The sequence below is a fragment of the Schistocerca cancellata genome, chromosome 6 (assembly GCF_023864275.1).
Source record: "Schistocerca cancellata isolate TAMUIC-IGC-003103 chromosome 6, iqSchCanc2.1, whole genome shotgun sequence".
Taxonomy (NCBI): Eukaryota; Metazoa; Arthropoda; class Insecta; order Orthoptera; family Acrididae; genus Schistocerca; species Schistocerca cancellata.
Genome location: NC_064631.1, coordinates 190741247 through 190813335, shown reverse-complemented (window position 1 = coordinate 190813335; position 72089 = coordinate 190741247).

The following is a 72089-nucleotide window of genomic DNA, read 5'->3' as shown; positions in this document are numbered from 1 at the left end:
ATCCGCATGAAAGATGCGCTGCCGCGAGTTCCATACAACCAGAAACATTCTAAACAAAATATGGCGGAAACATTTACCAGAAAAAACTTGTTTCTGCTCAATACTTTGTAGGTTAAGCCACGATCCATTGATTGCTGCTCAAATATTTATCTATTATACATCATATATATTAAATATACGGGGTGTTCTAAAAGTCTCTCCGCAGTGCCGTATGATTGTTAGCCGCGCGTGCCGTATGCCGCAGTGAATATACCGAAATGAAACTCAGTGAAATACAAGTTATTCAATATTCATTTTTACTTACAATTTTCACATTAAATGTTAAAAGTGTCACGCCAGTTGTTGAACACATAATTCAATTCGTCTAATCATGTTTCCAAACACAAGCTCTAACATTTCTTCTGTAACAGAACTAGTGAAAGTCGATATTGCAGTTTTCAATTCATCGACGGATTTTGGACGGTTTTTATAGACAGTTGATTTCGCTGCACCCCAGAAGAAAAAGTCAGGTGGTGTTAGGTCAGGCAATAGTGGAGGCCAAAGTCCCTGTGAAATTATGCAATCACCAAAAACATCAGCAAGCAGTGACGTTGAAACGCGAACTGTATGCGCGGTTGCACCTCTTGTTGAAAATAACCGTTTAGTATTTCACTAAGTTCTCCTATGAATAGGTACAGAATATCACTGCAGTATCGTTGTGCGTTTATCGTTTCGTTGAAAAATATTGGACTCACAATCCGACGTTTAGAAATTGCAATCCAAACTCCTATTTTCACATAATGAAGTGGTTTCTCATGAATACACAATGGATTTGCAGTACTCCACATTCGAGAATTTTGCGAGTTCATGTACCCGGTTAAATGAAACCACGCCTCATCAGTGAACAAAGTTTCACTAAGAATATCCCTTCCATTTTGTTGAACGAAATTTTTGAACCATTGACAATAATGCAGTCTCCTGCCATGATCAGTATTTTTCAGTTCTTGCACCACTGTCACTTTGTATGGGAAAAGCTCTAATTTTTTCCTTACATCTGTGTGGGCCGTTCCGACACTAACATCGATTTCCTGGGCGAGTTTTCTTACTGACTTTTTCGGACTCATGGATATTTTATCGGAAATATCGAGTAGTTTATCCTCAGACAAAACACTAGGACGACCACTTCTCGGTGCATCTGTCATTGAACCCGCACTTCGAAATTCGTTAGTCAAATTTTGCACAGTATCGCGATGTGGGAGTGTTGTCTCCGGGAAAACTGAATTAAATGTTTGACGAACTGAAACTATGTATTTACCGCCAGCTTTGAACTAAAAACACACGTTCTTCACTGGTTAGCATTTTAACAGTGACAAAAACGAAACAAACGAACAAAGGAACTAAACTTAAACGTTCACGTCAACACGTAACGACACACACCAACGATACGCTGGCTGAGATAAACGAAACAGTGGAGTATTGGGAGAATCCACTTGAAGGGAAGTAACCCAGACAGGCGAACAATCATACAGCACCCCGTATATTATATAATGACTTTTCAGCGAAATGAATATTCCGAAGAAGATAAATTTTGGTCAAATTAACAGTGAACTTTCTCAGCGAGTAACACCTTCCAGCATTTGTTGACATTACACGCTGATCGCCATGTTTTGCAATGCATGTTTAAGATTCGAGCGCGTGATGTATCTGACGGTGCCAGGCTACATGTAACCTTTAGAACGAGGGAGAGGGGAGAGGGGCAAAGAGGAGAAAGTGTCTGCTCTGCATTGCTTGACGCGAGGTGTTATCCGGCACGATCAGACAATGGCCGCCGCCTGTCACCAGCCCTGCAGTCCTGACGCGCCACCACCACTCAGCACGGACCTACGGCTCCGGTTGTGGTTCCTCAACATTCCCTGACCTGCCCGACTGCTCCTACAGCTGCAATAGCTGTAGACTTGTCCTTGAACCAGCAACGCGATAGCCGCTTTTCCTCTGGTTGTCGGTATTGCAGGTCATCAGATCTCGGCAGGTAATGCGATGGAGCTGACCTTTTTGATCTACAGTATATGCAAACCATCTACGCTTTACTTTCACCATTTGCCATTGGCATTGTATCTGAACTGAAAGAACATAGCATTTACCATATCAAATAAGTAAACAGACTAGTCATTCGTTTTATAAATTTAAACACCTTTTTTTGTGTCTAAAACAGATTAGTTTTCGAACACATTCTCATTATTTTTTGTAATGCCTAGAGGAATGCAGCAAGAATTCAGGTTCGAATAACGTCCGCGATTGCAATACGTGTCCCATTTATCTTGGTCATTCCACGTAACACTTCCCGTCCTGAAGCAAAATAAAAAAAAAAAAAAATATATCGAGCAAATACCAGGGGGACATTGCCCGCATCTCGTGGTCGTGCGGTAGCGTTCTCGCTTCCCACGCCCGGGTTCCCGGGTTCGATTCCCGGCGGGGTCAGGGATTTTCTCTGCCTCGTGATGGCTGGGTGTTGTGTGCTGTCCTTAGGTTAGTTAGGTTTAAGTAGTTCTAAGTTCTAGGGGACTGATGACCATACATGTTAATTCCCATAGTGCTCATAGCCATTTGAACCATTTTTGAACCAGGGTGACATTAAACAGCATGTCTGGCTTTCTTGTAACGTCGATCGTTACGAAGATATGAAGAGCAGGACATCATTCGGTAATCCACTTCCTCTGCTCAAGACCTTTTCAGAAACGTGTGACACTGTACCATTCAAGAAAACACGATTTTTTAAAATTTCACTGGCTTCCGCTACGTGATCATACAGCCATCCCAACAGTGGAAAGACGATACGACAGTGAGTTTCGACAAATTCAGAATATTTATTAGAGTCAAGCTGTACCCTGGTGCGAAGTTACATAGGCTCTGACTTGTCATGTGATGCCATGCAGGTGATTTTTCACGTCAGTTATGACAACACGAAGATAAGGAAAACACAATACGCAATCCCCGAGAGGAGGAAATCTCCAACCTGCCCGGGAATCGAACCCGGCCCCTTCACTTAGCGCTACTGAGGCAGACGATAAACATGGCGTCATTGGAAACGTTAAAACAAAATTGACTTTGACTCCCCTGTACTAACCGACACTGCGGGTACTCGAGTACACTAACTCGTATACTTGCTGTAGCTGTCAGTAAACAAACGTGAGAAATGCACGCCCCCTCACATAAAGTCAACCATCTTCAGTTGGAGGATTGTGTGAATACGATGTACACCATCGAGGAGAAGGTATAACTGCTACTCATGTATGGAGAATGTAAGTTAGCAAAACAGTAATTGCAATAATGTTTTCTTATTTGTAGTACGGGTACATGCAGCACACTACTTTAGTACACTGTCCAAAGATGATTAGCATTTCTACATTCTCTTTGTTGGTGTACGTTGTACTCACACAAACCTTCACAAAATTTCACCTGGTAGTGCCCGCACCACAGGTTCAGCCTGGATTTATAGATTCTAAATATGGCCTTGCTCACGGTGGCGTCACTTGAAAGCCCATCTAATGTATGACGCGATTTAGTCAACCGATATGAATGTAATGCGAAACAAGAAAATAATGCTTGTAATATTTTGAGTTGTTTCGTTTACTCTGATAATTTTTGTGACAAATATTGAAAATATTTTCAAAATAAAAAATACGACATTCAATACGTTCCATGAAAGCATGGAACTTCAAGTGTAATATACGAGGGTTGGAACTTTAATAGTGGCAGTTATTTATTTGCACCTCGTACAAAATACATACGTGTTTCAAAGTTTTACTCACCTCCAAAGTAGTCACCAACATTGTGTATAACCCGTTGCCAGCGATGTGGAAGTCGTAGGATATTCTTAGCGGTTCCAGTTGTGTTGACAGTTCGAACAACGCGATCTATTGCCAGACAAATTTGTAACAGTTCTGAAGCGAATGCCGTGAAGTGTTACCTCCAGTTTAGAATTCGAGTTGAAATCACGAAGGCTTAAGTCAGGGGAGTGCAGTAGGTGGTATACCACTTAGCAACCCCATCAGTCAAACAAATCAGTAACAGCTTGCACTGAACGTGATTGAGCATCGTCCTGCAAAATGATGGTCAGGTCCTGCAGAAAGTCTCGTCAATTCTGTCTCTACTGGTCGTAGGTTATGTCCCAAAAATGAGCATCATAGAGACAGAAGTGAAGACACTTTCTGCAGGACCTGACAATCTTTCTGCATGACAATGCTCAAGCACGTACAGTGCAAACTCTTACTGATTTGTTTGACTGACGGGGCTGCCAAGTGCTGTACCACCTACTGCACGCCGGCCGGAGTGGCCGAGCGGTTCTAGGCGCTACAGTCTGGAACCGCGCGACCGCTACGGTCGCAGGTTCGAATCCTGCCTCGGGCATGGATGTGTGTGATGTTCTTAGGTTATTTGGGTTTAAGTAGTTCTAAGTTCTAGGGGACTGATGACCTCTTTAAGTTAAGTCCCATAGTGCTCAGAGCCATTTGAACCATTTGAACCTACTGCACTCCCCTGACTTAAGACCTTGTGAGTTCAACTCGAATTCTAAACTGAAGGAAACACTTCACGGCATTCGCTTCAGAACTGCTACAAATTCGTCGGGCAATAGACCGCGCCGCTCGAACTGTCAACACAACTGGCACTGCTAAGAGTATCCTACGACTTCCACATCGCTGCCAGCGGGTTGTACACAATCCTGGTGACTACTTTAAAGCTCAGTAAAACTTTGAAACACGTATCTATTTTGTACGAGCTGTAAATAAATAGTTGCCACTATTAAAGTTCCAACCCTCCTATATAAACAAGAGCGATGTTGCTCACCTCTGTTTGCTGTTTTTCGCCTGTTTGTTCTCCCTCTCCTGTGTATCGATGTATGTATAACTAGCTATGTGTATGAACTTTAACGTTACAATATATTGTCAACTGAAAGTATCTTACGTTTCCTTTCAAAAATACCTCTCCCGTCACGTGAAATTTATTTAAAGATGATAATAATAATATTGCCGTCGACTATCCAACTGGCTTCGACTGTTTCGGTGGCGCTGAGTCCGCCATTACGTGTACGAAACAATAATTCTAAGTGCTTTTACGAATTTTTACAATCAGTTTTCAATATTAAAGTTAGTTAATATTTTTGATTGCGAAAATTATTCACAGATTTAACACCAGGCCTAGTTGAGGCTTCACCTCTGGTTTAAAATATTTTCAGTTACTTCAAAGGATTAAAAATTAACTCAATTATTAAAAATATAAGTTAAAAAAATTCTTTGCAATTATTTAGCAACACGCAGGAGTTTGTACCATTCTTTCTTTCCGTGTAATATAGGATTAATTTGATGGGAAGAGAAATCATTTCATGCTCTATATTGCCACTGGTTTAGTTGCAGGTTACGTTATGTTGTCACTCATTGAAAGAGAGAGTAACATTTCCATTAATAATAAATAACTTTTTGCCTGCGTATTGAGATTAAGTCACGCTCAGTATATTTAAGACGCATTTACTCGCACTCAAAATATACGTGGCGTTCCAAAAACAATATTCAGAATTTACACTACCACATTACATTATCATCGCTGTAGGTTGTGTGACGCCTGCGCATGTATTTCAAACCACACGTAGCAATCGGCACTGACTCATGCGAAATATCAAAATTAATTCTACACCACAACAATTACGCAGAAAGTAGGTAATAGTACATCACCAAAACAAAATCCCAAATAGAACTACGACTTCGCACGGGCTGTGAGAGAAATTTCTTGAAAGGAGAGGGTCCCACCACGTCTAATTTTCGACAAATGACGATTCTGGTGGCGCAAGAAAACAAAAATGTAATAGAAAGAAACGAGACCATTAGGATATATGAATGCAGAGTCTCGCGGCGATGACATTGAATACAATGTTCTCGGGTTTCCAACCACGTCAATTGCTTAAAACGACACGAGCTTTCGGCCAGGCACTCCTCGGCCATTGTCAAGTGTTATGACCGCCAGTGGGCTGTTGGTGCGCCCTTATATACGCTAGCTGCCGGCTGTGACGTCACTGGTGCCCGATACATTGCCGTATATGGGCATGTTTTGAGTCGGCGTTCGATGTGACCTCTTCAACCGCGCGATCGCTGGATCCCACGCAGCGCTGGGCTGCAAGCCACCGTCTCTATTCAGAGTGTTTGGGGTAATTTTTATTTCAATAGCTTCCTTTATTAAACTGTCCTAGAAGCCGTTAGTGGGAGCCACGACAGAGGTATCGTCAAATTTTATGTGGTGACCGTTTTCTAACGCATTCTCAGCTAACGCAGATTTCTCTTTCCTACGCAACCCCGGTACCAAATGTAGAGACTCTTCGTGCTCGTATTGTGGACGGCTGTGATACAATACGCCATTCTCCAGGGCTGCATCAGCGCATCAGGGATTCCATGCGACGGAGGGTGGATGCATGTATCCTCGCTAACGGAGGACATTTTGAACATTTCCTGTAACAAAGTGTTTGAAGTCACGCTGGTACGTTCTGTTGCTGTGTGTTTCCATTCCATGATTAATGTGATTTGAAGAGAAGTAATAAAATGAGCTCTAACATGGAAAGTAAGCGTTTCCAGACACATTTCCACATAACATATTGGCTTTTTTTTGTGTGTGAGGAATGTTTCGTGAAAGTTTGGCCGTACCTTTTTGTAACACTCTGTATAAGGGCGCACCAACAGCCCACTGGCGGTCATACGACTTGACAATGGCCAAGGAGTGCTTGGCCGAAAGCTCGTGTAGTTTTAACCAATTGACGCGGTTGGAAACCCGAGAACATTTTATTCAAGACCATTAGGATGTTCACCGATCCTTGTCCCCCTCGCACAAGCTGAAAACAAGTATCGTGTACTTCACAACATGACAACCACGTGCCATGCCCGGCAACGAGTCGGCAGCAGTGCCCGGCCCTTACCTGTGTGCATCGCGGCGGGCTCTGGGCCGCAGCCCTCCACCTGCCGCCGCTCTGCCGGCACCAGCGCCGTGCGCTCCCCCACCCCGGCCTCCTCTGCTGGTGTTCCAGGGTCTTCCAGCTGCTGCTGGCTCGACGACACCCCTTGCAACTCTATTTGTCGTTGCTCCTCCAACTCATCGTCGTCTGAAGGTGTCCCTCGCTCCTTTGACGGTCGCCGGCGCGGTAGTATTGCGAGATCCTCCGACTGCGGCGTCTCCGGCAGTGTAGCGCGCTCTTCCGACTGTTCTTTGTCTGGTGGTATCCCGTGTTCCTCATCACTGAGTTTGCCTCCCGGTGACATTTTTCCCTCCAGCTGGTGCTGATCTGTTGGTATCCCCAGATCCTCCAATTGGTGATGAGCTGATAATGTCTCAAGATCTTCTGATTGGCACTCGTCTGCTGGCACTGCACCTTCCTCCAACAGGCACGGATCTAAAGGTGTCAAATGGTTCTCCAACTGCCCATGATCCAGTAATACCCCACGATCTTCCAACTGAGAATGGTCTTGCTCCTCCACCTGACACATATCTCCCTCTGTCCCACGCTCTTTCGACAGCCTCTCATCTGACTGTGGCCCCATCTCCAGCTGCTGAAGATCAGACTCGTCTGATGGTGCCTTGTACTCCTCCGACTGTCTGTCATCTGATGGTGTGCCCTGCACCTTCGCCTGGTCATTGTCTGCCAGTGACCTGTGTTGCTCTAGCTGATGCCCATCTGGCTGTACCTCTCGATCATTTCCCACTGCTACCAGCTCCTGCGCGTCTTCAGCCTCTTTTTGACTCTCTGTTGCCTTCATCTCAGCGTTACCCAAACCGCCGTCTACCCCTTCTCGCAGTTTCCCATCCTCTTTTTCGACCGATTCCTCTACTGCAACATCTACAGGCCGCAATACACTTCTTTCCCGTTCTATGAAAGCTGCCGTCTCGTTCTGCAGCTGCTTGTCTCCCATCATAGCCTTAGTTTCTACTGTCTGTTCAATATACTGCTCGAAAGTGTCAATTTGAGGTTCAGTCTGGCTATCATTCGGTAATAAACTTGTTCCTGTAAAATTTTCTTCCTTTTCCTCTTCATCAGCCTGAAGGAGCTGACCTGAAGACTCTGTTCCCAGCAATTCTTCGCTGACAGTGCCGTGGCTGCCCCCACTTTCTCGACTTTCTGCCAAAGCAGTGTCGCCCTCTATGTGAGACCCCACCATTTCCTCAACTTGCAAAGCTCGCTCGCCATGGTCTCCGAGTAACTGTCCTTCTTGGCCAGTTCCAGCCACTCCTTCTTCTGCAGTGTCCAGAAATCCCTCTGGCTGCTTTGGATCCTCCGTCGATGCCACAGAGTCCGTGTCCACCAGCTGCACTCCACCCTCTCCTGGAATCGCGCCCTCTTGTGTCTCCGTTCCCCATCTGTCGGACAGTTGGCCTGTGCTCAGTGCCGCTGAGTGTGCTGCCTCACTTGCCAGGAAGTCCAAAGTGGACCTGATGTTCTCCACAACTGGGGGCTTCCGCCTGGCACGTGGCACGGGCTTCTGCACAACCGTGTCCGTCAGGTGGCCAGTCACTGTCACGTCCTCGCTGAGTATCGCTTCATCGCCTGCAGAATCTACAGTGTCCTGTCTGGTGTACTCTCCTGTCACAGGATCTGCATTTGTTAAAGCTGGTTCTAGATTCTGTTCTGCAGCGTCCGTTTCAGAGCCACCGTCTTTCGACGATAACTCATTGGCCATGTTCTCTTTCGCGGAGGATAATTGCAAATTCTTCGCTTGTACATTGTCGACTATTGCTTTCTCGTATTCTGCAGTCGTGTCTTCATGATTAACAATTACGTCCTCCAGCTGTTGTTCGCTAAAATCTCCCATTTCCTTTGCAACGAGAGTGTTGTCGGACAGTGGCTCTTTTTCCCTGTTGGCATATTTCTCACTGGAAGTCGCCACATTCAGATCCTCATCATTAACCACCTCACCCACACCTAGCTGCAGTTCGTTGTCTGTACTTTCAGGCTCTGAGGTTCCTCTCTCGGACTTTACAGGCGGCTGAATGTCACAGCTGATGACTTGGACGCAGGTGGTCGAGGTGGGGTGTTCTTGCCTTTCCATTTCCAGAAGTAGCTGTGACGCGAGTGCCTCACGAGTTCCAGAGGCTGCAACCCCGGTCGGCGTTTCTGGTCCGTGGCCATCTCTCACGTTTCCGGCCCAATCCGTACGATTCACGGGCAGCGCACTTTCTATCGCTACCGCAGTTTTGTCATCCGACGTCTCGGAGATGATGAGCTCGACCGAGTCGTCAACATTGCCGTTGACGATGGTCAGCACTTGCACGCATTTTGTAGGACTGTCGCTTAGGCGCAGTCCGTCGTCCGCCTCCACGGACAGTTGTTGGTCTCGCAACTCGGAAACCAAAGTCTGATCTGGGACTCGGGTGCAGGCGTCTTCGTCGATGCTGATGGTCGTCACGTTGAGTTCGGACGTGTCGTCCTCGACGTTGCCCGGCTTCCGTCGTAGAGTGACGTTCGGGTGAACGACGTCGGGTGTGTCGTCCGAAGCCGTACAGACGTCGAGATGCGGGTCGGCGGTGCCCCCCTGTGGCGGGTGGGGGACTGACAGCAGCAGCACGTGGTCGGGCCCCCCGTCGGCCAGCACGAACTCCTCGCTGGCGTCTGTGGAGTCCTGGGAGGCCGAGGCGGCGGTCACCACGACCGGCTGCGGCTGCGGCGGCTGGGCGGCGGCGTCCACCCGCTGCTCGGCTGGGGCGGCGCTGGCGCTGGCGGCGGCGTCCATGAGCGGCGGCGTGGGCGGCGGCTGGCTGTGCGCGGTCACGTGGCCGTGGCTGGCCGCTACTGGCCACTCCCCGTCCAGCGCCTCCTGCCACTCGTCCTCCTCATCCTCGTCTTCCACCTCTTGCAGGACTTCCGTCGAAAACCTGCAACACAAATGTCAACTCACCTAACGCTCGTTCCCAGCTGTTTTACTAGCTGAACAGTGCCTGCTTTGCGTGATCTTTTTTTTTTTTAAATTTGTTTTCTGAATCAGAAGAAGCTATACACTACGAGGTGCATTCAAGTTCTAAGGCCTCCGATTTTTTTTCTCCGGACTGGAAAGAGATAGAAACATGCGCATTGTTTTAAAATGAGGCCGCGTTCATTGTCAATACGTCCCAGAGATGGCAGCACCGTACGGCATATGGAATTTTACCGCCAGCGGCGAGAATGAGAACTGTTTTAAATACTTAAAATGGCGACGTTTTCCTTACTTGAACAGCGTGCAATCATTCGTTTTCTGAATTTGCGTGGTGTGAAACCAATTGAAATTCATCGACAGTTGAAGGAGACATGTGGTGATGGAGTTATGGATGTGTCGAAAGTGCGTTCGTGGGTGCGACAGTTTAATGAAGGCAGAACATCGTGTGACAACAAACCGAAACAACCTCGGGCTCGCACAAGCCGGTCTGACGACATGATCGAAAAAGTGGAGAGAATTGTTTTGGGGGATCGCCGAATGACTGTTGAACAGATCGCCTCCAGAGTTGGCATTTCTGTGGGTTCTGTGCACACAATCCTGCATGACGACCTGAAAATGCGAAAAGTGTCATCCGGATGGGTGCCACGAATGCTGACGGATGACCACATGGCTGCCCGTGTGGCATGTTGCCAAGCAATGTTGACGCGCAATGACAGCATGAATAGGACTTTCTTTTCGTCGGTTGTGACAATGGATGAGATGTGGATCCCATTTTTCAATCCAGAAGCAAAGCGCCAGTCAGCTCAATGGAAGCACACAGATTCACCGCCACCAAAAAAATTTCGGGTAACCGCCAGTGCTGAAAAAATGAGGCTGTTCATGTTCTGGGACAGCGAGGTTGTAATCCTTACCCATTGCGTTCGAAAGCGCACTACGGTAACAGGTGCATCCTACGAAAATGTTTTGAAGAACACATTCCTTCCTGCACTGCAACAAAAACGTCCGGGAAGGGCTGCGCGTGTGCTGTTTCACCAAGACAACGCACCCGCACATCGAGCTAACGTTACGCAACAGTTTCTTCGTGATAACAACTTTGAAGTGATTCCTCATACTCCCTACTCACCTGACCTGGCTCCTAGTGACTTTTGGCTTTTTCCAACACTGAAAGACACTCTCCGTGGCCGCACATTCACCAGCCGTGCTGCTATGCCTCAGCGATTTTCCAGTGGTCAAAACAGACTCCTAAAGAAGCCCCCGCCGCTGCCATGGAATCATGGCGTCAGCGTTGTGAAAAATATGTACGTCTGCAGGGCGATTACGTCGAGAAGTAACGCCAGTTTCATCGATTTCGGGTGAGTAGTTAATTAGAAAAAAAATCGGAGGCCTTAGGACTTGAATGCACCTCGTAAATCTAGCATGACTGGCATTAGCGAATTACCTGGAAGGACCGCCTGATAAACAAAGTAAGAGCCTACGGAATATCATACCAGCTGTGTGGCTGGATTGAAGAGTTTTTAGCAAACAGACCACAGTATGTTGTTCTCAACAGAGAGACTTCTACAGACGTCTAACAGATGTGCAGAACTATAGACCTATATCTCTAACGTCGATCAGTTGTAGAATTTTGGAACACTTATTATGTTCGAGTATAATGACTTTTCTGAAGACTAGAAATCTACTCTTGTAGGAATCAGCATGGGTTTCGAAAAAGACGGTCGTGTGAAACCCAGCTCGCGCTATTCGTCCACGAGACTCAGAGGCCCATAGACACGGGTTCACAGGTAGATGCCGTGTTTCTTGACTTCCGCAAGGTGTTCGATACAGTTCCCCACAGTCGTTTAATGAACAAAGTAAGAGCATACGGACTATCAGACCAATTGTGTGATTGGATTGAAGAGTTCCTAGATAACAGAACGCAGCATGTCATTCTCAATGGAGAGAAGTCTTCCGAAGTAAGAGTGATTTCAGGTGTGCCGCAGGGGAGTGTCGTGGGACCGTTGCTATTCACAATATACATAAATGACCTTGTGGATGACATCGGAAGTTCACTGAGGCTTTTTACAGATGATGCTGTGGTGTATCGAGAGGTTGTAACAATGGAAAATTGTACTGAAATGCAGGAGGATCTGCAGCGAATTGACGCATGGTGCAGGGAATGGCAATTGAATCTCAATGTAGACAAGTGTAATGTGCTGCGAATACATAGAAAGATAGATCCCTTTCATTTAGCTACAAAATAGCAGGTCAGCAACTGGAAGCAATTAATTCCATAAATTATCAGGGAGCAGGCATTAGGAGTGATTTAAAATGGAATGATCATATAAAGTTGATCGTCGGTAAAGCAGATGCCAGACTGAAATTCATTGGAAGAATCCTAAGGAAATGCAATCCGAAAACAAAGGAAGTAGGTTACAGTACGCTTGTTCGCCCACTGCTTGAATACTGCTCAGCAGTGTGGGATCCGTACCAGATAGGGTTGATAGAAGAGATAGAGAAGATCCAACGGAGAGCAGCGCGCTTCGTTACAGGATCATTTAGTAATCGCGAAAGCGTTACGGAGATGATAGATAAACTCCAGTGGAAGACTCTGCAGGAGAGACGCTCAGTAGCTCGGTACGGGCTTTTGTTAAAGTTTCGAGAACATGCCTTCACCGAGGAGTCAAGCAGTATATTGCTCCCTCCTACGTATATCTCGCGAAGAGACCATGAGGATAAAATCAGAGAGATTAGAGCCCACACAGAAGCATAGTGACAATCCTTCTTTCCACGAACAATACGAGACTGGAATAGAAGGGAGAACCGATAGAGGTACTCAGGGTACCCACCGCCACACACCGTCAGGTGGCTTGTGGAGTATGGATGTAGTCGTTAAAGTAACCTCTGGCGTGCCACAGGGGAGTGTTATGGGACCATTGCTTTTCACAATATACATAAATGACCTAGTAGATAGTGTCGAAAGTTCCATGCTGCTTTTCGCGGATGATGCTTTAGTATACAGAGAAGTTGCAGCATTAGAAAATTTCAGCGAAATGCAGCAACATCTGCAGCGGATAGGCACTTGGTGCAGGGAGTGGCAACTGACCCTTAACGTATACAAATGTAATGTATTGCGAATACATAGAAAGAAGGATCCTTTATTGTATGATTATATGATAGCGGAAAAAGCACTGGTAGCAGTTACTTCTGTAAAATATCTCGGAGTATGCGTACGGAACGATTTGAAGTGGAATGATCATATAAAATTAATTGTTGGTAAGGCGGGTGCCAGGCTGAGATTCATTGGGAGAGTCCTTAGAAAATGTAGTCCATCAACAAAGGAGGTGGCTTACAAAACACTCGTTCGACCTATACTTGAGTATTGCTCATTAGTGTGGGATCCGTACCAGGTCAGGTTGATAGAGGGAGGCCGGCCCCTGTGGCCGTGCGGTTCTAGGCACTTCAGTCTGGAACCACGTGATCGCTACGGTCGCAGGTTCGAATCCTGCCTCCGGCATGGATGTGTGTGATGTCCTTAGGTTAGTTAGGTTTAAGTAGTTTTAAGTTCTAGGGGCCTGATGACCTCAGATGTTAAGTCCTATAGTGTTCAGAGCCATTTGAACCATTTGACAGAGGGAAGAGAGAAGATCCAAAGAAGAGCGGCGCGTTTCGTCACAGGGTTATTTGGTAAGCGTGATAGAGTTACGGAGAAGTTTAGCAAACTCAAGTGGCAGACTCTGCAAGAGAGGCGCTCTGCATCGCGGTGTAGCTTCCTGTCCAGGTTTCGAGAGGGTGCGTTTCTGGATGAGGTATCGAATATATTGCTTCCCCCTACTTATACCTCCCAAGGAGTTCACAAATGTAAAATTAGAGAGATTCGAGTGCGTACGGAGGCTTTCCGGCAGTCGTTCTTCTCGCGAACCATACGCGACTGGAACAGGAAATGGAGGTAATTACAGTGGAACGTAAAGCGCCCTCCGCCACACACCATCGGGTGGCTTGCGGAGTATAAATGTAGATGTAGATGTACTGGTCGTTACTGGTAATGTTTTCCTTTGTGCTAAGCTTAAATTTTCTATAGAAACTATATTTATTAAATAAAAAAGGAGCACAGTAAAGAATGCGTCATAAGCACCATATCGACTGGAAACAGTGTACATAAACGTATAATTATAAATAATATTTTTGTCCCTACGAGTTATCCTCAGTCAGCGCCTCAAACAGGCCATAAACCTATATTTACTATCAAATAGAAAGAAAAATGGGCATGAATTTCTGGGGCAATTACGATAAAATAACATTCACATTTTCAGTCAAACCACCATCTTCATCACAACACTCTGCACACACGTAGTGAACACTTCCAGCACATGGAGCACAGCCGAATTTCTTGCACTCCTGTTTGGCAGGTCTTCCGCACCTGTGCCTTACATATTTCAATAGTTCCAATCAATGTACGAACATCCCTTTTCTTGACTGTACATACACAGACGAGAGTCCTTCTGCTGGTCTGAAAAGAAACTTTCGCCAGATAACTTTTTCTCTTGTTATCTCTATGTAGAGGATCAAGGCATCCATTCCAGCACGGTCCAGCACGTTGAAGAAAACTTGCACAGATCGTCTGTGGCAGCCAAACTTGACAGTGTACAGCCGAGACATTTGGAGCAGAACATCAACTCCAAATTTTGTGTAGGTTTAGAAGCTCGTCTGAAAGGAAACACGTAATAAAAAGGACCGCTAAACTTCTGCAGAGCACAACAATGCACCGACAGAGAACAGCGACTAAAATAAGTCTACTGTTCTACTAAAAAAAGCAAAATAGAAATAAAAAGTGGGAATGAGATCACAACAATGAAATAAAGTTAGATAAACCGATGCAAAAATCCGTTACTGCTCCTTTAGAGACATGAAACAGAAGAAATACCACACAAGTCAAAATGACCGGCTGCGGTCCTTTAACGTAAAAATGTTTATATTTCGTTCAGCTTTTGTAATAGAAGATTGTCTTTTACAGGAATTATAAACCAATCAAGTACATTAAAAAGTTGCGAAGTTTAAGCCCACTAAATTAAAACGTGAAGCTATTTATTAAAGGTGAAACAACGTTTACCGGTCGGATAGCCCGGTATGGTCATCCTAGTGTTAGGCGTCTCATACGTACAGCGTCTAACTTATTCACTTTATACAAACTATTCATAAACATGGGTGTTATTTTATCCATGGAGTGGGGGAATGGGGCCGGCCGGTGTGGCCGTGCGGTTCTAAGCGCTTCAGTTTGGAACCGCGTCACCGCTACGGTCGCAGGTTCGAATCCTGCCTCGGGCATGGATGTGTGTGATGTCCTTAGGTTAGTTAGGTTTAAGCAGTTCTAAGATCTAGGGGACTGATTACCTCAGTAGTTAAGTCCCATAGTGCTCAGAGCCATTTGAACCATTTTTGGGGGAATGGGTGCAAACACAATGACATGGTAGCATATATCTGAAACACTTGAAGCAACTTGAACCAAACTTGGTACACGTACCATTTCGGTGATGAACGCAACTAGACACAAATACATTTAAAAAGCTTTACGTTAATCCAGTAACTGATTTCGACCTATCATGCCCGCTTTTTGATAGCTAACTTTTCTCAGTACAATGATGTATTTGTTAGTAGCTGTCTGCCCCTCCTGTAGTTGTTGTTGTTGTGGTATTCAGCCCAAAAACTGGCTTGATGCAGCTCTCTATGCTACTCTATCCTGTAAGAGACTGTCCATCTCCGAATAACTACTGCCACTTACATCCTTCTGAACCGCCTTACTGTAGTCAACTCTTGGTCACTCTCTCCAGTTTTGACCCCCACACTTGCCTCCAATATTAAACTGGTGATCCCTTGATGTCTTAGCATATGTCCTGTCAACCGATCCCTTATTCTGGTCAGGTTATGCCACAACTTTCTTCTCCCCAATCCTATTCAGTACATCTTCATTAGTTACGTGACCTCACCATCTAATCTTCAGCAGCCTTCTGCAGCAGCACATTTCAAAAGCTTCTGTTCTCTCCTTGTCTAACCGTATTTCGACCATATTTCACGTCCACACAGATACTTTCGGAAAGACTTTCTCTTAAATCTATATTCGTTGTTAATAAATTTTTCTTATTCATACACGGTTTTCTTCCCAGTGCCGGTCTACATTTTAAGTCCTCTCTACTTCGGCCATCATCAGTTATTTTGCTGTCCATGTAAAAAAACTCATCCACTACTTTAAATGTCTCGTTTTCTAAAGTAGTTCCTCAGCGTATCCTGTTTTAATTCGACTACATTCCATTATCCATGTTTCTGTTCACGTTAATCTTATATTCTTCTTTCATGACACCCTCTATTCCGTTCAACTGCTCCTCCAAGACCTTTGCTATCTCTGACACAATGTCATCGGCGAACCTTAAAGTTTTTATTTCTTCTCCCTCAGTTTCAATTCCTACTCCAAATGTTTCTTTGGTTTTCTTTACTATTTGCTCAATGTACAGATTGAATAACATCGGCGATAGGCTACAACCCTGTCTCACTCCCTTCTCAACCACTGCTTGCCTTTAGTGCCTCTCGACTCTTACACCTGCCGTCTGGTTACTGTACAAGTTGTAAATAGCGTTTCGCCCCCTGCGACCTTCATAGTTTCAAAGAAGGTGTTCCAAGCAACATTGTCAAAAGCTTCATCCGAGTACATGCTCGCTACTGGGAGTGTCTAACGTTATTGTAACCTTACAGGTGGAGATCGCCACGCAGCATGCTCACAGGACGAGCACATGAGTATCGCCGTCTGTCGGAGTTTGCGACAGGTCGAATCAGTGGTGACACGGGACCACCTTACCGACAGCTTGATCAGATAGTTGGCTGTCCTGTAGCGACTGCTAAATGACAGGTAGCGGGACTAGGCACGGCTCCTTCCAAGAGGACAACACCGCGAGAAGATCGTACGTTCGTTCGACTTGTTTCGACCAATACAGGATTGCCAAGAGCTGAAATTCAGGCATTTGTTACGGCCGAAGTGCAGCTGCAACCTGTCTGAAGCAGCTTACGGAAAGACAGGTTGAGATCTCGAGTTACCGTACGTCATTTATCCCTGAAACCATTCCACTGATAACAAATACTTGCCCAGTGTAGAGCCAGACTCAAGTCTGACGTTGATTGGCCATCAGTAGTATTCTGCGTTGAATCCCTCTTCTGATTCAGGCAGTCAGATCTACTCCAATATGTCCGTGAATGACACGGCAAGAGGTCACGGGAGCAGCGATTCTGGAGACCCGTACCTTTCCAACTGCTGGAATCATGGAGTTGGAACTGCTACATATTCCAGTAGGAGTGATTCCGTAATTGTTAAAGTGAGGCTCAATGGTCACCAGCATGTGGACGGAAATGGTAAGCCTCTCTGTGTATTCTTCGTGACCAGCGTACCAGCACGAAGATGTGCGGATCCTTAACTTGCGTGCCCGATCTCCTGATCTGTCACCTTATACAGAGTATCTATACAAGAGTATCTATACCCATGTGGGTCACACCTGATACGTATATGATCGACATCGGTTCCTAATAGACTGAAAGTTCAACACGCTCGAACCGACGTGTATCACCAATCGCTGACCCTACAAATTATGCTACCAGCAAAATACTACCGTATGGCGTATTACGTATCATCCAGGCGCGACGGACATCTGTGAATAAATTATTGCGTGACCCTTCAACGACTGAGCTTTGTTAACAAAATGAGGTATTATATTATTCGTGGTTAATCTATTGTAAAATTATTTTATTGGTCTCTTGTTTTGTTTAAAAGAAAGAACTTACACCACTTTCAAAATGAAAAGGCAATATATTAAAACAGTAGCGTACGGTGTTTGAATACGATCGCCGCCCCACGGCGAGTAATAGGAAAAACGGAGCGGCTGGCTAAGGAAAGCGTGAATACGCAACACGTCCCACGGCGAGAAACACAACTCTCAGTGCCAGCGTGAGCGTGTTAATCATTTAATGTTTGTTATGTGATGAACATCTCCACAAATACGGATAAATATCGGACTGGTGCTTCCTGGTTCCGATTACCAACGATTTACAAACCGGACGACAGTATAAGGCGTCCACTGGAGGCGTATTCGTCCGACTAGCTGCACGGAGGCTATGTACCACCGCACGCCGCCGTCTAAGGCTGCGTTTACAGCGGCACCGACAACGGTCGTCAGAGACGGTGTAAGAGGTCCGAGCAGATCTAATTTCGATGTATTGCACATGCGCTGCCTACGATATGCAAGGTATAAGAGAATCGCTGACCGGAGAGCAGTGTTGACTGAGTAGGAACTGTGTAGCTGTAGCAGTAAGTTATTGCTAGTCTGCGCTAGTCTGGAGTCTGCTCTGGTCTGGTATGGTGTATCGTGTTGGCTGGTCGGTCGCGGTGCAGCGATGCCGGAGCCTGAGTATTATTGTATAAGGTAAAAAGCAGCATATCTAGTAATGTTATCTGAACTCTCATGTAAATGTTTTAAAAATGTCGTAATAATAATCTTTGTCATATAAAGTAATTTGTAACAAGCATTCATTTCAAATATAAAGTAATTTGTAACAAGCATTCATTTCAATTTAAAGAATTTACTAATTTCTCCAATCCATGATCATTCCGATTGTTGCAAAAGAAAAATCAGTTGCTTCCTTTCATAAATGACCCATCTATCGGCCAGCATTGCACAGAGCTGTGCCGGAAAAATTTATTGTAAGAGCAGATATATTCGACAATTTTATTGAGGTAAGAATTTTTCCTTTTTTTATTCAGAATGATCTTACAGGGCCATGACGCAGCACTGCTGTCGTCCAAAATTTACCAGGTTACTGAATTTATTTTTTATTACGAGGTTTAGGAATTTTTCTGTTTCGAGCTTACATTAGATGAGAAAACAATTTTGTGGGTACGTTAAATGGGAAACAAATTTTGTGTGGAGGTTAAATGTGAATGAATTTCTGTAGGGAGGTTATAAATGGGAACCAATTTTGTTCTGAGGTTACACTAAAATTAGAATCATATTATTATTAGTATTTATTCAATTTTGTGGGGAGGTTACAACAGTCGCCAGAGGTCATCCGATAACATCGGCCGATAGCGTGTTCATAGTGCGTACGATCTCCTTCGTCAGTCAGTAAGTGCAGGATCAGGGATTTTGCCGCCCCTTGCGAAATTTCATAAGCCTACGCAGTGCTTGAAATACACCTATGTCAGCTAGAAAGCCCATACAGAAACGATAAACTTTATAATAAATAAAAAAAGATTAATTTAAGCCTGTGGTGGGCTAACCTACCTCTGGGAAGCGTGAAGGTTTACTGCAGAGGTAGAGACCGGCTGTCGCCTTTCGAGTTAATGACCTATCACAGATGGTCTTAATGACATAGGTGTGGCGGGGGATAACCCAATGACGTCTGATTCTACCCATCTGCTGTTGAACAAGAAATTGTCACGTTCCATCACTACTGTATTCGGAAACATACCCGTATATCTCTATAACGTCCCTGCCATGAATTGTGGATATACAGGTATACATATAATATAAAAAGTATCCCTGAAAACGATATTTTGTTTACATATTTGAATTTATCATGATAAACTGGTTTAGAAGCACACACTTTACCATCAAAACTAGAACCCTAGTCGAACAGTGTTCGTCGTGTGTCGCTTGTTACTCCCGTGCAGTCGACAAGCTTCATCGGTCGGTCGTAGTCGTACGACCATACAGACAATCAGTTACTCGGACTAATACGGCCCCAGAGGACGTCCAGGATACCTGGAGCGACGACCACTACCACACGCTTCCATTGGTCCCGGACACTAGTGCCTGCTCTGCTGTGGCCACAGCCTGCGACGCCGCAACCCGCCAGTATCCCGAGCGTCGCGGGCTAGCCTGCACGTCAGGCGTTCACTAGCACGCTACCGAAGGTCGATGCTGTTAAGAAGTTATATGGGTTGCTTTGACAACTGTTGGAGTGTGAATAGTTCTTATGCACTGTCCGCTAGCAAATTAACTACGAGACGAAATTTATAGCCCAAAATCTAGTGAGGAGATTCTACCTGAGTCCGCCATCTAGCATGATGAAGAATCTTCTAACTTCACACACAACACGGTTTCCGAGGCTTAGCACCGACCAGAGCAGCGACAACTCTTCCCGTACCAATACCACTCACTTCTGTCCGGCGAGGTGCGCTGCTTCCATCTGGAGGGTCATCCGCCCTCGACTCGCTAGGGGCTACTTCAACCCCCAGCAAAATACAGTCCATCCGGTCAACTAAACCACTCATAGCGTTCGCATTGGGTTCTCTGCTACGGCTTTATAATCTCCTAACAGTCAAGGACCTTTTTCTGAGTTAATCCCAGCGAAACGTACCACCTAGTCTACAAATCACACTAACTTATTAAAGTCGGGGCATGGTTGCCTGCAGGCTCTGAGAAAACGCGTAGAGACATCTTTCCGGCTGGGGTAATAACTTTACATTGTTCCAAAACCGAACAGCCCTACTAATTATTATGAAAGTACAAAATATCTATGCTGTGCGCTTAAACGAAAGCTAATTAATATTACACACGTTTTACAATACTTAGTGAAATTTAAGATAATTTTATCCATAGTCATCAGTGTTCCTTCCGTGAGTGTATTACCAGAATTAACCTAAATCTGAAAAAAAAATTGTTGTAGACTCTTAAAAAGCGCCTGAAGATGAGCCCCCAGGGCTGGAAACACATGGTGCATTGAAATCAAATCATGATCGTGAATGTAAGCGATTGTTCTTTGTTTAGTGAAATCATTAATTCCAGAATAACTTTAACTTCTGCATAGGCTCACAGAATGCTTGCTGTATATGAAATACACATTACTGTCGAATTACAGCTCTCTAACACAGTCCGCTAGCGGCCATAAACACATCAAAAAAATATAAATATCTCCAAAAGTATATGTTTAATTTTGAAGACACTTGACAAAGTACTATTTCTTGGTTCGGTCTATGCATTGGCAACATTATATTTGTAAATAGTCTTCACGGATTAGCCGCCGGATCACGTTGTTCAAATTCCACAATATTTCCTCGGACCAACTGTCCGACATCTTCAGGTGGTTCAACCTGAAGATGTCGGACAGTTTCTCCGATAAATATTGTGGAATTTGCACAACGTAATCAGGCGGCAAACCTGTGAAGACTATTTACAACACATCCGCAGGGAAAGCTTGAAGAGTCACAACATTGTATTTACTGCACAAGCTTTCTCTCGCGCCTCCAACTGGCTATCCAACAGACTATGACGTCATCGCTACTTTCTTGGCACGGAAGACAGACAAAGCGGTTGGTTTAAAAAACAGGTGGCAGCTGGGAGAAGGCCGCACTCGCTTCGTCACTACAGCCACACCGTTCCTTAAGAAGAGTGCAGAAACGCCGCGTCCACGTCACAGGCTGGTTCCCTCGCACATCAGTACAGTTTACACTACATACAGGTCAATATGGCTGGCATGTGGTTGGTTGGTGGGGGCCCAAACAGCGAGGTCTTCGGTCCCGTCGGATTGGTGAAGGATGGGGAAGGACGTCGGCCGTGCCCTTTCAAATGAATCACCACGGTATTTGCTTGAAGCGATTTAGGGAAATCACGCAAAACCTAAATCAGGATGGCCGGACGCGGGTTTGAAGCGGCGTTGTCCTGACATGTGGACAAAGAAGCATTTATGCATATTAATACACGCATGTTAATGTTAAAAGAAAGAACTACCACAATAGAAATTGTCGAGCCGAGGCACTTTCCTGCACTACGCCGGGAATTAATACTCCGGAGGAAGACCAGAGCAAAATTTTAACAACTGTACCAACAATAATTCGTTGTTCATATCGTCGACGCACTCAAAACATTCTTAGCGATTTCCTCCGCTTATCTTCGACGATCGCTAACGGGCCTATTACGCGGGCATCATTTCCGTCAACAAAGTGTGTAGTTTGTGCACCATACATAGCCGATAACATATTAATACAGGGAATAAATGTCCTCAAGGAGTCTACTGTAAGAGCATACATTTTGTGAATAAAGCCGACTATATCGAGCAATACATGGCTTCATTTGTAACCTTGTTTCAGCTACTGCCATCATCACATCTGTAACTAAGATTAAAGGAAAATAAGAAAGAAAGGTTAGGGTTGTACATTATTATGCTACAACATATGAAAAAATTTAAAAAGAATTTTGAAAGCTTCACTCACGAAAACTAAGAACTTGTGAAACGTTCAGTGTCAATACAAATAAAATCTATGCCTAAGCGGGGTAGCAACTGTCAACTCGGCTCAAAAAATTGAGCGAGGTACAGGTGTTAGCCGAGAGCTAGTGATAGTGTAGAACACGTGGACCTCATTTTCAGCCGGCCGCAGTGGCCGCTTCAGTCTGGAACCACGCGGCTGCTACGGTCGCAGGCTCGAATCCTGCCTCGGACTTGGATGTGTGTGATGTCTTTAGGTTAGTTAGGTTTACGTAGTTCTAAGTCTAGGGGACTGCTGACCTCATACGTTAAGTCCCATAGTGCTCAGAACCATTTGAACCCTCATTTTCCGTTTTTTACCCTAGTGCCACACTTTTAAAATGAGAAACAGTTTTAAAATCACAAACGTTCGAAGTCATAAAACACAATATAAATAATTACAGAGAAATTTTATTACAATAGTTAGAATATAAAACTTATCGAAAGCTCTTCTCGACATGTTAAATCCTCAATTAGATAAACAAATTGGATAGTATCGCCCGAATTTAGGAGGAACATACCCTACCCAGAGAAGATTCTAACCTTAAACAAATGATTAAGTATACGAAAAATATTAAATAAAAAGACAGTGCTCATATTTACTGTTTTTAAAAGATCTTACCATTCAATAGACAGAGATTCCCTCCCCAAACCTTGAAGGAATTTGCAGTAGATAGCAAAGCTACAGAAATAATTAAAAGGAGGTTACAAACGCAGTATCTAAGGTTAAATTTCTTGGAAAAACCTGTAGTTACTTCGAAATTCCATTAGGAGTCAGACACGCGGACAGTTTGTCACCACTGTTACTCAGTTGTGTGCTTGAAAAATTTATTGGAGAAAGAGAAATAGAGGAAGAAAATCAAAAAATTAACAACTAGAGTGTACTAAATTGTTTGGTATTTGCAGACTGTTAAGTGATAACAGATGGAACAGTAGAGAATGCAAAGAAAAGATTAGAACTTCTGAAGGAAATAGCTGAAAACGTAGGTCTACAAATATCGTATGAAAGACAGAAAACATGACAAATGAAGGCAGAATTAAAAAATCGGTATCACAACATGAAGGAAACAGACAACTTTAAACATCTGCGTGAAAATACAAACACAAAACGTGAAAAAGAAGCATTTAAAATCAGAGCTGAAAAAATGTAATGAGTATACGTGAAAGTGAGAAATCTGTACCGCAAAAATTGTTTTCTAAAGATTCTAAATTAACAAATTATAATACAGTCGTAAAATTAGAAAGCTCTCTGGATTGGAAACATTATTTTTATCTCGAAGGAAAATGGCAACATGTTGTTGTTGTTGTTGTGGTCTTCAGTCCTGAGACTGGTATGACGCAGCTCTCCATGCTACTCTATCCTGTGCAAGCTTCTTCATCTCCCAGTACCTACTGCAACCTACATCCTTCTGAATCTGCTTAGTGTATCCATCTCTTGGTCTCCCTCTACGATTTTTACCCTCCACGCTGCCCTCCAATACTAAATTGGTGATCCCTCGATGTCTCAGAACATGTCCCACCAACCGATCCCTTCTTCTAGTCAAGTTGTGCCACAAGCTCCTACTCTCCCCAATTCTATTCAATACCTCCTCATTAGTTATGTGATCTACCCATCTAATCTTCAGCATTCTTCTGTAGCACCACATTTCGAAAGTTTCTATTCTCTTTTTGTCTAAACTATTTATCGTCCACGTTTCACTTCCATACATGGCTACACTCCATACAAATACTTTCAGAAACGACTTCCTGACATTTAAATCTATACTCGACGTTAACAAATTCCTCTTCTTCAGAAACGCTTTTATATCCTCTCTACTTCGACCATCATCAGTTATTTTGCTCCCCAAATAGCAAAACTCCTTTACTACTTTAAGTGTCTCATTTCTTAATCTAATTCCCTCAGCATCACCCGACTTAATTCGACTACATTCCATTATCCTCGTTTTGCTTTTGTTTATGTTCATCTTATATCCTCCTTTCAAGATACTGTCCATTCCGTGCAACTGCTCTTCCAAGTCCTTTGCTGTCTCTGACAGAATTACAATGTCATCGGCGAACCTCAAAGTTTTAATTTCTTCTCCATGGATTTTAATACCTACTCCGAACTTTTCTTTTAATGCAAAAGATAGAATGAAAAACCTTCCGAAAAATATTAGGTCCAATCAGAACCAAGATAGCAATTATGTTTTGAGACCAAAATAAGGAAAAGAGGGAAAGACAGAGATTTCGACGGGTACAATGAACAGTCGTAAAATTACATTTTCAAATGGTAGCGGTAAGTTCATGAGGAGTTTACATGAATTGGAGGACAGCTATTCATTAAATATGCTTTAAAGTGATAGCTATGTAACAGCCGCGTAAACTTTAGTGTTATACAAGGTGTTCCACAATGCCTACTACAGGCATCTCGGGACTGTAGAGGGGACTTGATAGATAAAGTTTTGATGCGTATCCATGTCTAGGAGCGCATCGTTTGGATACAAAATAAGTTTCAAGTTCCGACCAATTTCAGACCTTTCGCGTGTAAAGAAGTGAGGTTTAGGTCGGTTAGACAAAGTGAATTACTCGATACCACGTTTCTAAAACATGCAACACATGGTTTTTATGGAACTTCGCTATAAATTGGAGCATTTTCAGCTGTTATATTTCCCTCATTTGTTTACAAAGGACGAGATTGTTCTCTACTCGCGAACTTGGAATCCCAGCGAGACAGTCGTCCTATCAATTTAACATTGAAATAGAAAAAAGTAAATGGAATTTGTAATTCGCCATCATTTAAGTCGCTTAAATAATAATAAACAGCATATGTACTTTCAAAAACTTGAAATTGTATTTAAATTGTTCCATACTGTAATGCACTGTTCGTTAGGTAAATAGCCACATTTCTATTACGATAATGTATTAAATTTCACGAAAAATAAATGCATTTGATACAAAATCAAAGAATTACAGAATGTAGACAATCTTTTAGATGTGTCATATTCTGGAAACGACGATTATTTAACAGATATTTTGTATGTATTTTTGCCCAAGAGTTTTTTGTTCATAAAAATATACACTTTCGTCTAAATATACGAGAATAAGAAAACTGAATGTTAACAAAATAATGACAATGAGGGTTTCTAGAATATTCTGGTAGGCATATACCTTTTATAAACAGAACGCGGGTTAGAAGTCACCCCTATGTAGGTCGTTCCAGAGTATAGTTCGTAGTTTTTGTATTACATACATACACCAGTACGCACGCAAGCACACACACACACACACACACACACACACACACACACACACACACATGCACGCACACTCGTACATTACCATTATTTGCACAACGATTCTGATGGTCTAATCAGATTTTCAATATATTTATTAATTTAAAGTTTAGTATCCGACGATAAATTATACAAGTAACACCTAGCAACAAATTTCCAAAATCTAAACGGTTCATCCGATTTCGTCGATCTAAGTGTTTTTACAAAGCTATTAGTGTAAACCTAAATTGGTATGAACTACAGGCATGTAACTTGAATAGTACATGAGTTATTGGAGGTCCAAGTGGCCGATTACTATCCATCGCGTCAGGCCATAAAAACTCCACAGTTACACGAAAAAACGGTAGCAGCATGCTTATAAATATATTTATTCGTCTATGTCTTTGTTTATATATACTATTCATGAAGAAACTGGTCAAATATTTACTGTGTTTTAGAAAGCACTAGGCTACTGGCCTATTTTTGCTTGCTGTTCCTTTGATATATGTATATTTAAATTGTTTATGTATCTAATAATGTGTGTTAGAGCGTGTTTATGGTCCAGTCGTAGGAATATTTATTTAATTTCAAGTTATTTAAATGTAAATCCAGTATTTTGAAAGTGTTTATGTTTGTGAGTGTACGTTAGCTTCGAGACGTGGGGGGAGCGCTCTAGCCAATCACAGCGCTCGTTACTAAGGGAGGCGACTACCGAAGTGAATGGAAGGGACTTCGGGGCAGTACGGGACAGGACACGGCAGTGCTGGACGCGACGGCGGGAAAGACGGGAGGCGCGGGAAAGACCTGGGGAGTGTGGAGCGGTTTGCGCGTGGTCGCGAGAGGCAGAAATACCGGGTGATCAAAAAATCAGTATAATTTTGAAAACTGAATAAATTACGAAATAATGTAGATAGAGAGGTACAAATTGACATACTTGCTTGGAATGATATGGGGTTTTATTAGAACCAAAAACATACTAAAGTTCAAAAAATGTCCGACAGATGGCGCTTCATCTGATCAGAATAGCAATAATTAGCATAACAAAGTAAGACAAAGCAAAGATGTGTTCTTTACAGGAAATGCTCAATATGTCCACCATCATTCCTCAACAATAGCTGTAGTCGAGGAATAATGTTGTGAACAGCACTGTAAAGCATGTCCGGAGTTATGGTGAGGCATTGGCGTTGGATGTTGTCTTTCAGCATCCCTAGAGATGTCGGTCGATCACGATACACTTGCGGCTTCAGGTAACCCCAAAGCCAATAGTCGCACGGACTGAGGTCTGGGGACCTGGGAGGCCAACCATGACGAAAGTGGCGGCTGAGCACACGATCATCACCAAACGACGCGCGCAAGAGATCTTCCACGCGTCTAGCAACATGGGGTGGAGCGCCATCCTGTTCTAATAAAACCCCACGTCATTCCAAGCATGTCTGTCAATTTTTACCTCTCCATCTACATTATTTCGTGGTTTATTAAGTTTTCAAATTTATACTCACTTTTTGATCACCCGGTGCTTCGGAGTGGCGACTTGTGAACTTGTGAGATTTCCGTGGTTTCCACAGTGAAGACGTTGACGCGTTTGGAAGTGAATATCTCGCGAGCTAAGTTGTTGTCCATAACTAATTACGTGAAGTAGGAATATATTCTTTCCCTGTTATTTAACTTAGATTTTATTTAATTGCTTGACCATCAACACCAATAAGTGTTTTGCAGAAATATACCGCATTCTCAAAAGTACTTCTACTACCGTACTCATCACTTAAAGTCGTTAAGATATTACCTGCAGATTTTATTTAGTTGCAATCTTTCATTTGTAAATTAATATGTTACTTTCATAATTCGCAATTGCCGAGTGATAGAAACCTTCGACCAGTCGATTCATGTGGGTATTCTTATCGTATACTGTAGACTCAGCAGTATTTGGCCTGTAATGCGGCAACTACGTATCCCAGCCCCTAGACAACGAAACCAGCCAAAACTCTTAATATTGCAACTCTGAGTCCGAGGGTGCGTAGTTACTTGAAAGCCCGCAACCGGGCAAGGACTGTTAATACCTCGGGGAGTATATTGTGTTTTGTGGTCACACGTCTTCCACTACTGTCCTGCCTACACTTGGGCTAGCTTCTACACTGCAAGTTAACTGTTTCACAGTGAAGCGTTAATTACAAGTTGTGTCACGGCCACTTCCTGTTTAGCTGCAGAACTTCCCTCCTCCAGAAGAGGTGACACAACTGTTCAGCGAAAAATCGAGGACATTTTTATAATGTGAGTGGTTATTGAGATGTAAACTGTGACAGTATTTGAAATGTATGCAGCTAACAACCAGCCAAGCCATTCACGGGAAATAAATTGGTAATTCGAATCAAAGCAGTATTTGCAGTTCTCATTTCAAGCCCGACACACCTAAAGACAAAGGCCACTTTTGTTCAGAGATCGGTGATAAAAGCTAAGCACTGAATTTATCTGAAGAGTTTATTAATTGAATCACTTGTCTCACCCACGAATATCAGATACACTCGATTAGCGTTGAGCTTGTAGGAAAAGATAATTGAAAGATAATTTGCAACATCCACATCTGAAGAAACCATTAATTTCCACATTTATGTTTAATTGGAAAGGGAATTATTTCACGCTTCACGGTACGCACACACATCGAGAAGTGTAATTATGACATCAAAATTTTCGTCCGGCTGCAACAACGGCTGCGGTCATAGCTAGGATGGTTGAACGCGGTGCTCCGCTGACGCCCCGCACTTTGGACTATGAGGGAGACGTTTGAAGACAACCCGACGACGAGCATTCGAAATATGGGCTGCTGCAGAGCACGCAGGTCTCTGCTGTGTGTACCGTTAAAAGGGAGATTTGTTGTTGATCCGTTCTTCAATTTCCGAGCATTTGTTCAAATGGCTCTGAGCACTATGGGACTCAACTGCAGAGCTCATTAGTCCCCTAGAACTTAGAACTAGTTAAACCTAACTAACCTAAGGACATCACAAACATCCATGCCCGAGGCAGGATTCGAACCTGCGACCGTAGCGGTCTTGCGGTTCCAGACTGCAGCGCCTTTAACCGCACGGCCACTTCGGCAGGCCCCGAGCATTTGTTCCTCATCAAAGTTTTTCTAGATGTCCGTAATGAGAACTGAAATATCATGTATATACACTCCTGGAAATGGAAAAAAGAACACATTGACACCGGTGTGTCAGACCCACCATACTTGGTCCGGACACTGCGAGAGGGCTGTACAAGCAATGATCACACGCACGGCACAGCGGACACACCAGGAACTGCGGTGTTGGCCGTCGAATGGCGCTAGCTGCGCAGCATTTGTGCACCGCCGCCGTCAGTGTCAGCCAGTTTGCCGTGGCATACGGAGCTCCATCGCAGTCTTTAACACTGGTAGCATGCCGCGACAGCGTGGACGTGAACCGTATGTGCAGTTGACGGACTTTGAGCGAGGGCGTATAGTGGGCATGCGGGAGGCCGGGTGGACGTACCGCCGAATTGCTCAACACGTGGGGCGTGAGGTCTCCACAGTACATCGATGTTGTCGCCAGTGGTCGGCGGAAGGTGCACGTGCCCGTCGACCTGGCACCGGACCGCAGCGACGCACGGATGCACGCCAAGACCGTAGGATCCTACGCAGTGCCGTAGCGAACCGCACCGCCACTTCCCAGCAAATTAGGGACACTGTTGCTCCTGGGGTATCGGCGAGGACCATTCGCAACCGTCTCCATGAAGCTGCGCTACGGTCCCGCACACCGTTAGGCCGTCTTCAGATCACGCCCCAACATCGTGCAGCCCGCCTCCAGTGGTGTCGCGACAGGCGTGAATGGAGGGACGAATGGAGACGTGTCGTCTTCAGCGATGAGAGTCGCTTCTGCCTTGGTGCCAATGATGGTCGTATGCGTGTTTGGCGCCGTGCAGGTGAGCGCCACAATCAGGACTGCATACGACCGAGGCACACAGGGCCAACACCCGGCATCATGGTGTGGGGAGCGATCTCCTACACTGGCCGTACACCACTGGTGATCGTCGAGGGGACACTGAATAGTGCACGGTACATCCAAACCGTCATCGAACCCATCGTTCTACCATTCCTACACCGGCAAGGGAACTTGCTGTTCCAACAGGACAATGCACGTCCGCATGTATCCCGTGCCACCCAACGTGCTCTAGAAGGTGTAAGTCAACTACCCTGGCCAGCAAGATCTCCGGATCTGTCCCCCATTGAGCATGTTTGGGACTGGATGAAGCGTCGTCTCACGCGGTCTGCACGTCCAGCACGAACGCTGGTCCAACTGAGGCGCCAGGTGGAAATGTCATGGCAAGCCGTTCCACAGGACTACATCCAGCATCTCTACGTTCGTCTCCATGGGAGAACAGCAGCCTGCATTGCTGCGAAAGGTGGATATACACTGTACTAGTGCCGACATTGTGCATGCTCTGTTGCCTGTGTCTATGTGCCTGTGGTTCTGTCAGTGTGATCATGTGATGTATCTGACCCCAGGAATGTGTCAATAAAGTTTCCCCTTCCTGGGACAATGAATTCACGGTGTTCTTATTTCAATTTCCAGGAGTGTATTTTGCCTTAAAATGATGTTGTGATTATAAAATCATAATTAGGTGTGTCTGGTACATAAGAATTATTGCCCCATGAACTTAAAGTTCGCCTCACATTTCTGTTTCGGTGAGTGAACTTCAAAACAGTTTTTTTCCTTCTTTTGTATTCCGGCAATGTATAACAAACAACTCTTACGGCAGAGTGTACTAACTTCGATTAAAAGTCAGCGCGGGATTAGCCGAGCGGTCTCAGGCGCTGCAGTCATGGACTGTGCGGCTGGTCCCGGCGGAGGTTCGAGTCCTCCCTCGGGCATGGGTGTGTGTGTTTTTCCTTAGGATAATTTAGGTTAAGAAGTGTGTAAGCTTCGGGACTGATGACCTTAGCAGTTAAGTCCCATAAGATTTCACACACATTTGAACATTTTTGATTAAAAGTCAACTGCGATAAAGTTGTCATTTAACCCTGTTCAATGCAAAATTCTGGTGCACCGACATCGATCAGAGATAAACGAGGGAATAGGCCGCCGTTAAATTCGACCGAGGCTCACGCCCGGTCTTCTAGAATGACAAGGGTTTTATGTGTGTACGATGTTAAGATGGCGGCGCGTTTCCATGTACTGAGCCAGACCCAAGACATCGTGCACTGAACCCTGTACTTAAAGAGGAATGCAGAAATTTTATTAATTTATGAATCAATGTTATCAGGAGTCGAATTAAATTGTGCTTCCACAGGTGACAACACTGCCTGTTTTACCTCTGGCAAGGGGACAACACGGCAAATGGAATTTTGTGATTCTCATATTTATGGTACGTGAAGTTCAAAACTCAAATATACGTCTCCCAAAGCAGTTCGATGGAACTCTCAAAAATTCTCAAGAATATAACCTTCTAAGTTTGCCGTCCACATTTAATACGCTACAAAGAAAAAATTTGTTTTCGATACGCGCTCTGACTCCGTGGTAGAGTGCTTTCCCTCTCTGTGGGGGAGTCTGCGTTCGACTCCACGTGGATACAAAATTTTAAACAAAGGCGCATGTTCTATGAGCACTGACGTGAAGCGTAAAACACAAAAAGATAGAAAAATTAATATTTAGTCTTTTTAATTATACAGTCTTGATTAGCAATCTTTTATAAAACGTAGCTAGTTAAGAACTTTTTTTAAAAATGAAAACTGGATTCTTGTTTGCAGTACATAGTTAGAAATAAGAAGAAGTGGATTTTTCATGCAAATGACCATTAAATGTGTTAATTAGCATATATCTGATGAATTTTACATGTAAATGACGTAGGCGTTCGAACTGAATGGAAAAAAGTAATGGCCGAAACGAGAGTCCGTTCATTTCTTCTTTTATACTGCAGCCATCAGTTTTTTTTTTTTATTTCGGAGAACTGATGTATTCGCTCCGACCAGATCGAGATTCCGTTTCATACTTCGAAACATTTGCTGTTCTTCTTTTGTTTCCCATTTCACCGAACATAAACTAACGGATTAGTAGCGAGGTACAGCCACATTTCTGCTTGTCGACGACGTTGAGAGAATGTCACAATGTTGTGACTAACCAGCGATTGTCTAGAAAACTTAAGTAGAGGCTGTATGCTGCCGTGTGCAAATTCACATCTGTATTAACATCTTTCTGCATCTCCAGGCCGCCTTCCATTGTAACACACGGTCAAACGCACAGGGGCTGACGACGGTTTGCTGCCTGGTGATTAACGCTGGTGCACCGCAGATGCATTTTAAATGCGGTTTACTCTCAATCGTGATCGCCGGACCTCAGTTATACTGCTTTTCGACCGAGGTTGGCGCATTCGGCCATTATTCTTACTTTCTTTTAGCATTAATTACAGATCTGACCAAGGCATTAGTCGAAATCACGTTGTAAATGAAGGAATATATTTAGCAGGTCTAGACGGGTTTGTTGTAGAGATGGGCAAAGTCATTCATCCTCGGGAAAAAGTTCACTGGTGATCGCTCTTCTTTGGGAACCATTCATTTTTACTTGTTGACCGTTCACTGTGCTTGGTATATGATCTTATGAAAAATTGAAAATTATTACCATAGGTGACTGAATATAGAAGGCACCAAGAGGGGGCACATGCCTCCCCCAGAGTACAGAGTTTTTATTCATAACAGAATTCTCACACGCTTGTAATTTTCGTGATTCTGAAAAACATCTCGTTTAAGCAATTGCAGCGTTGTGTGGCTGATCGCAGTGAAATAATATAAGGTGGCGCACGAAATACCGGCCCCGAGTACAGACTGCTCGCCAATGACGCACTATTTGTTGACCGCTAAGAGGAGAACAGATAAACATGTAATAATTAGGCAGTGAGGAAATAACAAATAAGCTAATGCAAACAACTTCGAAACAATAGATGACGATTGGTAAGCGACAGTGAGCAGTCTAGTACTCGGGGCCGATTATTCGTGCGCCACCCTGTACCACTGAAATAATATTGTAGGAGTTATCATATTCTCTTTACAAAATGTGACACCATACGCTCGATTACGAAGTGCGGGCTTCATTCGGTTGTAAATTGGTCTGCCTTCCACAACAATGAACATGCTCTTTTAAAATGGTTCAAATGGCTCTGAGCACTATGCGACTTAACTTCTGAGGTCATCAGTCGCCTAGAACTTAGAACTAATTAAACCTAACTAACCTAAGGAGATCACACACATCCATGCCCGAGGCAGGATTCGAACCTGCGACCGGAGCGGTCGCTCGGCTCCAGAATGTAGCGCCTAGAACCGCACGGCCACTCCGGCCGGCCCATGCTCTTTCACCTTCCATCAAAAAAAGACGGAAAATGGTCACTAGTGTGTGCCGTGCCGACATCCTTTGCATGCGTAATAACAAAATCTTGTCTTTTTACAGGTATTTCTTCTGCTGTTTATCTAAATAGTGAAGTAAGCTGATACGTCGTTTTGTTACCTGAAAAGGTATGTGTCTTACATACCACACAATTTTCATGTAATTTACGTAATTGTAAAACACATTTTCATTACCAGTCGGGGACGCTGAATGGAATACGAAAAGTTCAGAGTTCAGAAAAGGTTTGAAACAGATCTAGAATGGGCGTGCGAAGCGAACGAAACGAACAACAACAACTCGATACTGAACTAACTACGAGCAGTCGGCAATCGAGCTGAGACGAGTGGCCACGCGAAGGACGAGTCCGGCCGAGCGAGACCGAGACCGAGACAGACGGGAACGGGACCGAGGCTGCAACGAGACCGGCCGACGTGCCGTTGCCGGAACGAGACCGACCGTTTCTCGTTCCCGGGAACTATAAGCAGAAAGCCGAGACGGAAGTGAACTGTGAAAGACTGTTCCGTAGAATTCGTTCTTCGCTCGTTCAGTTCACCTTGGTGAACCGTTCCTTTGGACCCATTAGTTTGCGAACGACCCATCTCTAGTTTGTTGACAACATACAAGGTGCTTCAAAATGGTTCAAATGGCTCTAGGTACTATGGGACTTAACATCTGAGGTAATCAGTCCCCTAGACTTAGAACTATTTAAACCTAACTAACCTAAGGACATCACACACATCAATGCCCGAGGCAGGATTCGAACCTGCGACCGTAGCAGCAGCGCGGTTCCGGACTGAAGCGCCTAGAACCGCTCGGCGACTGCGGCCGGCCTCGGTGTTTATCAAGTACCTTATCATTTTTATAATTTTTTTTAATTTTTTCAAGTAATATAAAAGAATGTACACAAGATATGAAACAACAGCTGTTTTTGCTGACCGATCGTGTCCGGAACTAAGTCAATGCCCCTTTTCCTGGGAAATGTATTGGCCGAGCATCGCACACACTCTGGACTGCCCGCTCGCCCTATTTACCCACAATGGGCTTTTTAATCTGGGTATTTACCACGTCCAATGGATATCAAGTGAAAATCAGTAATCTTCAGCAATTGAAAAACCGCAGTTTCGCAGGTGTGGAACAAATAACGCCAGCAGTGTTAGCAACAGTGTTTCATTGAAATGATTAAGTTTGTATCAAGAAATGTCTCAACGTGTTGATGTTGTTTATAGTCCGTAAAGAATGTGTTCAAGTGGAAAATGGCACGTGACTCTATAAACACCCTGTGCAACCGATAACTGCCGCTAGACTGCACTGCGGTCGCAAATCACGGTGAGCACCACGTTACGTTCCGTGTGATGAAGCAGTTCGTTTCTGAGGGTGCACCAACCCCGTTGCAAACCACGATTGGCCATCTTCACGATGAGAATCACGTCCGTGTGAGGGTGGCTGTCTCTCCAGGTACACGGTGGGGGGATTTGGCAATACGCCTCGTTGTCAACTCTTCTCACATGCTTTCAGCCACACACGTCACGTGCTGCTAGTACTGACTGCACAAAATACTCCCCTGAAAGAATCTGTTATACACCTGTTCCCGGGTTACATTTTTTTTTCAAACACTGGTTCCTTCAGTACTTAGACTGCAACGTCTTCCTTTGTGCTAAAAGCACCGCAGAAGTCGTTTGGTGTTGGCGGCACGCTGCCTTTTTATCTTTGCTCCGTGTTCCCGAGTCAAGGTTCAGCGCGCGGGAGATAGGCTGTAATCGCGAAGATTCATCTGCGTGACTCGCGAGTAATTTTATCTAGAGGCCGCACTGCGAAGACGCAGACGCCCCAACTATTTGTTCTAATGAATAAGAATAGGTCGCGGTTATTGTGGGAACATCTGGAGGCGCCCAGAGGTGGCTCGACAGAGTATGGTTCAAATGGGTCTGAGCACTATTGAACTTAACATCTGAGGTCATCAGTCCCCTAGACTTGGAACTACCTACACCTAACTAACCTAAGGACATGACACACATCCATGCCCGAGGCACGTGATGATGATGATGATGATGTTTGGTTTGTGGGGCGCTCAACTGCGCAGTTATCAGCGCCCGTACAATTTCCCAACTTTTGCTCAGTCCAATTTCGCCACTTCCCTGGATGATGATGAAATGATGAGGACAACACAAACACCCAGTCATCTCGAGGCAGGTGAAAATCCCTGACCCCGCCGGGAATCGAACCCGGGACCCCGTGCTCGGGAAGCGAGAACGCTACCGCGAGACCACGAGCGGCGGACCCCGAGGCACGATTCCAGCCTGCGACCGTAGGAGCAGCGCGGTTCCGGACTGAAGCCCTAGAACCGCTCGGCCACAGCGGCCGGCTTTTATTTACAAAACAAGTATTTATATGCTTGCTGCGGAGGATGGCCACACAAACAAACTTGTTAACCTAAGAATTATTTCTATCTGTCTGAGGCAGACACCTACATGCGCATGTGGGGAAGAAGGTTCCCCCAGAACACACTGTCTTTTTCTGCGGGCAATACGCGAACAATAGACATACACTACACTTAGATTACACAGATACAGACATTGATATATACACAGCAATAAGAGACGAAAAACAATGGGCTCTATTAAACGCACTGACAAACAGTACTTCAAAAACAACATACGAAGAGTACATGCGGACACGACATAACAGACATGCCTACGTGCAATGTAACAACAAACTCCAGAGGGTGAACAGCGATACCCACAGTCACGGTGAAAATAGTGACAATTAGGAGGAACAGGAGGAGGAAGCTGAGATGTGACAGTAAATAAGCATAAGGTGCTGGCGATCTAGCGAAGAAATCACCAAATGCTGTACATGGATGGGCACCTAAAGTAGTTAATACATAGGATTAGTAATAAATAGGATAAGCAATATTATTTCTCTATTAATAACCAAATGTGTGTGTGTGTGTGTGTGTGTGTGTGTGTGTGTGTGACTGGCGGTCAACGGCTCGAAGAAACCATTCCGAGGTATTCGCCGTCAGCCACATTTGGTGATGGTACTAACAAATCTCTCTTCTATCCTATCATCTTTCTATATTCTTCTTTTTAAAAAATTATTTATATTTCAAGCTTAAATTATTGTTATTTCGAAAAGTATCATTCTTTGTAAATTCTGTAGATAAAACAAAAGAAAAGAAAACTGTAAAAAGATGAAAAACGAAAATTGTAAGATGTACGACCTGTTTTAAACATCAGGTAACAAGTCTATAATTTGGCAATAAATAAATAAATAAAAAATATAGATCGATGAATGAAAGAAGTACAAAATGTCACGAAAAAACGGAAAACAGCAATGTGAGTCAGTGACGGATGAAATAAATATGAAGTTCACGGAAGCCAAGGCGAAATGGCTGCAGGAAAAGAGTCAAGAAAACGAAAACGAAATGGTCGTCGGAAGGTCAGATCGAGCACATACCGGGTGGTTATAATTAAAGTACAGCTACTCACAGAGTTGCAGTGTGCGCTGTAATTATCGTATGACAGTGAAACTCGGTAGATATGCTAGTGCGTTAATGCAGAACCGATTTAAGCTGTAAAAGATATTAGCTACAATGTTGGTCACCAGGTGCATATCTGGCGCTGTACACTGTTTGTCTGACATTAACGCTACTATTTGACAAACCGTAACGTGATGGAATAGTTTGACTGTTGGGAAGAGAGACCGTGCTTTGTTAGTGTAACTGGTTTTTGTGAACGAAACCCATTACTGTGCTGCGTTGAGAGAGTATCGCAGACTGAAAGGTCTGAAGAGAGGCGTGGTGTCAATAAATGATTTAAGAGGATGATAATGGAATTCGGAAACACGGGTGAGCGTGGTTTGGCACCTGGAAGAGGAAGGCGTCCTATCCCGGTGAAAGTTACTGGCGAGGTTGCTCTTGCTGTAAGTGACCACGCAACACGTTCCTCGGTTATATCTAGCGCTCATACAGTGTCACGAGAATTGTCCATCCTATGGTCAACAGTGCAGAAAGTTTCGCGGCCTATATTACACTGGCACCGGTACAAGATCCAGACGGTGCAGCAACTGAAACTTCAGAAACCGCAGCAACGTTCTGAATTTGCTCTTCAGTTTCTGGCACGGATCGAAGTTGGTGACATCTGCTCTGGAAACAATCTATGGAATGGCCAGACACATTTTACACTATGGGGTGCAGTGAATATACAGAACTGCCGAATCTGGAGTACTGTTAAACCGGGTGTTGTGCTCGAACAGCCGTTGGACTCGCCGTTATGTGGCTGTGTGGTGCGGATTCACAAGCACCTTTATTCTCGCTCCGTTCTTCTCTCAAGAGAATACACCCAGAGGGCCTGTGAAGTGTACGTTATGTAGATCACCTTGTACAGTGCTCGTAAAGTCAAAACACACAAACATACACTCCTTGTACAGTATGTGACTGCTGCTTTGCAAGAGCGCAACTGTGGTTCAAAAAATTGTTCAAATGGCTCTGAGCACTATGGGACTTAACATCTTAGGTCATCAGTCCCCTAGAACTTAGAACTACTTAAACCTAACTAACCTAAGGACATCACACAACACCCAGCCATCACGAGGCAGAGAAAATCCCTGACCCCGCCGGGAATCGAACCCGGGAACCCGGGCGTGGGAAGCGAGAACGATACCGCACGACCACGAGATGCGGGCAGCGCAACTGTGCGCAAACCACTGTTTTCACGCAACATGGAGCAACACCTCACGTCACTAACCCGGTGAATGATCTGCTCCCTGTAACCTTCCACGAACGTGTTATCTCCAGAGGATTTCCGGCTGCGTGGCCTGCGATATCACCTGATCCGAAACCATGTGACATTTGGCTCTGGGGCTATCTAAAAGAGAGACACATTCGGCCTTTATCTGATCTGAAGGCCAGTATATAGGAAGACGCTGCTCAGATTCCACCGGAACTGCTGCGAGCAACTGTTGATCAAGTGGTTTTGCGGATACAGCATCTCATCGACGTCTCCGGTGCAACAAATTGTCTAAACTAAACTATGGTTAATAACACAATCAACATTAAGCGTTTCTCATCTGCCCACGTCCCGTTCCAAATCAATTACATATGAAAACATTTCTGCACGTTTTCTTGTATTCAAAGTACCAGATTTGCACCTGGTGGCCAAAACTGGAACTAATTTTTTTCCAGCGTGAATCGGTTCCGCATTAACGCATTACCGTATCTACCAGATTTTGTTGTCATGTGGTAAGTACAGACCACTCTGCACCTCTGTGGATAGCTGCTCTTTAATTATCACCATCTGGTAGAAAAATCTGCGGTTATATTAGAAGCAATGGGGGTTAATATTAATGGTGCAATGGAAATTCTGCTGTTATTTATTTATTTGTCGTTTGATAACAGAAAAATATAGAAACTATTTACGACAAATACATGCATTTCTATACAAATACACACGCTCTCAAGTTCTTAATGGAGTCACAGTTCGCAGTCCAGGTTGGAAATCCAGTCAGAAGCTTTTGCAGACAAATTGTAAAGGTCTTCCATTGTCCCTTTGAGTATTCTGAGGGAACATTCAAACGTTATGCGATTTACTTTCTGCTGCTCTTCGCGGCAGTCACATTGAGGGGGGGGGGGGGGATTCCATTCCAATTGGTGTAGCAATGCTTCACATCTGCCCCAGTCAGCTCTAAGAAGAAGTGCTCATGGCTCTTAATATAAGGCATTTCATAGCCCATGTTTAGTAGATTTTTTTGCTTCGAAGGATCATTCCTGTTATATACCTCAATACCCACCATTCCTCCTGGGACACCCTGTATAGCAAAACGTCCTTCAGGTACTTCAAATCTGATGTCTGTTTTGCACGTGTGCGGAGTTTAAAAAACAATTTCGACAGATGGCACAACCGTAGTGAACCGTCAAACTGTCGTCTACGCAAGACACTCGCTAAAAGGAACGTGATGTAATTCAATCTTGCTTGCGGAACAAGGATCCGTGGTGAACATCTAGTGCAGTGTGTGGTAATGACGCAATAGATAGGAATACTGCTGGGCGCTGGGTGAAGAGAGTTGCAGCGTCAGGAAGAGCAGAAACTCGGCTGCACGGTCGCCCGCGTTCCGGGCGTACTGTCAAGGCCACTGCTGGCGCCGTCGGACTTACGGGCCACTTAAGCATTCTCTACGCGTGACACACTTCGAAGATGATGAGAGCGTAACTCATGCAGTGAACATATGGCTACGAGCACAGCACAAGAGCATTTACCAACAGGGAACACAAGCTCTTACACAACTCTGAAGTAAGGCCACAGAACGTAATGGAGGCTATCTAGAAAAACAGTACACGCAAAAGAAATGTTGACTGATATTGTCACCAAATTCTAAAACACGAGAGGCAATGCCGAATCCTACGACTTACCTTAGAAAACAGGCCAACCTGCCGCGTGGAGTGGCCGCGCGGTTTAAGGCACCATGTCACGGATTGCGCGGCCCCTCCCGCCAGAGGTTGGAGTCCTCCCTCGGGCATCTGTGTCTATGTTGTTCTTAGCATAAGTTAGTTTAAGTAGTGTGTAAGTGTAGGGACCGATGACCTCAGCAGTTTGGTCCCTTAGGTATTCACACACATCTGAACGGCAAACCTATGTTTATACCATTTATAGATTTGGACAGAGGTTTTCAAAATGTTGACTAGGATACACTCTCGCAAATGCTGAAGGTACAGGGGTAAAATACACGAAAGCGGAAAGCAGTTACGAGAGTCGAAGGACCTGAAATGGAACCAGTAGTTCGGAAGGGAGTGAAACATGACTGTAGCCTATCCCCGTTATTCGATATGTACATTGAGAAAGCAATAAATCTGTCAGAAGCCGAAAAACACTTCGTAAATCAGTCGAAAGAAATGGATAATGTCTTGAAAGGAGGTAATAAGATGGACATCAATATCACTTAAATAAAGGTAGTAGATGTAGTCGAATTAAACCAACCGATGCTCTAATAATTGCATTAGGAAGTGAGGCACTAAAAGTAGTCGATAAGTTTTATTTTTAGGGTAGCAAAAAATTGAAAATGCCGAAGCGGAAATACAATGCTTCAAACACGTCGTAATTCACCAGCAAGAGCTGATAAAAAAATTTCTTTATAATACAACTAGTTTCGGCCCACAGACCATCATCAGGTACCGTGAAATATATAGAACGGCTTACAACGCGATATAAAACAATGGCGTCACGTAGTACAAAATCTATGGTAGCAAGTGCCTCCTCTCGTAACGTTGTTGGCTAACTGTTATTATATTACAAAAGAGAGATTTATCTAGTGCATTTTTACTATTAACGATGTAATTTGTATTACTATTTGATAACAGTGTCGAGTCGTGCAGTTTATATTATTTGACGGAACTGATTTTATAACGCCACGTATGGTGTTGTAAATACACACATCAATCGCCTCGGTCCCGAGAGTTCCGCAACGTGTACAGAAAAACTGAAATAGTGATCAACATAAACATCATTTTCTCCATGAAAACCACACATTGCATGTTGTACCACCAGCAACGAGACCTTCAGAGGTGGTGGTCCAGATTTCTGTACACAGCGATACCTCTAATACCCAGTAGCACGTCCTCCTGCATTGATGCAAGCCTGTATTCGTCGTGGCATACTATCTACAAGTTCATCAAGGCACTGTTGGTCCACATTGCCCCACTCCTCAACGGCGATTCGGCGTAGATCCCTAAGAGTGGTTTGTGGGTCACGTCGCCCATAAACAGCCCATTTCAATCTATCCCAGGCTTGTTCGATAGGGTTCATGTGTGGAGAACATGCTGGCCACTCTAGTCGAGCGACGTCGTTATTCTGAAGGAAGTCATTCACAAGATGTGCACAATGGGGTCGCGAATTGTCGTCCATGAAGAGGAATGCCTCATCAGTATGCTAACGATATGGTTAAACCATCGGTCGGAGGATCGCAATGACGTATCGCACAGCTGTTACGGCGCCTTCCATGACCACTAGCGGCGTACGTCGGCCTCACATAATGCCACCCCAAAACAGCAGGGAACCTCCGCCTTGCTGCACTCGCTGGACGCTGAGTCTAAGGCGTTCAGCCTGACCGGGTTGCCTCCAAACATGTCTCCGACGATTTTCTGGTTGAAGGCAACTGCGACACTCATCGGTGAAGAGAACGTGATGCCAATCCTGAGCGGTCCATTCGGCATGTTGTTGGGCCCATCTGTACCGCGCTGCATGGTGTCGTGGTTGCAAAGATGGACCTTGCCATGTACTTCGGGAGTGAAGTTGCGCATCATGCAGCCTGTTGCGCACAGTTTGAGTCGTACGTAACACGACGTCCTGTGGCTGCATGAAAAGCATTATTCAACATGGCGGCGTTGCTGTCAGGGTTCCTCCGAGGCATAACCCGTGGGTAGCGGTCATTCACTGGAGTAGTAGCCCTTGGGCGGCCTGAGCGAGGCATATCATCGACAGTTCCTGTCCCTCTGTATCTCCTCCATGTCCTAACATCGCTTTGTTTCACTTCGAGACGCCTGGACATTTCCCTTGTTGAGAGCCCTTCCTAGCACAAAGTAACAATGCGTGCGCGATCGAACCGCTATATTGACTGTCTAGGCATGGTTGAACTACAGACAACACGAGCCGTGTACCTCCTTCCTGGTGGAATGACTGGAAGTGATCGGCCTTCGGACCCCCTCAGTCTAATTGGCGCTGCTCATGCATGGTTGTTTATATCTTTTGGCGGGTTTATTGACGTCTCTGAACAGTCAACGTCTATCTTCAGGAGTTCTTGAACCCGAGTGATGATAAACGTTTTTTTATGTGTATAATTCACAATACCTGATGATAGTCTGTGGACCAAAACTGGTTCCATAACAGGGAAATTTTTATCAACATCTCTTGGCGTTGAATCATAATTCTTACGAGCTGTGGGGAACCAACTTCTTAAAATGCATTTATATAAAATGCAATAGCATGGAAAGCATTTTCTATAACATCGAATATAAATTTAAGTGTTAGACAGTCTTAACTGAAAATATTTATCTGGAATGTATTCTTGTACAGTGGTGAAACTTGGACGATAATCAGCTGAGGCAAGAAGAGAGCGGAACATTTTGAAATGTGGCGCTGCAGACAAAAAATGACAATTAAGTAGGCAGAACAGGTAACTAATGTGGATGTACTAAATTGAACTGTTGTGTAGAGAAATTCATGGCAGAACCTGACTAAGAGAAGGGACCAGATTAAGTGACACATCCTCTGGCATCAACGAATCTTCTGTTGAATAACGGACGGAAGTGTTGGTGGTGAGGGGACGGTAAAAATTGTAGAGGGTGACGAAGCCTTGGTTGCAGTAAGCAGGTTCAAATGGATGCAGATTGCAAGACACTTTGGAAGGATAAGATACTGCCGTATCAGTGTTTATCTTTTGCTTTCCTTCGCTGTTTCCAGGAAGATGGTTTCCTGCCGCTTGACGTTCCACTAACTCATGGTTTCATTTTTTATTTATTTGCGAGAAAAGCGCGCCATCTAATCTTTTTATCTTTCGTCTAACTGAAAGCTCCCTAATAAGACACCTCATCGCAACGACTACCATTATTTCATTTTTACAGAGTGAAACTGTTCACTATAAAAAGAGAAAATAAAAAAGACGTTGCCAGCTTTAGTGACCTCATCACAAATTCGTATAGTGACACAGGGGACACAGAAATGCAGATACTTAGTTTGAAAGCCAAACGTTTTGAAACTAAATTCCTCTACACACTGTGCCTACAAGACAAATCCGCCTGACCACCCGAAGAGTAGTTGATGCTGGAACATATGAGCACAATTTTTTATTTTGGTTCTGGACACAGAGTTATTTGGGGTTGTGTAGATAACTAGGACACCATGTGTATGGAGGAAATAACGTAATCATGATCTTCATGAAACTTCCTGGCAGATTAAAATTGTGTGCCGGACCGAGACTCGAACTCGGGACCTTTGCCTTTCGCGGGCAAGTGCTCTACGAACTGAGCTACTCAAGCACGACTCACGGCCCGTCCTCACAGCTTTACTTCTGCCAGTACCTCGCCCCCTACCTTCCAAACTTTACAGAAGCTCTCCTGCGAACCTTGCAGAACTAGCACTCCTGAAAGAAAGGATATGCGGAGACATGGCTTAGCCACAGCCTGTTTCCAGAATGAAATTTTCACTCTGCAGCGGAGTGTGCGCTGATATGAAACTTCCTGGTCGATTAAAACTGTGTGCCGGGACGAGCCTCGAACTCGGGACCTTTGCCTTTCGCGGGCAAGTGCTCTACCATCTGAGCTACCCAAGCACGACTCACGGCCCGTCCTCACAGCTTTACTTCCGCCAGTACCTCATCTCCTACCTTCCAAACTTAACATGATCTTTATGCCTTAGAACCTACGACTTGTTGCGAACGTTAAATTTGGTATTTCAATCTTCCTTTTGGTTTGCACAATCTGCGGAACCCAAATGACTTACACCCAGGGATCGGTTTCGCTCTTCCATTTATATGGCACCTCCAGGTGTAATGGGACGAAATTGAAGCGTCACCCATCGACCAGTGTCAGCCCAGTTTGCAGGTGAATATAAGTTTAATTTAGTTTTTGTTTATGTATTTTTGTAATATTTTGTAATGGTTGTGAATTGTCTAAAGTTTTTGTATTTTTTTTTATGTTTCATGTACGGAGAGGGCGGCGCAACGAACGGAGACAGCATCTTCGCTGCCGGGACCAGAGAGAAAATTGCTGGCCACTATACGTCGCGGGTCGACAGCCAAAGAGCAACAGAAGATCCTGGAACCGAGTTGTTGCGTCGTGCTTCTAAAAATTGATAAATGAAAATATGTAATTTTTTTGTACAACAATGACGTCATAGAGAGCTTAATCTTATTGAAAATGTCAGTCCTATCTTGTCAAGGCTCAGGTTCACGTCTGTATGTAGGAAGATAATAAACTGGTGGATGCTATTAAAGTTGAAATACGTGTTCTGAAGATTTATTTATGAAGAATTATGTGAATGAATTAATAATATATTTGACGAGATTATTGAATTTTGACAGTGTTCATCGCGACTTTGAATCTCAAAAGTTTATTCAATGTGTGATTCTAATATCGATTAAATCAAGATAACGTGTGTCAATATAATTTCTGAGGAGAAACAAACGACATCTAAAACTGAAAAAGTTTACGCAAACCAATTGACCCGAGTGACGTAATTCTGTGCATACGATTCAAATGATGTTTTACAGTTTCATTCAAGAACCATTCTGTGACAATTTAAAAAGAATATAAATAATTTTGAAGTTGGTTGTAACTGACGTAGGTGACGAAGTCTACACATGGTCATATGTCGAAAGAAAATCATTTATAAAGAATTTACGTCGTTACACTACACAGGTTTGATGGTATTGTAAGGTTTTGTCATTTAAGTTGTGATATCTTCCTTCCTCACAATGTTTCTTAGCGTCCAACTTACACTGAAGTATCGCATGCACAGATATAAAAGGGCAGCACACTGGCGGAGCTGTCGTGTTTACACAGGTGGTTCATGTGAAAAGGTGTCCGGTGTGATTACGGCAGCACGACGAGGAATTAACAGACTTTGAAGGATGAATGGTAGTTGGAGCTAGACGCATGGGACACTGCATTTTGGAAGTGACCATATCGGTTGGACCCTAGACAACTGGAAAACCACGGCCTGCTCAGACGAGTCCCGCTTTCAGTTGGTACGAGCGTGGGGTAGACCCCACGAACCCATGGACCTAAGTTGTGAACGAGGCGCTGTAGAAGTTGGTGGTGTCCCCATGATGGTTTGGGCTGTGTCTACATGGAGAGGACTGGGTCCTCTGGCCCAAGTGAAACTATCATTGACTGGCAATGGTTATGTTCGGCTACTTGGAGACAATATGCAGCTATTCTTGGTCTTCACGTTCCCAAACTACGATGGAATTTTTATGGGTGACAATGCGACATGTCATCGGGCCGTAACTGTTCGCAATTGGTTCGAAGAACAATCCGGAGATTTGTAGCGAATAGTTTGGCCACCCAAATCACCAAGCATGAATCCCATCGAACATTTATGGGACATAATGGAGAGGTCAGTTCGTGTACAAAATCCTGCACCGGCAACTCTCTCGCAGTTATGGGCGCCTGTAGAGGTAACACGGCAAAATACAGGGTTATTACAAATGATTGAAGCGATTTCACAGCTCTACAATAACTTTATTATTTGAGATATTTTCACAATGCTTTGCACACACGTACAAAAACTCAAAAAGTTTTTTTAGGCATTCACAAATGTTCGATATGTGTCCCTTTAGTGATTCGGCAGACATCAAGCCGATAATCAAGTTCCTCCCGCACTCGGCGCAGCATGTCCCCATCAATGAGTTCGAAAGCATCGTTGATGCGAGCTCGCAGTTCTGGCACGTTTCTTGGTAGAGGAGGTTTAAACACTGAATCTTTCACATAACCCCACAGAAAGAAATTGCATAGGGTTAAGTCGGGAGAGCGTGGAGGCCATGACATGAATTTCTGATCATGATCTCCACCACGACCGATCCATCGGCTTTCCAATCTCCTGTTTAAGAAATGCCGAACATCATGATGGAAGTGCGGTGGAGCACCATCCTGTTGAAAGATGAAGTCGGCGCTGTCGGTCTCCAGTTCTGGCATGAGCCAATTTTTCGCGGGCTACGCGTGAAACTTGCCCGCACGCGTTCAACCGTTTCTTCGCTCACTGCACGCCGACCCGTTGATTTCCCCTCACAGAGGCATCCAGAAGCTTTATACTGCGCATACCATCGCCGAATGGAGTTAGCAGTTGGTGGATCTTTGTTGAACTTCGTCCTGAAGTGTCGTTGCATTGTTATGACTGACTGATGTGAGTGCATTTCAAGCACGACATACGCTTTCTCGGCTCCTGTCGCCAATTTGTCTCACTGCGCTCTCGAGCGCTCTGACAGCAAAAACCTGAAGTGCGGCTTCAGCCGAACAAAACTTTATGAGTTTTTCTATGTATCTGTAGTGTGCCGTGACCATATGTCAATGAATGGAGCTACGGTGAATTTATGAAATCGCTTCAATCATTTGTAATAGCCCTGTATTTCTGCAGGGGACTTCCAACGAGTAGTTCACGCTACGTCGAGTTGCTGCAGTAAGGGGGAAAAAGGCGGCCAGACACGATATCACGAGGTATCCCATGACTTCTGTCACCTCAGTCTATTGTTCTACTCATTTTGTTACAATTTCTGAATTTCATTTCCAGCATGAAGTCAAACTAGACAGTGTGCAGCGCAGGAAGGTAAATCGGCTGGCGCGTTTAATGGATATGTTATTTACAAACGACTTGCAACGGGCTTCAGATGGACCACATAATGCTATGTATTCTCTTTTGTGTCGTAAAATTTCAAAATTATCCTGTTCCATTATTTTAGTCTGTCGAAACAGAGTTTGCTGCAGTGTATTTTTCAAAATTTGAAACTATTACCCGATTGTCGGCAGACAACTGCGGCAAGGCAAAGCTGTAACTGTTTATGTCACTGTAAACATGTGTCTCTGAGCACTATGGGACTTAACATCTGAGGTCATCAGTCCACTAGAACTTAGAACTACTTAAACCTAACTGACCAAAGGACAGCACACACATCCATGCCCGAGGCACGATTCGAACCTGCGACCGTAGCGGTCGCGTTATGTTACTGTACAAACCTAAATGTTGAAAAGTTCTTTTCCATTCTCTAATGGTATTGTCAGTGTCGAAATGAAGTACAGTCGGCGACGGGGGTTAACAGAAATCAGAGATTTCACTGACTCTGTCTCTCACACAAACCAAAGCACAGCAGAAGAAACTGGATTTACGCAAGAAAGTGGATAAGTAACTGTAACAACAATGCGAGAGAAGCGCGTCTTACGCGTCACACATTACGGTTGTTGACCTGAGACTGTTGGTAACAACTAACCGCCAAACCTTGGATGTGGTTTCGGGATATATTCGCAGCACAGGGGTGGGGTGGACAATTCATTGTCTGTGTGTGCCTTCCCACGCAAGTATCCTATATAATGAGGAAGTTGATGCATTAGTCAAGCAAGCGACTTCTTTAGGCGCTGTCCTGGATTTGAAATTACCTTACACAGACTACTTACGTAATGCCAAGAATCACGCAGACAAGCAATGGCAAGAGATGTGGAACGTTTCCCAGCAAACGAACGGCGGTTATTACGCAGTGCTCTAACCTCGCATTCCTAGACAGCCGTGGCTCATTAAGACACATTTGGACCGACCCACGATTTCTATCATACAACGTCAATCACGCCTCTTTTCCTCAAAATCTGAATGGGATCAACGTTTACGCTTCGCTGGCATGTGAGTGCTGAGTCGGAAGCTGATGTCAACCACACCTTGTTTATGTGCACCAAATTAGACTGCGAACCGCTGAGTATGGGATACCACCTCCCATAACAGCTACTGCTCTTTTATTTAGCAAAGACATTCGCCTCTACGAAGTGCTTGTTAAGTTCCTTAAGAGTACTGGGCACAATGTGTAGCGGTCTGAGGCGTCTTGTCGCGGGCCGTGCGGCTCCCCCCCCCACCCCCCCACCCCATAACGGGCTTGGGTGTATGTTGTCCATAGTGTAAGATTAAGTAATGTGTAGGCTTAGGGACCGATGATATAAATAGTTTGGTCCCATACGACCTTACCACAAATTTCCAAATTCTCTACACTGTGCAGGTTTTAAGGGTGTACATATTCTATTTTTCTGCCTTGCTTCTGAACATATTTCAGAAATAATGCGAATTTTAACTCGACACAGTTTTAGTTAAAATTGTGTCGAGTTAAAATTCGCATCATTTCTTTTAATCAAATTGTTGCAAAAATATAATGGACACAGCTATGAGGGTTTGAACTTTTTTACTTATAAATATGCATTTCTGTATTATTTTATTCAATTTTATGTACGTTGCAGCTACGTACTATTGATGCCCAAATCGAGTTGCTACTTGGATTGCCAATATGTTAAAAAAGAAAAGAAGTTCGTAAACCCAGTCACATTGGGTAGGTTTTTCCCCGTGGACACTGCGAAGCGAATCTACACCTACATCCTGCAAAGTGAAGTGCATGGCAGATGGTACTCCCCATTGTGCTGGTTATTAGGTAGGGCTTCTTCACGTTCTATTCCCGTATGGAGCGCGGGAAGCACGGTTTTTTAAACGTATCTTTGGCGAGGTTAGGTTAATCATGTCCTCGTGATCCCTAGGGGCACTATACGTAGGCGGTGGTAGCATATCAGGTCATCAGTCATCACTTACGGTTCGTTCTTGAAACTTTGTAAGTAAGTTTTCACGAAACACCTGACATCTACCTTCAGTTGTCTGGCAATTCAGTTTTGTCAGCATCTCCATGACGCTCAAGCATTTGAAAAAGTTAGTTACACATGTCGTCCCACGCTGAGACCGTTGCCACGCAAGAATGGCGTGTTATCACAAGAGAGTGCGTTTCCCGGGCTTCCTGCAAACACAGTAACAGGTGTGGCGGGATACCAGGTGCGCTACGGCGTGCAACCGAAATGACGTGGCAACTGGAAACTCACCCCGGAGATGAAGCACGCGTTGCACTACCACTCTAGTGGACAAAATGTCACAATTCTAATCAGATTTACCGTGAAATTCTGACGTTAAATAGCCCAAATGCGATCTCGTATCTAGTCGTAGTGCCAACAATTTGACCAAAGCCGCACCGACGTCGGTAACACTGATCGGAAAGAAAGGCCGTCGATATCGACCACAGACAACAATGTTCAGACACTCGAGGAGCTGATTAGCAACAAACACGTTTTCCAACGATGAGGGCGTTGACAGTAGGATGGTTATTCAAATGGTTCAAATGGCTCTGAGCACTATGGGACTTAACTACTGTGGTCATCAGTCCCCCAGAACTTAGAACTACTTAAACCTAACTAACCTAAGGACATCACACACATCCATGCCCGAGGCAGGATTCGAACCTGGGACCGTAGCAGTCGCGCGGTTCCGGACTGAGCGCCTTAACCGCGAGACCACCGCGGCCGACGGATGGTTATTATTTCTAAAATTATCGAGAACACGATATATCGATATTTAAAATATAACATCATCCCACGATATATTGATAGACATGCCATATATCGATACAAGAAATATCGACGTACCGGGCAAAAAAAGAAATACCAACTGCACATTGTAAATATACTGCCACTTTTAAGGCTGTATATTTTAGTATTGATTTATTATTAGATATTATGTACATCAACAAGCTAACAGTCTGCCTATTCACCTTAGAGCAAGAACTGCAAAGAAACCGATGCACTTTCACACTTTGCGATAACCACTTTGTTAAGAATGGTAAGTGCAGGTAAGAGAGACAATGAACGGTGTTCGATGTGCCCAACGTTCGGCTTCGTCACATATCGGATTTATCTGGAACCCTTCATGCCGACTCCCCTGTTTTTTTCATTTCTGCAAACGCCAGCGACCTTGCGTTGTGAAGTTAAACGTTGGTAGCGCCGAGCACCGATTACGTCAGCATTTCCCCCTCACACGTCTCCACCCTCCGCAAAGACCAATCTGGTCATTTAGGTTTTTGTCCATCAGTTTCAGCAACTGTTTCTGAAGACTCCGATGTGAAGAAATACCACTCCAGTTGCGCTAACAATTCTTTTCTAACGCAACTGGTGTGCTATTTCTTCACGTCGTAAATCTTCTTATTGCATTCACATCGCCAACCACCAGTTCAACTGGTCTTTTGCTTTTGTGCCACATATACTTGCTTCACATAATCAAAGAGATAGATCGGACATGATGAAAGCTCGAAAAGTAGTAAGACTCCTTCACACAGTGAAAGTAAAATTGTGCTCTACTACAATTTCAAAAGAACAATTTCTACTATAGATGGAAAAATGCGAAAATAATACAGTATAAAAGTAAAATATTGGCACTCGATAATGTCGTATCGATGTCGATTTATTGACATATGGGTGACAAATTATCGCCGATGGAAGTGTTAAAGGCACTCTATTGTTCCTGATCTATATTAACGACATAGGGAACAATCTGAGTAGCCTTCTTGGATATTTTGCAGATGATGCTGTCATTTACATCTTGTAAAGTCGTCAGATGACCAAAACGAATTGAAAAATGATTTAGATAAGATATGTGTATGGTGCGAAAAGAGGCAATTGGCACTGAATAAAGAAAAGTGTGAAGTTATTCACGTGAGTACTAAAACAAATCCGTTAATTTTCGATTACGCGATATGTCACACAAATCATAGGGCTGTAAATTCAAATAAATACTTAGGAATTACAATTACAAATAACCTAAATTGGAACGATCAACGGATAATGATGTGGGTAGAGCAAACCAAAGACTGCGATTCATTGTCAGAACACTTAGAAGGTGCAACAGGTCTACTAAAGAGAATGCGTACACCACGCTTGTCCGCCCTATTCTGGAGTATTGCTGTGCGGTGTGGGATCCGCATCGGGTGGGACTGACGGATGACATCGAAAAAGTGCAAAGAAGGGCAGCTCGGTTTGTATTATCGCGAAATAGTCGACATATTGTCACAGGCATGATACGGAAATTGGAGTGGCAATCATCAAAACAAAGGCGTTTATCGTTGCAACGGGATCTTCTCTTGAAGTTTCAATCACCAGTTTTCTCCTCCGACTGCGAAAACATTCTGTGGAACCCATCTACATAGGGATAAATGATCATCACGATAAAAGACGACAAATCAGGACTCGCATAGAAAAATTTAAGTGCTCTTTTTCCCGGGCGTCGTTTGAGAGTGGAACGGTAGAGGGACAGCTTAAAGGTGGTCCACTGAACCCTCTACCAGGCACATTATTGTGAATAACAGAGCAATAACGTAGATGTATCTCTATATATATTCGATAAAGTATCAACATATTGACATTTTATCAACATACCTAGTACATTAGCAGAACTTCCACTGCACGTGCTGCCACGTGCCTATTGTGCGTGGTTATTACACATTAAGGCGAGGTTTACTATCTTTTGGTTCAAAAAATCGATGTTTTTAAATTGCATTTTTGGATCCATAAAAATGTTTAGAATCCACCCCTGAAACGGTTTTCCCGCATACGGAACGGAAATGTTTGTTATTCGCAGTTAAACGAAAAAATGCACCTGCCTGAAATTGGCCTTTTCCACGCAACAAGTTTTTTTTCACTCGGAGGACGAGTTATTGTACCGGTGCTTGGGAGGAAACACAAAATTCAAACGAAAATTTGAACGCGTGTGTTTGGAAGTTAGCCCCCAAGCATTTGCATTCTGGTGCGAAGACTGTGGAGATTGTGACTTTCCCGACGGTGGGCAGCTTCAACGAAGGGTATTCAGCAATTCTGAAGACTATGACAACGATGGACGTCACCCTGGGACTGTATTCGACGCAGTTCGCCAAGCATTCGGACGACCACCGGATTCAAGCGGCCGAAAACCGCTTGTCACCGGCCGTACGAGCGGCTCTGGCGCAGCGCACGGTGGCCCAGTTCGAGCAGAACGCCCTCTATGAGGAAGAAGAAGGACTAGTTTATGGACCCGGAACAGCAGATTGAACGTAAATTGCATAATATTGCATTTACTTGTAGTCAAAACTTCAAACACGTTTTTCTCGAAATGACTTTTTTTTTATCTCGCCGTATGGTAACTTCAAATCTACTAAACCGATTGACATGATTCTTTTTTTTCGACAAAGCTAACTAAATTGTCTAGGAATTGTACCACTTTTATTCCGATCCATCAATTGTAAATATTTTTACTTGGCCGACGAAGTCGAAAAATCTATGAAAAAACCATATTTTTCTTCTAATGGCCGCCATTTTGTTTCCTTTGGTCCAAGTAACTTAAGCGAGGTACAACTCCTAAAGAATCGTATATACTTCGCTAACGTCAACTCAGTTTTGATTTCAGATGAGCCGGCTCACCTGTGACACACCACGCGTGGAGGGTCTACATGGAAATTTTTTCGTTCCGACGGCACTTCCGCCTCTGCCCTTCAACATTTCCGGTCGAAAAAATTCCAGTTTGTAGAGGAAATATCGATAAACATTTTGACTAAATTTGACATGGGTATCTATAACACATCCCGAGAAAAAAATTATTAAAGAACACACTTTTTTCGGGGCAAAGATAGTAAACCTCCCCTTAACGTCGAACGCAGACGCTGGTCTGTATTTGGTGCGTCTCCCGCGCACCTGAGCAATATTCTAAGATGGGAATATGGGGACTTTATAAGCTGATACACGATACGAATGAGGGAGGGTAAACTGGTATGCAAAGTGAGGAGGTGGAGACGGATGGCGTTCAGAGAACAATCGTAGCCTTATACGGCATTTTTGTAGCCGTATACAGCATTTTTTTTCTTAACATGGCAGTTCTGAAATGCTGAAACTGTGTGCGGCAGTGAGTAAGAGGCACAGCAGGCGATGGAGGACCTTGGCGAGGTCTTCGCAGTGATAAGATGGTGGCACGTCGCGCCTTATCAGCCGGAACACGACAGCAACGTAAACCCGTGCCACAGCGACACGTTGGAGTCAGAGGCAGGCGGTGACACTTTCACTAATACCCTTCTGAGGGTACTGCTGATTCTTCGACCAGAATACTTAAATAGTTCACGTTTCGGTCTCCGTCTGTGTTGACACCGTTTCTGATTGGGGAGAGTGCCACTTTTCTACCGCTCTCATAATGCCATCGACGTCAGCTGTATTCAAAGTTTCCATTAGCCCTAAAATGTCACTTGTCGGTCGTGGAACAGGGCTAAGTCATTTATTGCAGACTGTTCATGGATTGCTACGAGGGGGCGTTGGAAAACAAGTTTCCGCTGTCGACTGTGTTCGGGGTTTGGTGTGAAAGGAAAAAAAGAGAATGAGACATTAAAGACAAGGCATATCTTTATTTTTCTACATAAATTCCAAGTAGATTGAGACATTTGTCATACCGCTTTATAAGCTTTGATTTTCAAAAGGCCTTCGATTCCGTGAAACATAAAGTGCTCTGGCAGGTGTTGCGGAAGTATGGCATACCACAGAAGATCTTAAACATCATAAAAGATCTATATGATGGCTACGAATGCTGCATACTCCACAAGGGAAATATGACAGAGCCCATAAAAGTAACAACCGGAGTCCGGCAGGGTTGCATTTTGTCACCAACACTTTTTCTACTCATTCTAGACTCTATTATGAGAAGAGTCACAGCAGGCAGGAGACGAGGAATCCAGTGGGGGATCCACGAACGTCTGGAGGATTTGGATTTTGCAGACGACATAGTTTTATTAGCTCCAAGGCTGACTGATATGCAAGCTAAATTAAGCTTGCTGAAAGAAGAAGCAGAGACTGCTGGCCTCAAGATAAATACAGGCAAAACAAAGGAAATGAGAGTAAACTCAGGTAACATGGAGATGCCCCTGTTAATAGGTGAGCAGCGAGTGGAGACTGTCAACTCATTCCTGTATCTGGGTAGTATAGTGGCGGAAGATGGCGGAGCTGGAGATGACGTGAAAAACCGCATTAAAAAGGCAAATGCTGCCTTCATACAATTGTATCCAATATGGAAAAATAGAAATATCACATACAAAACAAAACTCCGTATTTTTAATACAAATGTGAAGGCCGTTCTTCTGTACGCCAGTGAAAGCTGGATAAAAAGATAACAACCCAGTTACAAAGCTTCATAAATAGATGTCTTCGACGCATCATGAATATCTGGTGGCCAGAAAAAATATGTAATGAGGAGCTTTGGCGAATAACAAACCAGATACCTATAGAAGACCAGATACGAGAGAGAAAGTGGGGCTGGTTGGGGCACACCTTGAGAAAACCAGATGGAGCCATCGAGAAAAAAGCATTGGAACGGAATCCCCAGGGAACAAGGAAGAGAGGAAGACCAAGGGGCACATGGAAGAGGACAGTGGAAGGGGAAGCAAAAAGAGTTGGCAAGACCTGGGCAGAATTGAGGCAAATGGCCAAAGACAGAGACGGATGGCGAGTTCTCCTGGATGCCCTATGCCCCCATAGGGGCCAAAGGAATTAAGTCAAGTAAGTCAAGTTTATAAGCTTCTATAAGTCCTCCTGGAAAAAATCAGGGCGTTGCATACGGAAGAAGCGTTGAACGGCTTGTCTGACGTCAGCATTGCTGCCAAGCGTCTTCCGCCGAGAGTCTTCTTCAAAGCAGGAAATAAATGGAAGTCACTTGGTACGAGATCCGAACTGTAAGAGTTGCAATATGGTTTTGCGTTGCCGTCGCCGAGTGTTGTCTCGCATTGTCATCCAACAGCAGAACGTCAGATCTGAGAAGGCCGGGCCGCTTTTTCCGAATCACCTCTTTCAGTTTCGATAGAGTGCCACAGTACTGCGCAGCATTGATGGTTGCATCCTCCAGAAAGTCCAGAGGCAAAACTCCTTTGGCGTTCCAGAAAACGGTGAGTAGCACTATACCTGCAGACGGAGTGCTTTTGAACTTCTTTCGGACAGGTGATGACGGATGTTTCCAATCCATGGATGCGGCCTTCGATTCGGGAATGTAATGGTGGACCCACGTTTCATCCCCCGTCACAATCCGAAACATAAGGTCATTGCCAGATTCATGGTAACGCACGAGCTGTTCCAGGCTGAACGCCACGCGTTGTTCCGTGTGTGTCGGGGTCAGTTGGCGGAGCACCCATCGTGCTGACATCTTCCTGTATCGAAGAATGTCGTGGATGACCTTGTGAGCTCGCTCATGTCCAAGTTCTGCCGCTACTCCATCGATGGTGATACGCCGGTTCGCTTTAATCATGTCATCCACCTTCCTGACATTCGCATCTGTAGTGGCCGTGCGTGTCCGTCCACGTCTCGGTGTGTTCTGCACTTGCTGACGTCCATCACTGAATTGCTGGCACCATCTCCGCACCATTTGCCTCGACATCACACCTGACCCATACGTCTCAACAAGGCGGTTATGAATTTCTGTGCCTGATACTCCACGTGCCCATTCATAGCGGATAACAGCTCTCACTTCCGCCTTTGACCACGACTCCTGGCCCGCATCTCGTGGTCGTGCGTAGCGTTCTCGCTTCCCACGCCCGGGTTCCCGGGTTCGATTCCCGGCGGGGTCAGGGATTTTCTCTGCCTCGTGATGGCTGGGTGTTATGTGATGTCCTTAGGTTAGTTAGGTTTAAGTAGTTCTAAGTTCTAGGGGACTGATGACCATAGATGTTAAGTCCCATAGTGCTCAGAGCCATTTGAACCATTTTTGAACCACGACTCCAAAACGCACCTTCTCTCCATAGCTCCGGGAAAAGACCGAGCGGCTGGCATCCGCTTTGCGCAGGCACTGCGACAGCGCCATCTGCTTGATCGCTGTCGACCTCTACCCAATGGTGTATCGGTGTCTTGCACGTGCGCCTTCACCTGCCGTGTCGTCTTTCGCCGAAATCACACAACTCTGCCCACAGTCGACAGGGGAAACTTATTTTTCAACTCCCCCTCGTAAGAGGAAAACAAATAAAAAAATATTAAATAAAAAAAACTGAAAGTGGAAAAACGCAACTCCTAGAGAAGGAGAGGGTTTCAAGTAAACGATAATAGGGTCATAATACGAGGGGAGGGGAAACAGGAGAAGGAAACCCCGCGATCAGGCCCTGAACACGAAGCGGTAGTCGACCTGCCGCCTCACATGAAAACCTTAAAAATGTAATAAACATTCGATTTCCGGCATCATTGCTCTTCAGGTTATCAGCACTGTTACCATTGCTTTAAACAACGTCTCACAGGTGGCAGCGTACTGCAACAAGTGAAACGGTGCCAAAAGCTCCGTTTACAATGGCCACCTCGCTTGCAGCATGCACGAACGGAGAACAGCGTCACGTCGTACGTTTTCTGAGCAGTGAAGGCACGAAACCTACTGAAATGCATCCGTGAATGAGCTTTCGGGATGCTGAGGCTTGTCTATCACTACAGCAGGTATACGAGTGGAGTGTCAAGATTTGACGCTAGAAGAAGGCAAGTGAACGATTACAAAGGACGACGATTTGCAACGACAGACGGCGTTTCGCGTGATCGTACAAGAGGCGTACCAAGACTGCTTCCGGAAGTGAAAACGACTTTGGAAGGGTGTACCAATTGTGGCGGAGAGTATTTAGAAGAAGACCAAGCACAACAAGTAAAAGATAAGCGTAGAAATATTTTGTGAGCGAAGTTCCGGAATTTTTTGAACAGACCTCATATGTGGCTACGAAGGCTTTCCCGGCGTAATAATTGATAATATTCTTCTCGGGTATGCAGTCGGATCATAACGTCTTCATGACACAATATTTCCGCGGTCCAACTGGCCGCCGCGTCCTTAAAACCAACTTGTTTCTGGAGGTACGTTGACGACACGTTTATGGTGTGGCCTCATGGGAGAGAAGCTCTTGACCGCCTCCTAGATCATTTTAATTCCCTGCATCCTAGCATCAAGTTTACTATGGAGGTAGAAAGTGATGGAAAGCTTCCGTTTCTGGATGTTCTGGTGTACAGAAAGGATGATGGGACACTGGGACACAGTGTTTATCGAAAGCCTACGCACACGGACCGTTACCTGCATGCTTCTAGCTGTCATCCATCGTTCCAGCGTACGGGGGTCCTGCGGACGTCGGCGAGAAGAGCTTATGCCATTTCAGATGGAGAAAGCTTGACACAAGAATTGGACCATCTTAAGGTTGTGTTCAAGCAGAATGGCTATACAGATAAACAGATCCGTCGTGCTTTCCAGTTTGGACCTTCGCCTGAACCACCAGAAGATACCTGCAAATCGGTGGCTTTTCTGCCTTTTGCTGGGAGCATTTCCTCGAAGATAGGAAGAATTCTGAAAAGATACCATATCAAAAGTATTTTTCGTCCGCCAGCCAAGATTAGAGCGCTCCTTGGCTCTGTAAAGGATGACTTGGGTTTGAGGAAGCCCGGTGTGTACAAGATTCCTTGCCACTGTGGGAAGGCTTATATTGGGCAGACAATCCGCACCATTCAGGACCGATGTGTTGAGCATCAGCGGCACACACGGCTGCTTCAACCTGAGAAATCTGCAGTGGCGGAGCACTGTCTCACCGAGGGACACAGAATGTTTTATGACAAGACACAAATGGTTGCCCGGCATCTCGCTATTGGGACTGTGTTTTAAAAGAATCCATAGAGATTCGTTTATCTGACAATCTTATAAATAGAGACAAGGGCTATCTTTTAAGTAAGACTTGGGACCCGGTGTTATCTGTCATCAAAAAACAACGGTCTATGTTTCGATCGTCGGAATAAAAATTTTTTAATTTTTGACAGCGATATCTCGATTTCGCCTATTTCCACCACTGGCGGCGCCGTATGTTTATTGCGCTAGAGGGCAGTTACGGCACCTTCTCGCCCACGCGTTGTGGGTCTTCTGCGGGCTTGCGCTAGGAAGTCAGTTCCGGCGAGATCGTGCACCAGCACCCTCACCTGAAGATGGCGGCCATTTGGACCGCGGAAATATTGTGTCGTGAAGACGTTATGATCCGGCTGCATACCCGAGAAGAATATTATCAGACCTCATATATCCAACGAATAAATGAGGACTTTAGGTGTAAGTTCTACCTTGAGATGAAGAGATTGATACACGGCACGAAGTCGTGGCGGGCTGCATCAAACCACTCAGATGATTTACGACCCAAAAAAAATTATGATAAATCCTCTTTTACTGAAAGTTTGGATTCATTACACCAGCGGAAATTTTGTTCAAGTGTATTTCTCATTCCCAACGACGGTACTTTTCTGTGGACCACAGCATCGTCAACAAATCTCCTTTTACTGTTCCTGACCCCGTCTGATAAACCGGTCATGTTCAGTGAGGACAGTAGAGGTCTTTTTACTCTTCCTTGCCGGTCGTGGTGGCCGAGCGGTTCTAGGCGCTACAGTCTGGAACCGCGCGACCGCTACGGTCGCAGGTTCGAATCCTGCCTCGGGCATGGATGTCTGTGATGTCCTTAGTTAGGTTCCAGGGGACTGATACGTCAGAAGTGAAGTCCCATAGTGCTTAGAGCCATTTGAACCATTTACTCTTCCTTAGGACAGAAAACGGATAATAACTCTACGACGTACTCCCGGCTCCGATCTGTGTAAAGTGGCTTGCCGAGTACATACAAGGTACGATGAAAGAGTAAAGGGAATTTTTGCTTTGTTAAAGACTCTATATTTATTCATCAACATCAGCTATGTCCCCTTCCAAGTAATCCCTCTCAGATATTGTACACTTGACCAGCGCTTTTTCCGATCTTGGAAGCTCTCCTACAACTAAATTTTCGTTAAGGTGTTCAGCTCCTTTAGCGATTCAGTTTTTATCTCACCAACTGTGGCAAAACGACGTCTTTTCACGGTTTGTCTTCAGTCTCGAAGATAGAGGGAAATAGCAGGAGGCCATGATTGGCGAATATGGTGGGTGAGGCAACATAACGGTTTTGTTTTTTTGCCAAAAAATCACGTATAAGCATTCAGATTTGAGCGGGAGCATTATCGTGATGCAATTTCCACTGGTGGTTTTTACACCTTTCTGGTCGTTTACCCCGGATTGCTTCACGCAAACGATTCATAACCTGGTCCCGGTGGAGGTTCGAGTCCTCCCTCGGGCATGGGTGTGTTTGTCCTTAGGCTAATTTAGGTTAAGTAGTGTGTAAACTTAGGGACTGATAAATTTAGCAGTTAAGTCCCATAAGGTTTCACACACATTTGAACTTTTTTAATTTTTTTATTCATAACTTCTAATTAGTAATCCTTATTGACAGTGCCGAAAATATCTGAAAAAATTGCTCAGTATGAATCAAAGGATATGCCGACATCATCAACAACCTCTTTGATGGTGATGCGGCATTTTCCAGAACCACTTTCTTTACTTGTTTCACGCTGTTGTCAGTAGCTGATGTCCTAGGACGTCTAGGTAGCTCGTCGTTTTTAACGTTTTCTCGACCGTCTTTGAAAGGTCTACACCGCTCGTAAACTCTCGTCTTACTCATATCAGTCAACATTTCAGATCCGGTACTGCACTTCAATCAATTTTTTAAGCAAAATTAAGTGCACATTCTTTGATCCGTCTATTTTCAAAACTAAAAATTTTCCGACCTCTCTCTCAAACAGTTACAACCTGTTTGACTGTCAACAATAAACGAAATATTCAAAACAGCTGAAAGTCGAATCATACATCAGGAACATGTGTACCAATAAGATAAAAAAATTGAAAATCGAATGTATAAAACCCGCGAAATTAAAAAATTCCCTTTACTTTTTGATCACACGTACGTGAACCGCCATAGGGCAAGAACATGGCATCTCCCTGCTTGCGATATTTTGCCGGTTGTTGTATTGAAACTGACCCAATCTGCCGGCCCAGGCATGTGCTAACTAACGACATTTTACCGCTTGTTGTATTAAAGCCGACCCGATATTTATTTGTTGTATTAATTCTGATCCAATCAGCTAACGGCACTATGTTGTATGAAGGCTGACAGAATTATCCAACACTGCTTGATTCCGTGCTACTGTTCTTAGAAGCCTCGATGAAGGCCTCGATGAAACCACGTGGGTAGCCGCGCGGAGTGGCCGCGCGGTTTGAGGCGCCATGTCACGGATTGCGCGGTCCCTCCCGCCGGAGGTTCGAGTCCTCCCTCGGGCATGGGTATGTGTGTTGTTATTAGCATAAGTTAGTTTAAGTAGTGTGTAAGTCTAGGGATCGATGACCTTAGCAGTTTGGTCCCTTAGGAATCCACACACATTTGAACCATTTGAACCATTTTGAAACCACGTGGGGGCTTTAGACGACTGTAAATGATCACAGTCGGAGGTCATGTCAAGTTCTATTCTTTGAACCACTTAGTATCTAACCTTTGGCAGCACGTCCAATTGAGTCATCCGTATCCTTCTTGGAGTTGCAGGCTTCTCACAAGTTGCTTCACAGATTCAGTCGCATCAGGATACACAGGACGAATGAGCTCCACTTACTCCCACGGGGATTAGTCTGCGGTAACTGAGAGCTGTCCCCGACGTCTTCTTGTGTCTCTGCGAACGACATCACCAAGTCCGCGGAAGACTTGTCACTACGAACATCACTTCAGCATACATACATATACTCACTGGTGAGTTCCAAAACATTTTTGATTTCAGTTTCTCAGCAGGGAAAACTGTCGGAAGTAACTCGTAGCCAAGTCAAAATAGGAAAAAATCGCAACTGTTCCCTGCCATTAGAGTGAATGTCGGGATGATGTGATATGGCAGCCATCGATCGACCCATTTCTGGACTCCAGACGGTAAAAAAGCTGTAATGATTATGTCTCAATTTACGGAGACGCGCCGGATTTTTCAAAACAAAGTTTTAGATATTAGAAGTATCACCTCTCTTAAGTAAAAGTAACAGCTGTACAATTGTAAGCTTTGTGGGAGATCAAGATAATGGTTTAAATTAATTGCGCAGTAACCTGATTTATGTTCAAATATACATATCCGCATATGGGATCTATATATAGACCCACAGACCGAACCTGTGACGACGGCATTTCTTTGAAAACTAATCCGCAAAAGTACAATTTTAGAGCAAATTTTGAAATTTAGGCAGCAATTTAGGTTTATCATTTGGTTCTTAAAATTTTGCTTTACTATGTATCACTCAACGCAATGATGACGTTAAAAAAATGAAAAAAAATTTTATCTGGCTCTTCCGCTTTTAAATTTCTTTTTCTTTTTATGGCGACTAGTTTTAATTTTATAGTAGTCCGTAACTATAGATTATGCGGTGAAATGTAACAAAGTCTTGTTGCAGTAATAGCGTTACTCTCTTTCACGTTGTTATTCGCTTCCAATGAAGGTGTAGCCACAACGGCAGTTCTGGGTATTGCACTACAACCGTTATAGTTTCGTAGTACGCATGTTTACAAATTTTTTGACTTGTTTGCACTTGGTAGTAGCATTACTAGTACCACCAAAACAATATTTTTATGAAAATACGCTCGTTTGTTAATTTCACCTTCGATTTTCCCGCTAATATTTCACAGCGGCCGCGTGACCTTGCAGTGATGTCACGAGTCAGCAAGCCATCTGTCAGACGCTCTGGATCTTAAGACATTTGGAAGTGTCTCGCGATATCTTGTTAACGAATAAAGTTATCTGAAAATTGTTTTCTCCAGTTTCAACCATGTGTGGCGATAAAAAAAATGTTACGGCCCTTCTCGGGGTACCAAGCCATGAAATCTGTCGTTTGTCAAAGTCGCTTATGTCACTGGATTTCTTAATTTTCGGCCCTTATCGTCGCTAGAGTATTTCCCAGTTCTCTGCTCTGCTCACATAGTTTCCTTACCGCGTCAAAAAATAGCTCAAATGGTTCTGAGCACTATGGGACTTAACATCTGATGTCATCAGCCCCCTACAAGTTAGAACTACTTAAACCTAACTAACCTGAGGACATCACACACATCCATGCCCGAGGCAGGATTCGAACCTGCGACCGTAGCAGTTCCGGACTGAAGCGCCTAGAACCGCACGGCCACAAGGGCTGGCGCAGTGGAATGCAAAGACTATGTACAAAAAGAGAAATTATATAAAATAGGGCCTAGTCTTATGCACTGATTTGGTTCCTTTATGCACAGCATCTTGAATTTCGTAATGGTAGAGAAAGATTTTCGATCCTCCAGACAGCTGTCAACCAAATACTAACATTTTTCCGTTCAGCCATCTTCTAAGATATAATGCAACTGCAGCAGTAATACCACCGGTTGTATGCATTAGTTGTAAGTGATTGCAACAGGTTTCGGTGATAGAGCCCACCATCTTCATGTCCTTCTGCGACATAGGGTGATCAAGGTCTGAACAAGCATCGTCTCGATAATCACATATACATAAAGGAAAGTATCAGTTTGTTTGTTTGTAATTCACACAAATGTACAGTTTTACTCTGATCTTGTGAAAGAATTGTGCGTACATTATCTTTGAGGCAAGAGGAAGATAACTGTATACATAAGAGTTCGTCAATCGACTTGAAACATACATATAGGTAATATATAAATGGAAAAAGTTGTTACCGAAAATCTCGCCGGCCGGTGTGGCCGAGCGGCTCTAGGCGCTTCAGTCTGGAACCGAGCGACCGCTACGGTCGCAAGTTCGAATCCTGCCTCGGGCGTGGATGTGTGTGATGTCCTTAGGTTAGTTAGGTTTAATTAGTTCTAAGTTCTAGGGCACTGATGACCTCAGAAGTTAAGTCCCATAGTACTCAGAGCCATTTGATCCATTTGAACCGAAAATCTCTAAAATTTCTTGGCCGATTTACTTCAAATTTCTACACAATCCCCTAATGAACATTTGGGCGGACACAGGTTATATATTTTTTTAATATACACAGTATATAATATGTATATAAAATATATAAAAGAGTGACGTTGTTACCAAACATCTCGAAAACTACTTGACCGATTTACTTCAAAGTTCTTGGCCGATTTGCTTCAAATTTCTACATTCAAATGAAATAATGAAAGAAATTAATGAAAAATTAAACGGCTAATAAACGAACCGTAATTCCTATCGCGTGGATAAATTACAGCGGCAATACCCGTGTTGGAGATAGTGCCATCAGCCGTCACTAGATCGCGGGCCGATCGCCAGATAGTAGAGAACCCGAGATTTCCCAAACTGTGACGTAAACTGATCGAACAGTTCGAGTCGTGGGCAGACAAATTATGCGTTACACATATAGTATTTTAATTTGTTATTTAAATAGGAACCTGAGCATAATGGTTCGAAATGGCTCGGAGCACTATGCGACTTAACTTCTGAGATCATCAGTCGTCTCGAACTTAGAACTAATTAAACCTAACTAACCTAAAGACATCACACACATCCATGCCCGAGGCAGGATTCGAACCTGCGACCGTAGCGGTCGCTCGGCTCGAGACTGTAGCGCCTAGAACCGCACGGCCACTCACGCCGACTGAACCTAAGCATAATCAATGACATAATTCTTATTACTAAACTTTTGGTATGGAACTGGTGTATGAGGTGCGACAATAAAGTAATGAGAGTGATTTTCTTTGCAAGATGTGGCAACCCTTCAGGCTTGCATAGGCACAATATCTTTGACATTGGTCTATAAGCTGCTTCTAGTCCAAGCTGCACATCGATGCCACTGCTCTGTCGCGAGTTGTGCTGTAATATGTTAACACGTGTTTGTGCCTCTCGTCAAGGAAAGGGAACCGCATAATATTGCGCAAGGGTATGCCATTTCTTTTTGCGTTAAATTGGGTGAAAACGCGACGACAACTTACGGTAAGCTTCAGAAGGCTACTGGAGAGGAGCTTATGTCAAGAGGTCAAGTTTTTCGTTGGCATAAAATGTTTAGTGAAGGCAGAACGAATGTCGAAGATAAAACCGCAGTCGATGGTCATCAAGGACGGAGGTCAACTTGGCGAGGGTGCGTGAACTCGTACGATCTGATCGAAGATTATCCGTGAAAATAATTGCAGAAGAACTGGACATCAACCGAGAAAAGGCGCGTCTAGTAATAACATTGCTGATAATTGGATTCTGCATCACGATAATGCGCCATCCCATACTGCTCTGTCAGTACAACAATTTTTAACCTCAAAACAAATTTCAGTACTACCACAGCCACCTTATTCACCTGATATCGCTCCGTGCAACTTTTTTCTATTTCCAAGAGTCAAAAATGCGGGCAAGGGACACCATTTTCAAACAACACAAGAGGTCCAAAAAGCTGTAACGAGGGTCTTGGAGGATATTACAGAAGATGAGCTCCAGAAATGTTACCATCAATGTCAGAAGCGCTGGAAAAAGTGTATGCAATCAGAAAGGAACTACCTTGAAGGAGACAACAACACTAAGATTGACTAAAACGACAAGCAAAATTTTTTTTCACATCACTATCATTACTTTATTGTCGTACCTCGTATGAATGCCGCAGGTGAATGCGTATTCAGTCGTCGCTTTCTTCGATTTAAAGCAAATGCAGTTCCCCATGCTGCTTGCATTCGCCATATCAACAAGGCACAGGGCCAATCACTTTGTGTGGCAATAGGAACAGAAGCCACCGCCGTCCCCGGAACTTTTATCTAGCATGTGCTGTGTATCCAACTCTAACATTCGTAGCCTCACGCGCCAAAGGCTTGGGCAAGCGGTGTACACGTAGCACGTTCAGGCACGCCGATGCATCTTCCCACTTTTCCGTGACGTAACGTACCGAAAACACAGCCGCCGTTGCGCAAGACTTCAAGTCCACAAGCCGGGAGAGTACTCTTCCCATTAGCGCGAGCACAGGCTGCGGCGTGTTAGTACACTGCCTCGCGACTGCCTCCCACACTTCGAAGTTATCACTGGTTTCCTTCAATCACCGCAAGGGAGTAGGCCGACAAAATAGAAGCCAGAAACGCTGCGGAAGTCAGACATTGCCGCGTAATAGCGTTTATTCGATATGCAGTTCCAGAATGAGTCGCTAGGTTTGAATCGAAACCCTACTTTCTTTCGCTAGAAGTGTTCCCGTTCAATAAGGTCGCTACAAACAGATTTACCATCAAGAAATACCGCACAAAGTGCCTTCAACATATTCCCTGTCCCGGCGAATTATAAAAACAACGGAAGAAGATTTCATTCGTTAGGGTGTATTTTTAAGATTTGCCAGTAAATTGGCCCTTCTTTCGTAATTTCCGCTCCAATGTACACTACTGGCCATTAAAATTGCGACACCACGAAGATGACGTGCTACAGATGCGAAATTTAACCGACAGGAAGAAGATGCTGTGATATGCAAATGATTAGCTTTTCAGAGCATTCACACAAGGTTGGCGCCGGTGGTGACACCGACAACGTGCTGATATGAGGAAAGTTTCCAACCGATTTCTCATACACAAACAGCAGTTGACCGGCGTTGCCTGGTGAAAAGTTGTTGTGATGCCTCGTGTAAGGAGGAGAAATGCGTATCATCACGTTTCCGACTTTCATAAAGGTCGGATTGTAGCCTATCGCTATTGCGGTTTATCGTATTGCGACATTGCTGCTCGCGTTGGTTGAGATCCAATGACTCTTCGCAGAATATGGAATCGGTGGGTTCAGGAGGGTAATACAGAACGTCGTGCTGGATCCCAACATCCTCGTATCACTAGCAGTCGAGATGATAGGCATCTAATCCGCATGGATGTAACGGATCGATCCCTGAATCAACAGATGGGGACGTTTGTAAGACAAGAACCATCTGCACGAACAGTTCGACGACGTTTGCAGCAGCATGGACTATCAGCTCGGAGGCCATGGCTACGGTTACCCTTGACGCTGCATCACAGACAGGAGCGCCTGTGATGGTGTACTCAACGACGAACCTGAGTGCACGAATGGCAAAACCTCATTTTTTCGGATGAATCCAGGTTTTGTTTACAGCATCATGATGGTTGCGTCCGTGTTTGGCGACATTGCGGCGAACGCAAATTGGAAGCGTGTAATCGTCATCGCCATACTGGCGTTACCACCTGGCGTGATGATATGGTGTGCCATTGGTTACACGTCTCGGTCACCTCTTGTTCGCATTGACGGCACTTTGAACAGTGGACGTTACATTTCAGATGTGTGACGACCCGTGGCTCTACCCTTCATTCGATGCCTGCGAAGCCCTACATTTCAACAGGATAATTCACGACCGCATGTTGCAGGTCCTGTACGGGCCTTTCTGGATACAGAAAATGTTCGACTGCTGCCCTGGCCAGCACATTCTCCAGATCTCTCACCAACTGAAAACGTCTGGTCAATGGTGGCCGAGCAACTGGCCCGTCACAATACGCCAGTCACTACTCTTGATGAACTGTGGTATCGTGTTGAAGCTGCATGGGCAGCTGTACCTGTACACGCCATCCAAGCTGCTTTTGACTCAATGCCCAAGCGTATCAAGACCGTTATTACGGCCAGAGGTGGTTGTTCTGGGTACTGATTTCTCAGGATCTATGCACCCAAATTGCGTGAAAATGTAATCACACGACAGTTCTAGTATAATATATTTGTCCAATGAATACCCGTTTATCATCTGCATTTCTTCTTGGTGTAGCAATTGTAATGGCCAGTAATGTATGTGTATACAGACAATAATTTGCTACGACGTAGCAGATGAAATTCTGGCTTAAGATTCTTAGAGATGGCAATGCGATTGTGCAACACGGCGTAGTTTTAGAATAATTTATTCTATGCGGTATAAATAAAGCGCCGACAGATGTGGACATGCTACTACACCTAGGTACAGTGTCGCAAAAAGCTGCCAGATTAATTAAAGATCCTTACAATAAAATATCCCTCCCTGCTAACAACAAACTTTCTCTTCACTTGCTTCAACAGGTCACCCTCGCCCCCGCCTCCTCCCCCTCCCCCTACAGAACATAGAACAGTGTTACAGTATATAAATTTCAATGCAGTTGTTGCCCGGCCTAATACGCAGAATACTCTACAAAGGATACACTGATGCCTTGGTCTCAATTCCTATGAGATACAACAGCTGACTAGCTAGTCACACGCACTAGAAAAGATACACCGTAAATGTCATCCAGGACCGCCCCAATGTGCTTCACACAGGAACTGAAGGGAAACTTGAAATACTTTCGCACAAATTAAAATTTTCCGAAACTACTTCTCCCCAAACTTTACTTCCTTTTCCATATCTGCCCTAGGTTTACGTCTCTGTTTACACAATGTACAGTCTATAACACTGTTTAACTCTCTTTTCATGCCCCCCGACTCTTATAAATGCAGTTTAGTCCCAATACGTACAGATAACCTTTCGGTCTCTGTATGTTATACGTGCTACCTTCACAAGAGGAGAAGAAACGCTAAAAGGCTAGCTGGAATCACAGTAAATTTCAGCTGGATAACGTCGAACGTATTAAACTTATACATTGTGGATACGCTACAACGCAGTGGCCTTTATATTAAAAACCGTAGCTGCGTCCCGTCACTTAATATATATATACACTCCTGGAAATGGAAAAAAGAACACATTGACACCGGTGTGTCAGACCCACCATACTTGCTCCGGACACTGCGAGAGGGCTGTACAAGCAATGATCACACGCACGGCACAGCGGACACACCAGGAACCGCGGTGTTGGCCGTCGAATGGCGCTAGCTGCGCAGCATTTGTGCACCGCCGCCGTCAGTGTCAGCCAGTTTGCCGTGGCATACGGAGCTCCATCGCAGTCTTTAACACTGGTAGCATGCCGCGACAGCGTGGACGTGAACCGTATGTGCAGTTGACGGACTTTGAGCGAGGGCGTATAGTGGGCATGCGGGAGGCCGGGTGGACGTACCGCCGAATTGCTCAACACGTGGGGCCTGAGGTCTCCACAGTACATCGATGTTGTCGCCAGTGGTCGGCGGAAGGTGCACGTGCCCGTCGACCTGGGACCGGACCGCAGCGACGCACGGATGCACGCCAAGACCGTAGGATCCTACGCAGTGCCGTAGGGGACCGCACCGCCACTTCCCAGCAAATTAGGGACACTGTTGCTCCTGGGGTATCGGCGAGGACCATTCGCAACCGTCTCCATGAAGCTGGGCTACGGTCCCGCACACCGTTAGGCCGTCTTCCGCTCACGCCCCAACATCGTGCAGCCCGCCACCAGTGGTGTCGCGCCAGGCGTGAATGGAGGGACGAATGGAGACGTGTCGTCTTCAGCGATGAGAGTCGCTTCTGCCTTGGTGCCAATGATGGTCGTATGCGTGTTTGGCGCCGTGCAGGTGAGCGCCACAATCAGGACTGCATACGACCGAGGCACACAGGGCCAACACCCGGCATCATGGTGTGGGGAGCGATCTCCTACACTGGCCGTACACCACTGGTGATCGTCGAGGGGACACTGAATAGTGCACGGTACATCCAAACCGTCATCGAACCCATCGTTCTACCATTCCTAGACCGGCAAGGAAACTTGCTGTTCCAACAGGACAATGCACGTCCGCATGTATCCCGTGCCACCCAACGTGCTCTAGAAGGTGTAAGTCAACTACCCTGGCCAGCAAGATCTCCGGATCTGTCCCCCATTGAGCATGTTTGGGACTGGATGAAGCGTCGTCTCACGCGGTCTGCACGTCCTGCACGAACGCTGGTCCAACTGAGGCGCCAGGTGGAAATGGCATGGCAAGCCGTTCCACAGGACTACATCCAGCATCTCTACGATCGTCTCCATGGGAGAATAGCAGCCTGCATTGCTGCGAAAGGTGGATATACACTGTACTAGTGCCGACATTGTGCATGCTCTGTTGCCTGTGTCTATGTGCCTGTGGTTCTGTCAGTGTGATCATGTGATGTATCTGACCCCAGGAATGTGTCAATAAAGTTTCCCCTTCCTGGGACAATGAATTCACGGTGTTCTTATTTCAATTTCCAGGAGTGTATATATATATATATATATATATATATATATATAACCTCCTACTGAGTATTCAAAAACAAAAATGTAAGTAATGTTTTTAATGCGGAATCTCAACTTGCAAGGTGACCACACGTTTCCGCATAGTCACCACATAAATTTTGTGTGGTGCAATCCTAAAACCGACGCCCCGATTTGTAGCGAAACAATTCATGGCTATTGCACCACGGTAATGCACCTGCTCACATGGCCCCATGCAACTTCTTTCCTGTTGCCAAAGACAAAGAAAACATTAAAGGGCCATCATTTTGCATCCACAAACGAGATTAAAAACACATCGCAGAGACAGCTAAAAGCTACGTATTTCAAACATACACCCCCCCCCCCCCCCCCCCTCCCGACGTCCACGCAGCCATAAAAGTCACAAGTTTCAATTTTAGGAAAATTCTGATAAAATGTACAATGACAAATCACTTAAGAAAGCCAAGTCTTCCGGTCCAGATGGTATACCAGCCAGGTTCCTTTCAGAGTATGCAGACACAATAGCGCCTTTTTAGCAATCGTATACAACTGGAAAGTAGCACAGGTCACACCAATATTCAAGAAAGGAAATAGGAGTAACCCATTGAATTACAGACCCATATCACTGACCTCAATTTGCAGTAGGATTTTGGAGCGTGTACTGTACTCGAACATCATGAATCACCTTGAAGAAAATGACTTATTGATAAATAACCAACGCGGATTCAGAAAATATCGTTCTTGTGCAACACAGCTAGCTCTTTATTCCCATGAAGTAATGAGTGCTGTCGACATGGGATCTCAGATCGATTCCATATTCCTAGATTTCCAAAAGGCTTTAGATACCGTTCCTCACAAGCGACTATTAATCAAATTGCGTGCGTATGGAGTATCGTCTCAGTTGTGTGACTGGATTCGTGATTTCCTCTCAGACAGGTCACAGTTAGTAGTGATAGACGGTAAATCATCGAGTAGAACAGAAGTGATGTGTAGCCTTCCGCGAGGTAGTGTCTTAGGCCCTCTGGTGTTCTTGATTTACATAAATGATCTAGGTGATAATCTGAGCATCTCCCTTAGATTGTTTGCAGATGAAGCTGTGGGGGTGTACCGTCTAGTAAAATCATCGGTCGATCAATTCCAATTACAAAATGATCCAGAGAGAATTTATGTATGGTGCGAAAAGTGGCGATTGGCACTAAATAAAGAAACGTGCGAGGTCATCAACATAGGTACTAAAAGAAATCCGATAAATTTTTGGGTATACGATAAATCGCACATATCTAAGGGCTGTCTATTCGACTAAACACCTAGGAATTACAGTTAGGAGCAACTTAAATTGAAAATACCACATAGATAATATTGTGGGGAAGGCGAAACAAAGACTGCGCTTTGGGTCAAAATGGCTCTGAGCACTATGGGACTCAACTGCTGAGGTCATTAGTCCCCTAGAACTTAGAACTAGTTAAACCTAACTAACCTAAGGACATCACAAACATCCATGCCCGAGGCAGGATTCGAACCTGCGACCGTAGCGGTCTTGCGGTTCCAGACTCCAGCGCCTTTAACCGCACGGCCACTTCGGCCGGCGACTGCGCTTTGTTGACAGAACACTTACAAGATGCGACAAACCCACTAAAGAGACAGCCTACATTACACTTGTCCGTCCTCTGCTGGAATATTGCTGCGCGGTGTGGGGTACTTACTAGTTAGGATTGACGGAGGACATCGAAAAAGTGCAAAGAAGGACAACTCGTTTCGTCTTATCGCGCAACAGGGATGTAAGCGTCACTGATATGATACGTGTGTTGGGGTGGTAATCACTGAAACATAGGCGGTTTTCTTTGCGGCGAGATCTATTTATGAAATTTCAATGACCAACTTTCTCTTTCGAATGCGAAAATATTTTGTTGACACTCACATACGAAAGGAGAAATGATCATCATAATAAAATAAGAGAAATTAGAGCTCGAACAGAAAGATTTAGGTTTTCCTTTTTCCCATGCGCCATTCGAGAGTGGAATGGTAGAGAAGTAGTATGAAAATGATTGATGAACCCTCTGCCAGTCACTTAAGTGTGAATTGCAGAGTAAGCACGTAGATGTAGATGTTTTCAACAAAGAATCATTCTGAAATTCGGACTTTTAAAACGTAATTCTTGCAATCCAAGCAATAAATCAAAAAATTTAATGCAAATAACAGTTGCTGACCCGCACCAGTGTCACTTTGCTCCTTAGTATTGCTCGATATACAGGGTGAGTCACATTCGCCACCAAGAATAGCTCCGAAAGTGTAATAGGAGCTGAAAAGTTTGTGGGACAAATGTTGCATGGGATAACGGGGGCCATGTAATATGCTGATAGTGGCTGTCGAGACGAATCCAATGATGTGTAGCAGTAAGGTCTTTGAAGGTCAACGAAGGTCGAAAAGATGGCATGAACGTCCATTTACAGAAGGTGTTCGAAGTGATGACCATTGGTATCAGTGCAATGCTGCAATCGTCTTATCATGGATTGAGTGGTATTCCTAATCACCTCGGTATTTATCGAAGCACATCCTCTGATAATTCTCTCTTGTATATCGTGCAAATAGTAAATATTCGCCGAATACGGCGTATCCATCTAAAGTGCCATTGACATGTGAACATCATTCGACGATTTCGCAGTACAACACTAATAGGAACGATAAGACTAGTGTCGTCGAATCAAGCGAATGTGAATGATGTATTCCTTCGAAGAACAATTCGATATGCTTCTCATTTACGGAGAATGCTGACGGAAGACAGTGAGAGCTAGAGACATATAAGCTGGAAGATATCCTCAACGTACTCACCCTACACGTCGTACATTTAAATATGTGCATGATAAATTGAGAACGACTGGATCTTTAACGCATCGGGAACATATCCGGCAAAAGAAAGTTACTAACGAGAAAACGGAAATTGGTACTCTTGCCACTCTGGTTCGAGATCCTCGTATTAGTTCGTGTCAAATCGCAAAGGAATCTGGCATGAGCCAGAGTTGTGTTGTTCGTCTTCTGCATTGCCATAAATATCATCCTTATCATGTCAGTCTCCACCAAGAATTAGCTGGTACGGATTGTATGCGTTGCACTGAATTCTGCCGATGGGCTCAACTTCAGATTCAGTGGGATGACACATTTATTAATTTGATTTTATTTACTGAAGAGGCTACCTTCACGAACCATGAAAATGTTAATTTAATGCATTATTGGGCAACTGAAAATCCATATTGGCTGAGGCAAGTTGCACACCAAAAACCGTGGAAGGATTCTGGAGGACACAATTATAGGCCCCTATTTCATCGAAGGAAATCTTAACAGTAGGAAGTACACCACATTCCTACAAGAAACATTAGGTCTGTTATTGGAAGAAATACCTTTAGAAATAAGGAACAGAATGTGGTATCAACATGATGTGTGACCGTCACATTTTTCGCTGATGACTAGAAATGGGTTGCAGAGGCAATTCCCAAATCGTTGGATTGGACGCGGAGGAGATGTGTCGTGGCCAGCTCGTTCGGCAGACTTGACGCCTCTGGATTTTTTCTTGTGGGGATTCGTAAAAAGACATTGTTTGCAAAGACGTTCCAACTACACGTGAAGATATGCGAGAGGGAAATGTCAGAGCTTGTGCTTCGGTAAGTGCTGATATATAAAAGTATTGAGAATCCGATATATCGATAGTTAAGAAAACTACATCGTTGACGCCTCAAATATCTAAAAAGTATCGATATATCGATGAAAAAGATCGACTTACCGAACTATATAAATATCGGTTGCACATTGTAAATATACTGACCGTTTTA